At 40.3% G+C, this 72,089-nt stretch overlaps 5 protein-coding genes across 5 annotated transcripts in view; all 5 read left to right on the forward strand.

The window, feature by feature from the left end:
- The first annotated feature begins 795 nt into the window (after positions 1 to 795).
- Positions 796 to 11,035, forward strand: LOC139402071 (zinc finger protein 135-like). Its single transcript, XM_071146168.1, has 6 exons — positions 796 to 1,147; positions 1,532 to 1,629; positions 5,024 to 5,201; positions 10,131 to 10,235; positions 10,320 to 10,464; positions 10,549 to 11,035. The coding sequence occupies exons 1-6, from the start codon at positions 796 to 798 to the stop codon at positions 11,033 to 11,035; spliced, it is 1,365 nt and encodes a 454-aa protein (XP_071002269.1).
- Positions 11,036 to 20,994: 9,959 nt separating this feature from the next.
- On the forward strand, positions 20,995 to 27,787 carry LOC139402073 (zinc finger protein 436-like). Its single transcript, XM_071146171.1, has 4 exons — positions 20,995 to 21,534; positions 21,951 to 22,057; positions 22,193 to 22,370; positions 26,168 to 27,787. The coding sequence occupies exons 1-4, from the start codon at positions 21,249 to 21,251 to the stop codon at positions 27,151 to 27,153; spliced, it is 1,557 nt and encodes a 518-aa protein (XP_071002272.1). The 5' UTR covers positions 20,995 to 21,248; the 3' UTR covers positions 27,154 to 27,787.
- An 11,754-nt stretch (positions 27,788 to 39,541) lies between these two features.
- On the forward strand, positions 39,542 to 50,171 carry LOC139402072 (zinc finger protein 135-like). The gene is made up of 3 exons (XM_071146170.1): positions 39,542 to 39,816; positions 49,263 to 49,579; positions 49,662 to 50,171. The coding sequence occupies exons 1-3, from the start codon at positions 39,542 to 39,544 to the stop codon at positions 49,862 to 49,864; spliced, it is 795 nt and encodes a 264-aa protein (XP_071002271.1). The 3' UTR covers positions 49,865 to 50,171.
- LOC139402075 (cilia- and flagella-associated protein 251-like) lies at positions 44,244 to 45,376 on the forward strand (the record flags this gene model as incomplete). The annotated part of the gene is made up of 2 exons (XM_071146174.1): positions 44,244 to 44,974; positions 45,300 to 45,376. Coding segments are annotated over exons 1-2 (576 nt in total), but the record flags the coding sequence as incomplete, so codon positions are not given.
- Positions 50,172 to 57,471: 7,300 nt separating the features above from the next.
- The window catches only part of LOC139402074 (gastrula zinc finger protein XlCGF57.1-like), a 50,047-nt gene continuing 35,429 nt past the window's right edge, over positions 57,472 to 72,089 (forward strand). Inside the window, exons 1-4 of the mRNA XM_071146172.1 lie at positions 57,472 to 58,090; positions 58,511 to 58,608; positions 58,739 to 58,922; positions 67,304 to 68,697. Coding sequence (XP_071002273.1) covers positions 57,739 to 58,090; positions 58,511 to 58,608; positions 58,739 to 58,922; positions 67,304 to 68,205 — 1,536 coding nt within the window. The 5' untranslated portion in view covers positions 57,472 to 57,738 and the 3' untranslated portion in view covers positions 68,206 to 68,697. Of the gene's footprint in view, positions 58,091 to 58,510; positions 58,609 to 58,738; positions 58,923 to 67,303 lie in introns of the transcript that reaches the window.

A 72,089-nucleotide genomic window follows, 5' to 3' on the forward strand; every position in this document is an offset into this window, starting at 1 on the left:
TAAAGATATTTGCTAATCACTCAATGCTTCAGGAATTCAGACTGTCTACACTGCGCTGTGTATCTCTGTTATTCTCTCTGAGCTCAGAAATAAAGAATCTTGGTTTGACTTGGACACCAGCAGATCCTTATTTTTATAAAATAATATACAGTGAGGGAAAAAAGTATTTGATCCCCTGCTGATTTTGTACATTTGCCCACTGACAAAGAAATGATCAGTCTATAATTTTAATGGTAGGTTTATTTGAACAGTGAGAGACAGAATAACAACAACAAAAAAATCCAGAAAAACGCAAAGGTCAAAGATGTTATAAATAGAAGAGGAAATGCCCCTGTCTGAGTGTGTGCATTTGTCTACCACTATGTATAGCTGTTAACAATGACACTAATGACAACCATCTCCTGGTTGATGGAAAAGCTTTCCCAAAAACGTTGTCAATTAAATGTTAGCAGGTGGCGTTGTCAATTAAATATTAGCAGATAGCGTTGTCAATTAAATGTTAGCAGATGGCGATATGAGTCTTTCAGGTGATGTTTCTTGCGTGACGTATAATCTGGTGGACGGTAACAGGAGGCTTCTTCAACAGCGACAAAAGGCTTCTGATTCAACCAAAGCGGTGGTTTGCTAGCCAACATAAAACCGAAACATTGAAGCGCTTTCGACCAATCTTGTATATATTACTCTTGGTGTTTTAAACATAATTCTGTTTACGTATAAACTAGTTCATTTAAACGCAATTTGCTTAAATTATCAAATGTGTTAACTAGATACGGCACTAGACTAATCTCCCGGAACATGAGCTCACTAAACTCAACGGAGAAAGAAGCTCTGGTGAAAGGAGACGAAGAAGCTTTCGGGATGATAAAGGAGGAAGAGGAGGCTATTGCTTTGAAAGAAGAAGTGGATGATATCACAGTGAAAGAGGAAGATGGGAAAGAGGTTGTCAGAGTGGAAGGGGAGGAGGTAGAAGCTTTCAGAATCAAAAAGGAGGAAGATTCCATAACATTGAAAGAAGAGAATGTAGTGAAAGAAGAGGAAGAACATGTTGGAGTGAAAGAGGAAGAGGAGGCTATCTCAAATAAAGAGGAGGAAGACGTTTTGGGAGTGAAAAAGGAGGAGGAGGAGACTGAAGTACCGATTAACACCAGTGAGTACTGTCTTAAAAACAGGGGCACAAACTATGCAGTTGTTGAACTAATGTGGGGTTTTTAAGGGGCATTCTACTGAAGTTCTATACTTGAATATGTTGTTCAGTACTGTAGGAATTGTTAAAGGGGCAATCTGCCATTGGTACATATATTTTTGGGACTTTTAAATTAGATGTGTTGAATTTTTATACTTATAACAAATTGACTCAAAAGCCCCCCATTTTGTGGAACGACCCTTTAACATTTGCATCACAAACAATATATTTAGAAATCATGATGAAAGTGGCCATTTTAGGCCCTTTTTAGACATATTAATGCCTCTTGTAAGACCCTATGATTGTAATAGAAGATCATAAGTTTGTTTGATGTTCTCATTCACATAGGAGAGAGACGTGACTATCGTGGATCCTCTGGGGGGCCTCAACAACATCCTGATGCTGACGAGGCAGAGAAGAGTCTCTCCAGATCAGAACACCAGATGGTACAGCTTGGTCTGGTCTAGCATACAGCTTGCTCTATCTGGGTCTGGGCTGTGTTTCTGTAAAGCAGTTTATGACAACAGTGACATCAGCATCCATAATGGTATGTGTCTCCTCTTTATGGTTAACAGGACAATGCTATCTCACCCCCTTCCACCCTCCTGGAGTCACTTTGTCGTGCCTCTCCCGGTAGCACCTTACTGCTGGGTATGAAGACGTTGTCTGTGCTGCTGGTGGACTGCAGGAAAACAACAGGGCTGAGTGGAACTGTGAGAGGAGGAGAAGAGATGAAAGGATCAGATTTGACTCATCAAAGTAAGTGCTGTAGTTTAGTTTGAACAAATACAATATATCTGCCCACTGGTATCTGTTCCCATTAGGGCTGTCCCCAACTAATACAAATACAGCTTTGCACACTCTCTCAAATCTTAAACTGCATTGACTGCTACTGTTTGGGTGGTGGACCAGTCTTGGTACACATGGGAAACTGTAGAGTTGCAGTTCTTGACACAAACCGGTGTGCCTGGCACCGAATACCATACCCCGTTCAAAGACACTTCAATATTTTGTCTTCCCAATTCACCCTCTGAATGGCACGCACACAATCTATGCCTCAATTGTCTCAAGGCTTAAAAATCCTTATTTAACCTGTCTCCCCCCCTTCATCTACACGGATTGAAGTGGATTTAACTTGTGACATCACTTAGCCTGGATTCACCTGGTCAGTCTAAGTCATGGAAGGAGCAGGTGTTCTTAATGTTTTGTAGACTCAGTGTATAGCACTACAGTTAATCAAGTGCTATTTGCATGTGATGCATTTGCCATATTGTGTCCAGCAGGGCAAGTAGTTCTGACATCATAATACACCCTTCTGATAATCAAGTGATATTTGGAATGTCTGAGTAGTTCTATATGATGTCATAATACACCCTTCTGATAATCAAGTGATATTTGGAATGTCTGGGTAGTTCTATATGACCCCTCTGATAATCAAGTGCTATTTGCATGTGATGCATTTGCTCTGTTGTTTACAGGTTTATTCATATTTTATAGAGCGTGGCTTTAAGGAAATAGTACCGTCACATCTAGATTAAAACTAATGTGAAAAGTGAGCAGAGAAAATGTGTATTAACACGCTACCTATTCATCTAAGTTATTCTGCCCTTGAAGTGCGTTCCCATGCAAAACTAGACAGATAGATAACAACTAAGTCTTCAATAAAACTTCCAAGGCGTGACTTTTATTGAATTAATATTGAATTAATATTCAAAATGTTTAGGTTGTGAAACTACAAAATACAGAAAATAATATCCTTTAGTATTCAATTCACATCGACATACTGTAGCTGTACATTATACATTTCAAGTTGAAGTTGCATAAATACAAAGCACGTGCCAATGTACCATGTATCTGGCATGATGCCAAACCATATAGCTAATTGTTACTCATATGGTAATTGGCTAACTCCTTTAATTACTCTAATGTACAACCACCTCTGTAAAATAACAAAGCATATTACACTAGCAACAGTAACAAAACTTCAGTATTGTATGTTTTACAATACGGCATACATGATTGGCAAGGTCATTTGTGTGAGTAAATGCAACCAACTAACATTGATTAGTAAGCAATTCTATCAATAACAAGATTATCATCACTGGCAACATGCTTGAATCGAACTTACAAACAAATATTTTCCGAGGATGAAGCGTGACAAGAAATAACTGCACTGAAAGACCTGAACCGTAGCGCTGCTTCTATGCGCGCAGAACGAATTCTCCACTTACTGTTTCCGTACAGTCTTTCTAAGTACCAGGAACCTCCACTAGGGGGCGATAAACACCATGGAACACAATGAAAATCCATCGTTACCACGGTAATAAAACAGTCTGTTACCTTCTGACAGGATGGCGGCACAGAAGCATTTATTCATTATCTACACATTCATATTACGCTTCTACGTCTGTGAACAGGAACGTATTATTTGTAAGACGTAAGAGAAAATATATCAGCTTATTGTTAAATTATTATGACGTTCTTTCCAATACAAAACGTGTCCTGACTATTGTTTCCAAACTGCGTTACCCACTCCAGCCAGCAGATGGCGATGAGCGTCTTTCAGGTGCTGCTTCTTCCGTGACGTATAATGGACTGGACGGGACGCTTCTTCAGGAACAACAAGGCGGCTACTCTTTCAACCACCTCGATAGCTTGCTAGCCAACATAAAACTGGAAGATTGTCGCTTTAGACCATGTTAATGTACATTATGTAATCTCAGTGTTGTAAACGCAGTTCACTTGACGTAATAACTGGTTAACTTGAACCTAATTTGCATGTTCAATTTGCAAACTTGTTAAAGATTGTTGCTGAGCCTAGCACTAGGCTAGTCGCTAATGCTAGCTAGCTAGCTAGCTAATGTCACTGACCATGAGCTCACTAAACTACTCATCCCCTGTTAAAGAAGAGGTCTGCTGTACGGAGAAAGAATCTCTGGCGATGAACATTGTCGTGAAAGAAGAAGAAGAAGAGGAGGATATTACTCTGAAAGGAGAGGAAGAATCTTTCAGAATGAAAAAGGAGGAAGATGAGGCTGTTATAGTGAAAGAAGAGAGAGAACCTTTTAGAGAGGAAGAGGATGCTATCTCAATAAAGGTGAAGGAGGAAGAAGTTTTGGGCGTGAAAGAGGAGGAGACAGAAGATCAGATTAACACCAGTGAGTACTGTCTTCAACAGGGGCACAAACTATGCAGTTATTGAACTAATGTGTGTTTTTTAAGTGGCATTCTACTGAAGTTCTACACTTGAATATGATATTCAGTACTGTAGGAATTGTTAAAGGGTCAATCTGCCATTGGTACATATATTTCGGGGTCTTTTAAATTAGATTTATTTAATGTGGTCTATATTAAAGTGCACCTCATCTAGTATAACAGGCTTTTAAAATGCAATATTGGTGCATAATTTCTACTTAAATATCAAAGGGATGCAACAGGCACCCATTTAGTGGAACAACCCTTTAACATTTGCATTTTAGGCCCTGTTTAGAGATATTAATGCCTCTTGTAAGACTCTCTGATTGTAATAGAAGATCATAAGTTCACTATCTGTTTGATGTTCTCATTCACACAGGAGAGAGACATGACTATGGTGGATCCTCTGGGGAGCCTCAACAACATCCTGATGCTGACGAGGCAGAGAAGAGTCTCTCCAGATCAGAATACCAGATGGTACAGCTTGGTCTGGTCTAGCGTACAGCTTGGTCTGGTCTAGCTCACAGCTTGGTCTGGTCTAGCTCTATCAGGGTCTGGGCTGGGTTTCTGTAAAACACTTTATGACAACAGTGACATCAGCATCCATAATGATATGTGTCTGTGTCCCCTCTTTATGGTTACCAGGACAACGCTAGCCCTTCCTCCCTCCCGGAGTCCCCGTGTCGTGCCTCTCCCGGTAGCACCTTACTGCTGGGTATGAAGAGGTTGTCTGTGCTGCTGGTGGACTGCAGGAAAACAACAGGGCTGAGTGGAACTGTGAGAGGAGGAGAAGAGATGAAAGGATCAGATTTGACACATCAAAGTAAGTGCTGTAGTTTAGTTTGAACAAATACAATAGATCTGCCCACCGGTATCTGTTACCAGAACAACCAGCAGAGTTCTGTTAGTTGACAGGAAGATAGAGTGGATGTTATGAATATCATAACACTGAAAAAGGATTCTGCCAGTGAAAAGAGAGAAACCTATAGACCATATAAAACCTTGATGAAAGTTAGCTTTATAGAGAAACCAATAGACCATATAAAACCTTGATGAAAGTTCACTTTAGAGAGAAACCAATAGACCATATAAAACCTTGATGAAAGTTAGCTTTATAGAGAAACCAATAGACCATATAAAACCTTGATGAAAGTTCACTTTAGAGAGAAACCAATAGACCATATAAAACCTTGATGAAAGTTTGCTTTAGAGAGAAACCAATAGACCATATAAAACCTTGATGAAAGTTTGCTTTAGAGAGAAACCAATAGACCATATACAACCTTGATGAAAGTTCGCTTTAGAGAGAAAGTTTCAAGATGGTCTGATGTAAGGTGCATGTTTTACAAAACCTTTTCCTCTAAACATTATGTATGTTACATTGCCTGTACCAGTCAACCACCCTATCTTTACAAGACTGTAGAACAGGAAAACTAAACTCCAGACACTTCAATTTGTCCTGTTTTAATTAATTAACTAATACTGGAGGAAAGCTGTGATCAGGCTGCCCACTCAAGAGAAAGCTTCAAACTGTAACCAGTGCCTGCATCCTGGTTATCAATCAACCTACCAGGGTAGTGACAAACAGTAGAGGAATGAAATCATCAACATGGTTTGATCATATCTTTACTAATGCTGCAGACATGGGTTTTAAAGCAGTATCCAGATCCATCTGATGAAATGATCCCAAGATAGTAGCATGTCTAGGAAAACCAAAGCTCCAAAGGCGGGGCCCTAGTAATTAAAGAGGGTTAAAGATAGATATTTTGTTGGGGCGCCAGGCAGATATTAACCTGCTGAAAGGAAAAGAGTAGATTAGCGCTACCAGGCACACATCATCAGAAGATGCTGAATAAGAGTGGAACCTGTTGGCCAGATAGCCAGTGGAGCCTGTTGGCCAGATAGCCAGTGGAGACTAGAGTGGAGCCTGTTGGCCAGATATCCAGTGGAGGCTAGAGTGGAGCCTGTTGGCCAGATATCCAGTGGAGGCTAGAGTGGAGCCTGTTGGCCAGATAGCCAGTGGAGGCTAGAGTGGAGCCTGTTGGCCAGATAGCCAGTGGAGGCTAGAGTGGAGCCTGTTGGCCAGTGGAGGCTAGAGTGGAGTCAGATAGCCACTCTCAGCTACGTACCCCCTCTTGCGCTGACCCTGGTGCTACTCTCAAATGTTTGTTTTTTTTACGTCATTGTAAGCCGGTCTCACACTATACGATACATTTATTAAACATAAGAATGAGTGTGAGTTTTTGTTTACAACCCGGCTCGTGGGAAGTGACAAAGAGTTCTTATAGGACCAGGGCACAAATAATAATATAATAATAATCAATCATTTTGTTCTTTATTTAACCATCTTACATATAAAACCTTATTTGTTCATCGAAAATTGTGAATAACTACAGGTTAATGAGAAGGGTGTGCTTGAAAGGATGCACATGTAGTAACTCTGCAATGTTGGGTTGTGTTGGAGAGACTGGGTCTTAAATCGTTTTCCACACAGTCTGTACCTGTATTTAAAACGTGTCTATACTTTGCCCCTTGATGACCAGGTAATCTGTATTACCTCCCGGTGGTGGAGTGCAGGGGGGGTAATAATCTGTATTACCTCCTAGTGGTGGAGTGCAGGGGGGGGTAATAATCTGTATTACCTCCTAGTGGTGGAGTGCAGGGGGGGTAATAATCTGTATTACCTCCTAGTGGTGGAGTGCAGGGGGGGTAATAATCTGTATTACCTCCTAGTGGTGGAGTGCAGGGGGGGTAATAATCTGTATTACCTCCCAGTGGTGGAGTGCAGGGGGGGTAATAATCTGTATTACCTCCCAGTGGTGGAGTGCAGTGGTGGAGTGCAGGGGGGGGTAATAATCTGTATTACCTCCCAGTGGTGGAGTGCAGGGGGGGGTAATAATCTGTATTACCTCCCAGTGGTGGAGTGCAGGGGGGGGGGGGGGGGGGGGGGTAATAATCTGTATTACCTCCTAGTGGTGGAGTGCAGGGGGGGTAATAATCTGTATTACCTCCTAGTGGTGGAGTGCAGGGGGGGTAATAATCTGTATTACCTCCCAGTGGTGGAGTGCTGGGGGGGGGGGTGTAATAATCTGTATTACCCCCCAGTGGTGGAGTGCAGGGGGGGGGGGGTAATAATCTGTATTACCTCCTAGTGGTGGAGTGCAGGGGGGGTAATAATCTGTAATACCTCCCAGTGGTGGAGTGCAGGGGGGGGTAATAATCTGTATTACCTCCCAGTGGTGGAGTGCGGGGGGGGGGGGGGGGGTAATAATCTGTATTACCTCCCAGTGGTGGAGTGCGGGGGGGGGGTAATAATCTGCATTACCTCCCAGTGGTGGAGTGGAGGGGGGGGGGTAATAATCTGTATTACCTCCTAGTGGTGGAGTGCAGGGGGGGTAATAATCTGTATTACCTCCTAGTGGTGGAGTGCAGGGGGGGTAATAATCTGTATTACCTCCCAGTGGTGGAGTGCAGGGGGGGTAATAATCTGTATTACCTCCCAGTGGTGGAGTGCAGGGGGGGTAATAATCTGTATTACCTCCCAGTGGTGGAGTGCAGGGGGGGTAATAATCTGTATTACCTCCCAGTGGTGGAGTGCAGGGGGGGTAATAATCTGTATTACCTCCCAGTGGTGGAGTGCAGGGGGGGGGGGGTAATTACTTCCCAGTGGTGGAGTGCAGGGGGGGTAATAATCTGTATTACCTCCCAGTGGTGGAGTGCAGGGGGGGGGGGGGGGGGTAATAATCTGCATTACCTCCCAGTGGTGGAGTGGAGGGGGGGGGGGGGTAATAATCTGTATTACCTCCCAGTGGTGGAGTGCAGGGTGGAGTGCAGGGGGGGTAATAATCTGTATTACCTCCCAGTGGTGGAGTGCAGGGTGGAGTGCAGGGGGGGTAATAATCTGCATTACCTCCCAGTGGTGGAGTGCAGGGGGGGTAATAATCTGTATTACCTCCCAGTGGTGGAGTGCAGGGGGGGTAATAATCTGTATTACCTCCCAGTGGTGGAGTGCAGGGGGGGTAATAATCTGTATTACCTCCCAGTGGTGGAGTGCAGGGGGGGTAATAATCTGTATTACCTCCCAGTGGTGGAGTGCAGGGGGGGGGGGTAATTACTTCCCAGTGGTGGAGTGCAGGGGGGGTAATAATCTGTATTACCTCCCAGTGGTGGAGTGCAGGGGGGGGGGGGGGGGTAATAATCTGCATTACCTCCCAGTGGTGGAGTGGAGGGGGGGGGGGGGGTAATAATCTGTATTACCTCCCAGTGGTGGAGTGCAGGGTGGAGTGCAGGGGGGGTAATAATCTGTATTACCTCCCAGTGGTGGAGTGCAGGGTGGAGTGCAGGGGGGGTAATAATCTGCATTACCTCCCAGTGGTGGAGTGCAGGGGGGGTAATAATCTGTATTACCTCCCAGTGGTGGAGTGCAGGGGGGGTAATAATCTGTATTACCTCCCAGTGGTGGAGTGCAGGGGGGGTAATAATCTGTATTACCTCCCAGTGGTGGAGTGCAGGGGGGGTAATAATCTGTATTACCTCCCAGTGGTGGAGTGCAGGGGGGGTAATAATCTGTATTACCTCCCAGTGGTGGAGTGCAGGGTAATAATCCATTGGTGGCCCTGGGTGGGCATAACCCAGAACCTCCAATCAGAATTAGTTTTTCCCCACAAAAGGGCTTTATTGCAGAGAGAAATACTCCTCAGTTTCATCATCAACGTGGTCTGCGGTTGTGTCTGATGTACTGCCAAATTCTCTAAAATGACGTTGGAGGCGGCTTCAAGTAAAGAAATGAACATTAAATTATCTGATAGCTGCTCCAGTGGATATTCCTGCAGTCAGCAGGCCAATTGCACGCTCCCTCAAAACTTGAGACATCTGTGGCATTGTGTTGTGTGACAAAACTGCACATTTTAGAGTGGCATTTTATTGTCACCAGCACAAGGTGCACCTGAGTAATGATCATGCTGTTTTATCAGCTTCTTGATATGCCACAACTGTCAAGTGGATGGATTGTCTTGGCAAAGGAGAAATGTTCACTAACAGGAATGTAAACAAATTTGTGCACAGAATTTGAGAGAAATTAGCTGTTGTGTGTATGGAAGAATTCTGTTATTTCAGGTCATGAAACATGGGACCAACACTTTACATGTTGCGTTTATATTTTTTAGGAACATATATCCAAAATATGTGACACCATTTTTTTTTAACTTTACACAAAATATCATGACATGATTAGTCAAAAATGTAAAAAATGTGTGAATGTCTAAATAATAAAAAGCCATTGTGTCGAACCCTTTCAACAACAGGGAGATGTTACTAATGAGCTTTGTGTCTGTCTCCAAGTTTTGGACTTCCACACAGAATTACTTCTTTACTAATTTTATGTTTAAGGAAGTGTGTAGGTCACATTCTGTATCATACAGCTATGAAAGTTATATATTTAGAACCACCTGCTGATTGGAATCCAGTGACGTCTGTGTCTTCAGTGTCACAGAACTGTAGAACATAGAATCCAATTATGTCTTGAGTGATCTAGAACTGTCTAGTTCTTTGTGTTCTGACTTATAAAACATAAAGAATAATATGTAATGTAAACATATCAGTAATTACTATTAATTACCAAATTATGAAATTTTTGGAAAACTAGCTTCAGGTTATTGAGAGATCTGATTTGGATTAAACCTCATAGCAAGGCAGTTTTATGATGTAGAGATGTAATTCTGTTCTCTCTTTAAATAAACACTGTCTTTGGCAGGAGGAAAACCAAACTTGGAGGAACCAGAGACGTCCGAACCAGCAAGACGACACCTCTGCTGCCATTGTGGAAAGAGTTTTACTAAGTTAGGAAGCCTGAACAGACATGAGAGGGGACACACAGAACCGAAGACACAAAATTGCGCCCAGTGTGGAAAGAGTTTTAGCCAGTCAGGAACCCTGAAGGAACACATGAGACTGCACACAAGGAAGAAGCCTTACTACTGCTCACATTGTGGGAAGAGTTTTAGCCATTTAGTTAGCATGAAAAGACATGAGAGGATACACACAGGAGCGAAGCCACACCCGTGCTCCCAGTGTGGAAAGAGTTTTAAGCGGTTAGACACTCTCAAAACCCATGAGCAAATACACATTAGGCAGAAGCTGTACCATTGTGCCCAGTGTGGAAATAGTTTTAGCAAGTTAGGAAGCCTGAAAGTTCATGAGCGAATACACACAGGGGAGAAGTCATACCTTTGCGCCCAGTGTGGAAAGAGTTTTAGCCAGTCAGGAAGCCTGAAGGAACACATGAGACTGCACACAAGGAAGAAGCCTTACTACTGCTCACATTGTGGGAAGAGTTTTAACCATTTAGTTAGCATGAAAAGACATGAGAGGATACACACAGGAGCGAAGCCACACCCGTGCTCCCAGTGTGGAAAGAGTTTTAAGCGGTTAGACACCCTCAAAACCCATGAGCAAATACACATTAGGCAGAAGCTGTACCATTGTGCCCAGTGTGGAAAGAGTTTTAAGCGGTTAGACACTCTCAAAACCCATGAGCAAATACACATTAGGCAGAAGCTGTACCATTGTGCCCAGTGTGGAAAGAGTTTAAAGCGGTTAGACAATCTCAAAGCTCATGAGCGAATACACAGAGGGGAGATACCATACCATTGCGCCTAGTGTGAAAATAGTTTTTGCCGGTCAGGAAGCCTGAAAGTTCATGAGAATACACACAGGGGAGAAGTCATACCTGTGCTCCCAGTGTGGAAAGAGTTTTAAGCGGTTAGACACTCTCAAAGCTCATGAGCGAATACACACAGGGGAGATACCATACCATTGCGCCTAGTGTGAAAATAGTTTTTGCCGGTCAGGAAGCCTGAAAGTTCATGAGAATACACACAGGGGAGAATTCATACCTTTGCGCCCAGTGTGGAAAGTGTTTTACCCATTTAGGAAGCCTGAAGGAACACATGAGACTGCACACAGGGGAGAAGCCTTACAAATGTTCAGACTGTGGGAAGACATATTACTCATCACAGTCACTTACAAAACATATGAGAATCCACACAGGAGAGAATAATTACTTATCCTAGTGTGTAAACTTGTAATTCACATCACATACACTTAAAATTCATCAGAGAGCGTACACACTGCTCCCATTGTCTTATGTTGTTGACTGAGAATGTTTACTTGTTTATACTATAAGAAATTAAATTGTACACAGTCTACTCAAACATATATATTTGTATGTTTTTATTAGAAAACATGAATTGAATATGGAGTATGTCAGTTTGAATATAGAGTAAATCATATAATCTCCTGTTCCTGGGAGGATCATTATGTGACTGTAATAGAAAATGTTAATTGTTTGTGTGTCCACATAACTGAGTATGTGACTAACCTTGTGAAACTGTCCTATTATAATCTCCTGTTCATGGGAGTATCATCCTGTGTTGCAAACCAATTTGGACCTGTGTCCTTGTATGAATAAAGTCCCTCCCAGGAACAGGAAACTATAAAGATATTTGCTAATCACCCAATGCTTCAGGAATTCAGACTGTCTACACTGCGCTGTGTAACTCTGTTATTCTCTCTGAGCTCAGAAATAAAGAGACTTGGTTTGACTTGGACTCCACCCAACTTGCAACCTAAATCCAATGACAGTTGACATGTTGTGTTGATTTCATGTTGAATTCACTTTAGTTGACGACTCAAAAGAAATGTAAATAGAAACTACATGTTGAACTGATGTCTGTGCCCAGTGGGCTGGTTTGAATAAGCGGCAGGTGTTGGATCAGTATCCACCTTCGTTGGTTACGGGATCGTCAGCCATCTCCTTCAGCTCCATTCTTCATATGATCTATTACATAATAAAACACTAACCCATATGATCTATTACATCATAAAACACTAACCCATATGATCTATTACATCATAAAACACTAACCCATATGATCTATTACATAATAACACACTACTCAGCCCATATGATCTATTACATCATAAAACACTACTCAACCCATATGATCTATTACATAATAAAACACCAACCCATATCATCTATTACATAATAAAACACTAACCCATATGATCTATTACATAATAAAACACCAACCCATATGATCTATTACATAATAAAACACTAACCCATATGATCTATTACATAATAAAACACTAACCCATATGATCTATTACATAATAAAACACTAACCCATATGATCTATTACATCATAAAACACTAACCCATATGATCTATTACATCATAAAACACTAACCCATATGATCTATTACATAATAACTCAACCCATATGATCTACTAAAACACTACAACCCATATGATCTATTACATCATAAAACACTACTCAACCCATATGATCTATTACATAATAAAACACCAACCCATATGATCTATTACATAATAAAACACTAACCCATATGATCTATTACATAATAAAACACCAACCCATATGATCTATTACATAATAAAACACTAACCCATATGATCTATTACATAATAAAACACTAACCCATATGATCTATTACATAATAAAACACTAACCCATATGATCTATTACATAATAAAACACTAACCCATATGATCTATTACATAATAAAACACTAACCCATATGATCTATTACATAATAAAACACTAACCCATATGATCTATTACATAATAAAACACTAACCCATATGATCTATTACATAATAAAACACTACTCAACCCATATGATCTATTACATCATAAAACACTACTCAACCCATATGATCTATTACATAATAAAACACTACTCAACCCATATGATCTATTACATCATAAAACACTACTCAACCCATATGATCTATTACATAATAAAACACTAACCCATATGATCTATTACATAATAAAACACTACTCAACCCATATGATCTATTACATAATAAAACACTACTCAACCCATATGATCTATTACATAATAAAACACTAACCCATATGATCTATTACATAATAACACACAACTCAACCCATATGATCTATTACATAATAAAACACTACTCAACCCATATGATCTATTACATAATAAAACACTACTCAACCCATATGATCTATTACATAATAAAACACTACTCAACCCATATGATCTATTACATAATAAAACACTACTCAACCCATATGATCTATTATAAAACACAACTCAACCCATATGATCTATTACATCATAAAACACTACTCAACCCATATGATCTATTACATAATAAAACACTAACCCATATGATCTATTACATCATAAAACACAACTCAACCCATATGATCTATTACATAATAAAACACAACTCAACCCATATGATCTATTACATCATAAAACACTAACCCATATGGTCTATTACATAATAAAACACTACTCAACCCATATGATCTATTACATCATAAAACACTACTCAACCCATATGATCTATTACATAATAAAACACTACTCAACCCATATGATCTATTACATCATAAAACACTAACCCATATGATCTATTACATCATAAAACACTAACCCATATGATCTATTACATAATAAAACACTACTCAACCCTTATGATCTATTACATCATAAAAGTCTAATAAAACGTCTACAAATATGTCATAGTGATGTCATGACGTGAATGAACAGGCCTTTTCATACCTTATAAAATGGCTATATTTATATATATATAATATATCTCTACTGAACAAAAATATAAACGCAACATGCAACAATTTCAACGATTCACAGTACATATATGGAAATCAGTCAATGTCAAATGTATTAGGCCCTGATCTATGGACTTCACATGACTGGGCACGGTAGCAGGGCCTGGGAGGGTATATAGGCCCACCCTCTGACGATCCAGGCCCAGCCAATCAGAAATAGACCCGATTTGGTAAAAGACCAAATCCATATTATGACAAGAACAGCTTAAATAAGCAAAGAGTAACAATTGTCCATCATTACTTTAAGACATGAAGGTCAGTCAAACGCAGTGTCTTTGTGAGACGCGAGTAGGTGAACGGATGATCTCTGCATGTGTAGTTCCCACCGTGAAGCATGGAGGAGGTGCGATGGTGTGGGGGTGCTTGGCTGGTGACGTGGTCAGTGATTTTTTTACATTTCAAGGCACACTTAACCAGGTTGGCAACCATAGCATTCTGGCAGCAATACGCCATCCCATCTGGTTTGCGCTTAGTGGGAGCCTAATTTGTTTTTCAACAGGACAATGAGCCAAAACACAGAGTGAAGGAAAAGCCAAAACACACCTCTAGGCTGTGTAAGGGCTATTTTACCAAGCAGGAGAGTGATGGAGTGCTGCATCAGATGACCTGGCCTCCACAATCCCCCGACCTCAACCAAATTGAGATGGTTTGGGATGAGTTGGACCGCAGAAAGGAAAAGCAGCCAACAAGTGCTCAGCATATGTGGGAACTCCTTCAAGAGGGTTGAAAAAAGCATTTCAGGTGAAGCTGGTTGACAGAATGCCAAGAGTGTGCAAAGCTGTCAAGGCAAAGGGCGGCTACTTTGAAGAATATAAAATATAAAATACACTGCTCAACAAAAATAAAGGGAACACTTAAACAACACAATGTAACTCCAAGTCAATCACACTTCTGTGAAATCAAACTGTCCACTTAGGAAGCAACACTGATTGACAATAAATTTCACATGCTGTTGTGCAAATGGAATAGACAACGGGTGGAAATTATAGGCAATTAGCAAGACACCCCCAATAAAGGAGTGAGTGGTTCTGCAGGTGGTGACCACAGACCAGTTCTCAGTTCCTATGCTTCCTGGCTGAGGTTTTGGTCACTTTTGAATGCTGTCGGTGCTTTCACTCTATTGGTAGCATGAGACGGAGTCTACAACCCACACAAGTGGCTCAGGTAGTGCAGCTCATCCAGGATGGCACATCAATGCGAGCTGTGGCAAGAAGGTTTGCTCTGTCTGTCAGCGTAGTGTCCAGAGCATGGAGGTGCTACCAGGAGACAGGCAGGTACATCAGGAGACGTGGGGGAGGCCGTAGGAGCGCAACAATCCAGCAACAGGACCGCTACCTCCGCCTTTGTGCAAGGAGGAGCAGGAGGAGAACTGCCAGAGCCCTGCAAAATGACCTCCAACAGGCCACAAATGTGCACGTGTCTGCTCAAACGGTCAGAAACAGACTCCATGAGGGTGGTATGAGGGCCCGATGTCCACAGATGGAGGTTGTACTTACAGCCCAACACCGTGCAGGACGTTTGGCATTTGCCAGAGAACACCAAGATTGGCAAATTCGCCACTGGCGCCCTGTGCTCTTCGCAGATGAAAGCAGGTTCACACTGAGCACATGTGACAGACGTGACAGAGTCTGGAGACGCCGTGGAGGACATTCTGCTGCCTGCAACATCCTCCAGCATGATCAGTTTGGCGGTGGGTCAGTCATGGTGTGGGGGGCCGCACAGCCATTAGGTACCCGAGATGAGATCCTCAGACCCCTTGTCCATATGCTGGTGCGGATGGCCCTGGGTTCCTCCTAATGCAAGACAATGCTAGATCTCATGTGGCTGGAGTGTGTCAGCAGTTCCTGCAAGAGGAAGGCATTGATGCTATGGACTGGCCTGCCCGTTCCCCAGACCTGAATCCAATTGAGCACATCTGGGACATCATGTCATCAACGCCACGTTGCACCACAGACTGTCCAGGAGTTGGCGGATGCTTTAGTCCAGGTCTGGGAGGAGATCCCTCAGGAAACCATCCGCCACCTCATCAGGAGCATGCCCAGGCATTGTAGTGAGGTCATAAAGGCACGTGGAGGCCACACACACTACTGAGCCTCATTTTGACTTGTTTTAAGGACATTACATCAAAGTTAGATCAGCCTGTAGTGTGGTTTTCCACTTTAATTTTGAGTGTGACTCCAAATCCAGACCTCCATGGGTTGATACATTTGATTTCCATTGATAATTTTTGTGTGATTTTGTTGTCAGCACATTCAACTATGTAAAGAAAAAAGTATTTAATAAAAATATTTCATTCATTCAGATCTAGGATGTGTTATTTTAGTGTTCACTTTATTTTTTTGAGCAGTGTATATATACTGAACAGAAATATAAAGATATACTGAACAGAAATATAAATATATACCAACAGAAATATAAATATATACCAACAGAAATATAAATATATACCAACAGAAATATAAATATATACCAACAGAAATATAAATATATACTGAACAGAAATATAAATATATACCAACAGAAATATAAATATATACTGAACAGAAATATAAATATATACCAACAGAAATATAAATATATACCAACAGAAATATAAAATATAAACAGAAATATAAATATATACTGAACATAAATATAAACATATACTGAACATAAATATAAACATATACTGAACAGAAATATAAACATATACTGAACATAAATATAAACATATACTGAACAGAAATATAAATATATACTGAACAGAAATATAAACATATACTGAACAGAAATATAAATATATACTGAACAGAAATATAAATATATACCAACAGAAATATAAATATATACCAACAGAAATATAAAGATATACTGAACAGAAATATAAATATATACTGAACAGAAATATAAATATATACCAACAGAAATATAAATATATACTGAACAGAAATATAAATATATACTGAACAGAAATATAAATATATACCAACAGAAATATAAATATATACTGAACATAAATATAAACATATACTGAACATAAATATAAATATATACTGAACAGAAATATAAATATATACCAACAGAAATATAAATATATACCAACAGAAATATAAATATATACCAACAGAAATATAAATATATACCAACAGAAATATAAATATATACCAACATAAATATAAACATATACTGAACATAAATATAAACATATACTGAACATAAATATAAACATATACTGAACATAAATATAAACATATACTGAACAGAAATATAAATATATACCAACAGAAATATAAATATATACCAACAGAAATATAAATATATACCAACAGAAATATAAATATATACCAACAGAAATATAAATATATACCAACATAAATATAAACATATACTGAACATAAATATAAACATATACTGAACATAAATATAAACATATACTGAACATAAATATAAACATATACTGAACATAAATATAAACATATACTGAACATAAATATAAACATATACTGAACATAAATATAAACATATACTGAACATAAATATAAACATATACTGAACAGAAATATCAATGCAGCCTTCTGAGTGGCACAGCGTCTAAGACACTGCATTGTGCTCGCTGCATTAACACAGATTCTGGTTTGATACCCAGCTCTGTCGCAGCCGGCCACAACCGGGAGAGCCAATTGGCCCAGCGTCGTCCGGGTTGGGGGGGGGGGGTTTGGCCGGTCGAGATGTCCTTGTCCCATCGACTCCTGTGGCGGGCCGGGCGCCAGGTGTAAGGTATGTAAGGTATTTCCTATTTCCTCTGACACATAAGTGCGGCTGGCTTCCAGGTTAATTGCATTGTGTCAAGAAGCAGTGCTGCTGTGTTTCGGAGGATGCATGGCTCTATAGCGCTTGTCAACTGCGTTTATTTTCAGCAAATGGCTCTTGAAGTTCCCCTCTCCTGAGTCCGTATGGAAGTTGCAGCGATGAGACAAGACTAACCACCAATTGACTAAAAAATCACAATATAATAATAATCATTTTTAAAAAGTCTGCCCCAAATATTTCACTCTTTTTTATATCCATTAGCGATTAGTCAAAATGTAAAAAAATGTGAACATTGTGTCGAACCCTTCAGACAACGGGGAGATGTTACTAATGTGCTTTGTGTCTGTCTCCAATGTAAAAAATAAACTTCCACACAGAATTACTTCTTTACTTATTTAATGTTTAAGGAAGTGTCTAGGTCACATTCTGTATCGTACAGCTGTGAGGGTTATATATTAAGAACAACCTGCTCAATAGGAATACAGCGACTTCTGTGTCTTGAGTGTCAGAGAACTGTCTAGTGTTTAGTGTTCTGACTTGTAAAACAGGATGAATAATTCATGTTAACATATTACCAGGAAGCTCTACAACATTTGTTTTAAAATCACACCAAGATTGTTTTAAATTTTGAAATGTTTGAAAACTGACCTCAGGTTACTGAGGGATCTGATTTGGATTAATTTGCTACAGATTTTGATGTGAATATTCTCAAATCTGCATAAAACAATATATGCCTTTTCCCACCAGAAATGTTTCTATCAAACAAACTTATTGCGATAAAAGGCTTTGCATGATTACGTAGTGCATTCCCATGTACCGAATGAAAAATACAAGTTAAATGGGTTTCCATCTCATTTTCACACATGACTGCAAAACCCTTTGGATAAAAGTGTCTGCTAAATGACAGATATATCCACTGATTCTACCAAACATTTGGAACAACTTCCTAATATGGAGTTGGACACTCCCCTTTTCCCCCCAGAACAGCCTCAATTAGTCAGGGCATGGTCTCTGCAGGGTGTCGACAAGCGTTCCACAGGAATGCTGGCCCATGTTGACTCCAGTGCTTCCCACAATTGTGTCAAATTGGTTGGATGTTCTTTGGGTGCAGTGGAGGATCCTCAGAGGAGGAAGGGGAGCCCCATTTTCAGAAGAATAAAAATTGTAAAACATTTAGAAAGTAATTGTTATCCTTTTTTGATCAAACTACACCAAATATAATCACATCACCAAATAATTGATTAAAACATAGTATTTTGCATCCTCCTCTGGGTACATTGACTTCAATACAAAACCTAGGAGGCTCATGGTTCTCAAGCCCTTCCATAGACTTACACAGTAATTGTGACAACTTCTGGAGGACGTCCTCCAACCTATCAGAGCTCTTGCAGCATGAACTGACATGATGTCCAACCAATGAAAGGATCAGAGAATGTATCTAGTACTGAAAGCATAAGCTACAGCTAGCTAGCACTGCAGTGCATAAAATGTGGTGAGTAGTTGACTCAAAGAGAGAAAAAGACAATAGTTGAGCAGTTTTGAAAAAAAATTAGGAGAAGGGAGAGAGAGAGAGTTTGTTATTTATTTTCCACTTTCAGTTTCACTTACTAGCAAATGCAGCTAGCAAGTTTAGCCTACTCAAACAGAACGATGCTATGCTAAAAGAATCATCCTCCCTCATCTTAAACCGCAATGACTGCTACTGTTTGGGTGGTGGACCAGTCTTGGTACACATGGGAAACTGTAGCGTTGCAGTTCTTAACGCAAACCGGTGTGCCTGGCACCTAATACCATACCCCGTTCAAAGACACTTCAATATTTTGTCTTCCCAATTCACCCTCTGAATGGCACACACACACAATCTATGCCTCAATTGTCTCAAGGCTTAAAAATCATTATTTAACCGGCCTCCTACCTTCATCTACACAGATTGAAGTGGATTTAACTAGTGACATCAGTAAGGGATCATACCTTTAGCCTGGATTCACCTCATCAGTCTATGTCATGGAAGGAGCAGGTGTTCTTAATTTAAATTTTGTAGACTCAGTGTATAGCACTACAGATAATCAAGTGCTATTTGCATGTGATGCATTTGCTCTATTGTGTCCAGCAAGGCAAGTAGTTCTGACATCATAATACACCCTTCTGATAATCAAGTAATATTTGGAATGTCTGGGTAGTTCTATATGATGTCATAATACACCAGTCTGATAATCAAGGGCTATTTGCATGTGATGCATTTGCTCTGTTGTTTACAGGTTTATTCGTATTTTATAGAGCGTGGCTTTAAGGGAATAGTACCGTCACATCTAGATTAAAAGTAATGTGAAAAGTGAGCAGAGAAAATGTGTATTAACACGCTACCTATTCATCTAAGTTATTCTGCCCTTGAAGTGCGTTCCCATGCAAAACTAGACAGATAGATAGCTAACAACTAAGTCTTCAATAAAACTTCCAAGGCGTGACTTTTCTTGAATTAATATATTGAAAAGTTTTAGGTTGTGAAACTGAAAAATACAGAAAATAATATACTTTAGTATTCAATTCACATCGACATACTGTAGCTGTACATTATACATTTCAAGTTGAAGTTGCATAAATACAAAGCACGTGCCAATGTACCATGTATCTGGCATGATGCCAAACCATATAGCTAATTGTTACTCATATGGTAATTGGCTAACTCCTTTAATTACTCTAATAATGTGCAACCACCTCTGTACAATAACATAACGAATTCTCTACTTACTGTTTCCGTACAGTCTTTCTAAGTACCATAAAGCTCCACTAGGGGGCGATAAACACCATGGAACACAATGAAAATCCATCGTTACCACGGTAATAAAACAGTCTGTTACCTTCTGACAGGATGGCGGCACAGAAGTATTTATTCATTATCTACATATTCATATTACGCTTCTACGTCTGTGAACAGGAACGTATTATTTGTAAGACGTAAGAGAAAATATATCAGCTTATTGTTAAATTATTATGACGTTCTTTCCAGTGCAAAACGTGTCCTGACTATTGTTTCCAAACTGCGTTACCCACTCCAGTCAGCAGATGGCGATGAGCGCCTTTCAGGTGATGCTTCTAGCGTGACGTATAATGGACTGGACGGGACGCTTCTTCAGGAACAACAACACGGATACACTTTCAACCACCTCGATAGCTTGCTAGCCAACATAAAACTGGAAGATTGTCGCTTTAGACCATGTTAATGTACATTATGTAATCTCAGTGTTGTAAACGCAGTTCAGTTGACGTATTAACTGGTTAACTTGAACCAAATTTGCATGTTCAATTTGCAAGCTTGTTAAAGATTGTTGCTAAGCCTAGCACTAAGCTAGTCGCTAATGCTAGCTAGCTAGCTAACATCCCTGACCATGAGCTCACTAAACTACTCCTCCCTTGCTAATGAAGAGGAGGTCTGCTCTATGGAGAAAGAAGCTCTGGCGATGAACATTGTCGTGAAAGAAGAAGAAGAGGAGGATATTACTGTGAAAGGAGAGGAAGAACCTTTCAGAATGAAAAAGGAGGAAGAGGAGGCTGTTATAGTGAAAGAAGAGAAAGAGCCTTTTAGAGAGGAAGAGGATGCTGTCTCAATAAAGTTGAAGAAAGAAGACGTTTTGGGAGTGAAAGAGGAGGAGACAGAATATCAGATTAACACCAGTGAGTACTGTCTTCAACAGGGACACAAACTATGCCGTTGTTGAACTAATGTGTGGTTTTAAAGTGGCATTCTACTGAAGTTATACACTTGAATATGTTGTTCAGTACTGTATAAATTGTTAAAGGTTCGATCTGCCATTGGTTCATATATTTTGGGGACTTCTCAATTAGATGTATTGAATTCTCCATGTGGTCTATATTAAAGTTCCCCTCATCTAATATAACAGGCTTTTAAAGTTCAATATTGGTGCATAATTTCTACTTAAATATCAAAGGGATGCAACAGGCACCCATTTAGTGGAACAACCCTTTAACATTTGCATTTTAGGCCCTGTTTAGAGATATTAATGCCTCGTCTAAGACCCTTTGTGATTGTAATAGTAGATCATAAGTTTACCACCTGTTTGATGTTCTAGTTCACACAGGAGAGAGACATGACTATTATGGATCCTCTGGGGAGCCTCAACAACATCCTGATGCTGACGAGGCAGAGAAGAGTTGCTCCAGATCAGAACACCAGATGGTACAGCTTGGTCTGGTCTAGCATACAGCTTGCTCTTTCGGGGTCTGGGCTGGGTTTCTGTAATGCACTTTATGACAACAGTGACATCAGCATCCATAATGATATGTGTCTGTGTCCCCTCTTTATGGTTACCAGGACAACGCTAGCCCTTCCTCCCTCCCGGAGTCCCCATGTCGTGCCTCTCCCGGTAGCTCCTTACTGCTGGTTATGAAGAGGTTGTCTGTGCTGCTGGTGGACTGCAGGAAAACAACAGGGCTGAGTGGAACTGTGAGAGGAGGAGCAGAGAAGAACGGATTAGATTTCACACATCAAAGTAAGTGCTGTAGTTTAGTTTGAACAAATACAATAGATCTGCCCACTGGTATCTGTTACCAGGACAACCAGCAGAGTTGTCTCTCCACAGAGAGCCGGAAGTGCTATCGGTTGGCGCAGAAGTTTGACAGTGTGTGCAACTCTGCAGAACTCTTGTTCGTTTTCAGCGTGCTTAGTTGTGAAGTGTTTAAAACTTCTTAAGACTAGCGGAACCCCTCGACAACATCCGCTGAAATGGCAGAGTGCGAAATGAAAAAATATTTTTGGGAAATATTTAACTTTCATACATTCACGCGTGCAATACACCAAATTAAAGCTTAAACTCTTGTTAATCTAGCCATCGTGTCCAATTTCAAAAATGCTACACAGGGAAAGCTCACCATACGATTATGTTAGGTCAGCACCTAGTCACAAAAAAACATAGGGCCATTTTCCAGTCAAAGAGAGGAGTCACAAAAGGCAGAAATAGAGATAAAAATAATCCCCAACCTTTGATGATCTTCATCAGATGGCACTCATAGGACTTCATGTTACACAATACATGTATGTTTTGTTGGATAAAGTTCATATTTGTATCCAAATATCTCAGTTTACATTGGAGAGTTTGTTCAGTAATGTTGTGCCTCGAAAACATCTGGCGAATTTGCAGAGAGCCAAATCAATTTACAGAAATACTCATCATAAAATTTGATAAAAGATATAAGTGTTATGCATAGAATTAAATATATACTTCTCCTTAATGCAAGCACTGTGTCAGATTTCAAAAAAGCTTCACGGAAAAAGCACACCATGCAATAATCTGAGGACAGCGCGAAGCCACAAAAAACAAGCCATACAGATACCCTCCATGTTGTGGAGTCAGAAATAGCGTTATAAATATTAACTTACCTTTGATGATCTTCATCAGAATGCACTCCCAGGAATCCCAGTTCCACAATAAATGTTTGTTTTGTTCAATAAAGTTCATCTTTATGTCCAAATACCTCCTTTTTGTTAACGGTTTTAGTTCACCTATCGAAATTCACAAGGCGCTGGCAAGTCCAGACGAAAGTCCAGACGAAAAGTCAAAGAAGTTCTATTACAGTTCGTAGAAACATGTATAGAATGTATAGATGTATAGAATCAATCTTTAGGATGTTTTTATCATAAATCTTCAATAATGTTTCAACCGGACAATTCCTTTGTCTTTAGAAATGAAAAGAAACGCAGCTCGCTCACGGCCGCGCTCATGACTTAGCTCAAGGCATTCTGCCAGACCCCTTAGTCAAACAGCTCTTATTCGCTCCCCCTTCATAGTAGAATCCTGCAACAAGGTTCTAAAGACTGTTGACATCTAGTGGAAGCCTTGGGAAGTGCAATATGACCCAATTTACACTTTATATACGAAAGGCAATGACTTGAAAAACTACAAACCTCAGATTTCCCACTTTCCCCCTCTCTCTCCCTGTAGTGTTGTACTGAAACAGCTGCTCTCCCTCTCTCTCCATGTAGTGTTGTACTGAAACAGCTGCTCTCCCTCTCTCTCCCTGTAGTGTTGTACTGAAACAGCTGCTCTCCCTCTCTCTCCATGTAGTGTTGTACTGAAACAGCTGCAAAACGTGACTCGTGACGTTGCTGCATGCAGGCCTCGCTCTTCTGCTTTGCCAGTTAATTTGTTATTTTATTGAAGTTATGGCTTTTGTCTTGCAGCTGGATTTTTTTTATTTGTTTGAGAGAAAAAAAACACTTTTCAACCTGTAAAACATATACAAATAAACACAACAAAAAAATTAACGTATCTTTTTTCAGGACCTTGTCTTTCAAAGATACTTTGTAAAAATCCAAATAACTTCACAGATCTTCATTGTAAAGGTTTTAAACACAGTTTCCCATGTTTGTTCAATGAACCATAAACAAGTAACGTAAAACATATACAAATATGATGATGTCATAATGAATTCATGACACGTGATTGAACAAATATGATGATGTGGGGCGGCAGGGTAGCCTAGTGGTTCGAGCGTTGGACTAGTAACCGGAAGGTTGCAATATCAAATCCCCGAGCTGACAAGGTACAAATCTGTCGTTCATCCCCTGAACAGGCAGTTAACCAACTGTTCCTAGGACGTCATTGAAAATTAGAATTTGTTCTTAACTGGCTTGCCTAGTTAAATAAAGATAAAATAAAAAATAAATAAATGTCATAATGAAGTCATGACATAATGAACAAGCCTTTCTATATACATGACACGTGTGCCTACATTATTATATACACTATATACGGTGCCTACATTATTATATACACTATATACAGTGACGGTGCCTACATTATTATATACACTATATACGGTGCCTACATTATTATATACACTATATACGGTGCCTACATTATTATATACACTATATACGGTGCCTACATTATTATATACACTATATACGGTGCCTACATTATTATATACACTATATACGGTGCCTACATTATTATATACACTATATACGGTGCCTACATTATTATATACACTATATACGGTGCCTACATTATTATATACACTATATACGGTGCCTACATTATTATATTATTATATACACTATATACGGTGCCTACATTATTATATACACTATATACGGTGCCTACATTATTATATACACTATATACGGTGCCTACATTATTATATACACTATATACGGTGCCTACATTATTATATACACTATATACGGTGCCTACATTATTATATACACTATATACGGTGCCTACATTATATATACACTATATACGGTGCCTACATTATTATATACACTATATACGGTGCCTACATTATTATATACACTATATACGGTGCCTACATTATTATATACACTATATACGGTGCCTACATTATTATATACACTATATACGGTGCCTACATTATTATATACACTATATACGGTGCCTACATTATTATATACAATATATACAGTGCCTACATTATTATATAAATGGTGCCTACATTATTACATACACTATATGCGGTGCCTACATTATTACATACAATATATACGGTGCCTACATTATTATATACATGGTGCCTACATTATTATATAAATGGTGCCTACATTATTACATACACTATATGCGGTGCCTACATTATTACATACAATATATACGGTGCCTACATTATTATATACACGGTGCCTACATTTTTATATACATGGTGCCTACATTATTACATACACTATATACGGTGCCTTCGGAAAGTATACAGAACCCTTGACTTTTTCCGTGTTTTTTTACATTACAGTCTGAATGTAATATTGAGGGGGCACCTGTGTAATGATCATGCTGTTTAATTAGCTTCTTGATATGCCACAACTGTCAAGGGAGATGTTACTGATGTGCTTCGTGTCTGTCTCCAAGTTTTGGACTTCCACACTTCTTTAGTTATTTAATGTTTAAGGAAGTGTGTAGGTCACATTCTGTATCATACAGCTATGAAGGTTATATATTTACAACCACCTGCATGATAGGAACAACATCTGTGTCGTCTGTGTCTTGGGTGTCATAGAACTGTAGAACATAGAATCCAATTATGTCTTGAGTGATCTAGAACTGTCTAGTTGTTTGTATTCTGACTTGTAAAACAGAAATAAAGATAAGTAATGTAAACATATCAGTAGTTACCAGGAAGCTCTACAACATCATTTGTTTTAAATTATGAAATGTTTGAAAACTGGCCTCAGGTTATTGAGGGATCTGATTCAGATTAAACCTCATAATAAGGCAGTTTTATCATGTGGAGATTTCATTCACGTCTCTCTTTAAGTAAACACTGTCTTTGGCAGGAGGAAAACCAATCTTGGAGGAAACAGAGACGTCCAAACCAGCAAGACGAAACCTCTGCTCCCAGATTGGAAAGAGTTTTACCAAGTTAGGAAGCCTGAAAAGACATGAGAGGGGACACACAGAACCGAAGCCACAAAATTGCGCCCAGTGTGGAAAGAGTTTTAGCCACTTAGGAAATCTGAAAGCTCATGAGCGAACACACACACGGGAGAGGCCTTTCCATTGCTCCCAGTGTGGAAAGAATTTTAAGCGGTTAGACACTCTCAAAACCCATGAGCAAATACACACAGGGGAGAAGCCATACCATTGTGCCCAGTGTGGAAATAGTTTTAGCCAGTCAGGAAGCCTGAAAGTTCATGAGCGAATACATACAGGGGAGAAGTCATACCTTTGCGCCCAGTGTGGAAAGAGTTTCAGCCAGTCAGGAAGCCTGAAGGAACACATGAGACTGCACACAAGGGAGAAGCCTTACTACTGCTCACATTGTGGGAAGAGTTTTAACCATTTAGTTAGCATGAAAAGACATGAGAGGATACACACAGGAGCGAAGCCACACCCGTGCTCCCAGTGTGGAAAGAGTTTTAAGCGGTTAGACACCCTCAAAGCTCATGAGCGAATACACACAGGGGAGACACCATACCATTGCGCCCGGTGTGGAAATAGTTTTAGCCAGTCAGGAAGCCTGAAAATTCATGAGAGAATACACACAGGGGAGAAGCCATACCATTGTGGCCAGTGTGGAAAAAGTTTTAGCCTTTTAGAAAGCCTGAGAGTACATGAGCGAATACACACAGGGGAGAAGCCTTACCACTGCTCCCAGTGTTCAAAGTGTTTTGCCCATTTAGGAAGCCTGAAGGAACACAGGAGACTGCACACAGGGGAGAAGCCTTACAAATGTTCAGACTGTGGGAAGACATATTACTCATCACAGACACTTAAAAGTCATGTGAGAATTCACACAGGAGAGAATGCTTACTTATCCTAGTGTGTGAACTCATTTTTCACATCACATTGTCCATTGTCTTATATTGTTGTCTGAGAATGTGTTTACATGTTTATACCACATGAAAGTGAATGGTACAAAGTCTACTCAAACATATATTTGTATGTTTTTATTAGAAAACATGAATTGAATATGGAGTATGTCAGTTTGAATATAGAGTAGATCAGATTCCATGTGTTTAAATTGTCCTTTTTTAAAACTCTGTGTGTTTATCTGGGTGTGTCATTCCTCCAGCACTACAGATAATACAGTGATATTTGGATGTGATGCATTTGTTCCATTGTTGACATTTGCATTGTTGGCCCACTGATGATTTAATGAAATGAAAATGTTCAGACTCTGTAATGGAAAATGTTAATTGTTTGTGTGTCCACATAACTGAGTATGTGACTAACCTTGTGGAACTGTCCTATTATAAGCTCCTGTTCTTGGGAGTATCATCCTGTGTTGCAAACCAATTTGCACCTGTGTCCTTGTATGAATAAAGTCCCGCCCAGGAACAGGAAACTATAAAGATATGTGCTCATCACCCAATGCTTCAGGAAATCAGACTGTCTACACTGCGCTGTGTAACTCTGTTATTCTCTCTGAGCTCAGAAATAAAGAGACTTGGTTTGACTTGGACTCCACCCAACTTGCAACCTAAATCCAATGACAGTTGACATGTTGTGTTGATTTCATGTTGAATTCACTTTAGTTGACGACTCAAAGAAATGTAAATAGAAACTAGATGTTGAACTGACGTCTGTTCCCAGTGGGCTGGTTTGAATAAACGGCACTTGTTGGATCAATATCCACCTTCGTTGGTTACGGGATCGTCAGCCATCTCCTTCAGCGCCATTCTTCACTTTAATAGATCATATCATAAAAGTCTGATAAAACGTAACAAATATGTCATAGAGAATTCATATTTACTTTATAATATGGCTACATATATATATATATGTACTGAACAAAAATATAAACGCAACATGCAACAATTTCAACGATTCACAGTACATATATGGAAATCAGTCAATGTCAAATGTATTAGGCCCTGATCTATGGACTTCACATGACTGGGCACGGTGCAGCCATGGGTGGGCCTAGGAGGGCACATGTGGTGAGTAGTTGACTAAAAGAGAGAAAAATACAATAGTTGAACAGTTTTGAACAAATTAGGAGAAGGGAGAGAGAGAGATGACGCATGGCTTTTGACGTTCGCCTCTCCCGAGTCCGTACGGGAGTTGCAGCAGTGAGATGAAATAAGACTAACTTCCAATTGACAAAAAATTGGGGAGAAAAAGGGGGTGAAAAATATAAATATAATAATAATTTAAAAAATGTCTGCCCCAAATATTTCGCTTTTTTTAAATTTTACCCAAAATATCATGACATTAGTGATTGGCCAAAATGTAAAAAATGTGAACATCTAAGTCAACATTGTGTCGAACCCTTGAGACAACGGGGAGATGTTACTGATGTGCTTTGTATCTGCGACGTAAAAACAAGTTTTGGACTTCCACACAGAATTACTTCTTTAGTTATTTTATGTTTAAGGAAGTGTGTAGGTCACATTCTGTATCATACAGCGATGAAGGTTATATATTTACAACCACCTGCTGATAGGAATCCAGCGACTGTCTAGTTTTTTGTTTTCTGACTTGTAAAACTGAATGAATAATTAATGTTAACATATTACCAGGAAGCTCTACAACATTTGTTTTAAAATCACACCAAGATTGTTTTAAATGATGAAATGTTTGAAAATTGACCTCAGGTTATTGAGGGATCTGATTTGGATTAATTTGCTACAGATTTTGATGTGAATATTCTCAAATCTGCATAAAACAATATATGCCTTTTCCCACCAGAAATGTTTCTATCAAACAAACTTATTGCGATAAAAGGCTTTGCATGATTACGTAGTGCATTCCCATGTACCGAATGAAAAATACAAGTTAAATGGGTTTCCATCTCATTTTCACACATGACTGCAAAACCCTTTGGATAAAAGTGTCTGCTAAATGACAGATATATCCACTGATTCTACCAAACATTTGGAACAACTTCCTAATATGGAGTTGGACACTCCCCTTTTCCCCCCAGAACAGCCTCAATTAGTCAGGGCATGGTCTCTGCAAGGTGTCGACAAGCGTTCCACAGGAATGCTGGCCCATGTTGACTCCAGTGCTTCCCACAATTGTGTCAAATTGGCTGAATGTCCTTTGGGTGCAGTGGAGGCTCCTCAGAGGAGGAAGGGGAGAACCATCGTCCTCAGTTATTTTCAGAAAAATAAAAATGGTAAAACATTTAAAACATTTAATCCTTTTTAGATAAAACTATACTAAATATAATCACATCACCAAATAATTGATTAAAACATAGTATTTTGCATCCTCCTCTAGGTACATTGACTTAAATACAAAACCTAGGAGGCTCATGGTTCTCAAGCCCTTCCATAGACTTACACAGTAATTATGACAACTTCTGGAGGACGTCCTCCAACCTATCAGAGCTCTTGCAGCATGAACTGACATGTTGTCCACCCAATGAAAGGATCAGAGAATGAATCTAGTATGAGCTACAGCTAGGTAGCACTGCAGTGCATAAAATGTGGTGAGTAGTTGACTCAAAGAGAGAAAAAGACAATAGTTTAACAGTTTTGAACAAATTAGGAGAAGCAAGAGAGTTTTGGTCATTTATTTTCCACTTTCAGTTTCACTTACTTAGCTAGCAAGTTTAGCGTACTCAAACAGAGCGATGCTATGCTAAAAGAATCATCCTCCCTCATCTTAAACCACATTGACCTCTACTGTTTTGGTGGTGGACCAGTCTTGGTACACATGGGAAACTGTAGCGTTGCAGTTCTTGATGCAAACCGGTGCACCTGGCACCTAATACCATACCCCGTTCAAAGACACTTCAATATTTTGTCTTCCCAATTCACCCTCTGAATGGCACACACACACAATCTATGCCTCAATTGTCTCAAGGCTTAAAATTCCTTATTTAACCTGCCCCCTTCATCTACACTGATTGAAGTGGATTTAACTAGTGACATCAGTAAGGGATCATACCTTTAGCCTGGATTCACCTGGTCAGTCTAAGTCATGGAAGGAGCAGGTGTTCTTAATGTTTTGTAGACTCAGTGTAAAGCACTACAGATAATCAAGTGCTATTTGCATGTGATGCATTTGTTCTATTGTGTCCAGCAGGGCAAGTAGTTCTGACGTCATAATACACCCTTCTGATAATCAAGTGATATTTGGAATGTCTGAGTAGTTCTATATTGTTACTCATATGGTAATTGGCTAACTCCTTTAATTACTCTAATAATGTACAACCACCTCTGTAAAATAACAAAGCATATTACACTAGAAACAGTAACAAAACTTCAGTATTGTATGTTTTACAATTCGTTTACATGAGCAAAGGAATACAGCTGACGGCATACATGATTGGCAAGGTAATTTGTGTGACTAAATACAACCAACTAACATTGATAAGTAAGCAATTCTATCAATAACAAGATTATCATCACTAGCAACATGCTTGAATCGAACTTACAAACAAATATTTTCCGAGGATGAAGCGTGACAAGAAATAACTGCACTGAAAGACTGAACCGTAGCGCTGCTTCTATGCGCGCAGAACGAATTCTCTACTTACTGTTTCCGTACAGTCTTTCTAAGTACCAGGAACCTCCACTAGGGGGCGATAAACACCATGGAACACAATGAAAATCCATCGGTACCACTGTAATAAAACAGTCTGTTACCTTCTGACAGGATGGCGGCACATAAGTATTTATTCATTATCTACATATTCATATTAAGCTTCTACGTCTGTGAACAGGAACTTATTATTTGTAAGACGTAAGAGAAGATATATCAGCTTATTGTTAAATTATGACGTTCTTTCCAACACAAAAAGTGTCGTAACTATTGTTTCTAAACTGCGTTACTCACTCCAGTCAGCAGATGGCGATGGGCGTCTTTCGGGTGATGATTCTTGCGTGACGTATAATGGACTGGCCGGACGCTTCTTCAGGAACAACAAGGCGCCAACTCTTTCAACCACCTCGGTAGCTTAGTAGCCAACCTAAAACTGGAAGATTGACGCTTTAGACCATGTTAATGTACATTATGTAATCTCAGTGTTGTAAATGCAGTTCAGTTGACGTATTAACTGGTTAACTTGAACCTAATTTGCATGTTCAATTTGCAAACTTGTTAAAGATTGTTGCTGAGCCTAGCACTAGGCTAGTCGCTAATGCTAGCAGGCTAACATCACTGACCACGAGTTCACTAAACTACTCCCCTGCTAAAGAAGAAGAGGTCTGCTGTACGGAGAAAGAATCTCTGGCGATGAACATTGTCGTGAAAGAAGAAGAAGAAGAGGAGGATATGACTGTGAAAGGAGAGGAAGAACCTTCCAGAATGAAAAGGGAGGAAGAGGAGGCTGTTATAGTGAAAGAAGAGAAAGAACCTTTTAGAGAGGAAGAGGATGCTGTCTCAATAAAGTTGAAGGAGGAAGACATTTTGGGAGTGAAAGAGGAGGAGACAGAAGATCAGATTAACACCAGTGAGTACTGTCTTCAACAGGGGCACAAACTATGCCGTTGTTGAACTAATGTGTGGTTTTAAAGTGGCATTCTACTGAAGTTCTACACTTGAATATGTTGTTCAGTACTGTAGGAATTGTTAAAGGGTCAATCTGCCATTGGTTCATATATTTTAGGGACTTTTCAATTAGATGTATTGAATTCTCCATGTGGTCTACATTAAAGTTCCCCTCATCTAATATAACAGGCTGTTAAAATTCTATATTGGTGCATATTTTCTACTTAAAATAACAAAGGGATGCAAAAGCCACCCATTTTGTGGAACGACCCTTTTACATTTGCATCACAAACAATATTTTAGGAAATCATGATGAAAGTGGCCATTTTAGACATATGCATGCCTCTTGTAAGACTCTATGATTGCAATAGATGATCATAAGTTTACCATCCACTATCGTGGATCCTCTGGGGAGCCTCTATTATTATTATTATATACACTATATACGGTGCCTACATTATTATATACACTATATACGGTCCCTACATTATTATATACACTATATACGGTGCCTACATTATTATATACACTATACGGTGCCTACATTATTATATACACTATATACGGTGCCTACATTATTATATACACTATACGGTGCCTACATTATTATATACACTATATACGGTGCCTACATTATTATATACACTATATACGGTGCCTACATATAATTCTCCATGTGGTCTATATTAAAGTTCCCCTCATCTAATATAACAGGCTTTTAAAATTCAATATTGGTGCATAATTTCTACTTAAATATCAAAGGGATGCAACAGGCCATTTAGTGGAACAACCCTTTAACATTTGCATTTTAGGCCCTGTTTAGAGATATCAATGCCTCGTCTAAGACCCTTTGTGATTGTAATAGTAGATCATAAGTTTACCACCTGTTTGATGTTCTAGTTCACACAGGAGAGAGACATGACTATTGTGGATCCTCTGGGGAGCCTGAACAATATCCTGATGCTGACGAGACAGAGAAGAGTCTCTCCAGATCAGAACACCAGATGGTACAGCTTGGTCTGGTCTAGCATACAGCTTGCTCTCTCTGGGTCTGGGCTGGGTTTCTGTAAAGCACTTTATGACAACAGTGATATCAGCATCCATAATGATATGTGTCTTTGTCCCCTCTTTATGGTTACCAGGACAACGCTAGCCCTTCCTCCCTCCCTGAGTCCCTGTATTGTGCCTCTCCCGGTAGCTCCTTACTGCTGGGTAGGAAGAGGTTGTCTGTGCTGCTGGTGGACTGCAGGAAAACAACGGGGCTGAGTGGAACTGTGAGAGGAGGAGCAGAGAAGAACGGATTAGATTTCACACATCAAAGTAAGTGCTGTAGTTTAGTTTGAACAAATACAATAGATCTGCCCACTGGTATCTGTTACCAGGACAACCAGCAGAGTTCTCTCTCCACAAAGAGCCGGAAGTGCTATCGGTTGGCGCAGAAGTTTGACAGTGTGTGCAACTCTGCAGAACTCTTGTTCATTTTCAGCGTGCTTAGTTGTGAAGTGTTTAAAACGTCTTAAGACTAGCGGAACCCCTCGACAACATCCGCTGAAATGGCAGAGTGCGAAATGAAAAAATATTTTTGGGAAATATTTTAATTTCATACGAGTGCAATACACCAAATTAAAGCTTAACCTCTTGTTAATCTAGCCATCGTGTCCAATTTCAAAAATGCTATACAGCGAAAGCTCACCATACGATTATGTTAGGTCAGCACCTAGTCACAAAAAACATACAGACATTTTCCAGTCAAAGAGAGGAGTCACAAAAGGCAGAATTAGAGATAATATTAATCCCCAACCTTTGATGATCTTCATCAGATGGCACTCATAGGACTTCATGTTACACAATACATGTATGTTTTGTTGGATAAAGTTCATATTAGTATCCAAATATCTCAGTTTACATTGGAGCGTTTGTTCAGTAATGTTGTGCCTCGAAAACATCTGGCGAATTTGCAGAGATCCAAATCAATTTACAGAAATACTCATCATAAAATTTTATAAAAGATATAAGTGTTATGCATAGAATTAAATATATACTTCTCCTTAATGCAAGCACTGTGTCAGATTTCAAAAAAGCTTTACGGAAAAAGCACACCACACTATATACGGTGCCTATATTATTATATACGCTATATACGGTGCCTATATTATTATATACGCTATATACAATGCCTATATTATTATATACACTATATACGCTGCCTACATTACTAAATACACTATATACGGTGCCTACATTATTATATACACTATATACCTTGCCTACATTATAATATACACTATATACAGTGCCTAAATTATTATATACACTATATACGGTGCCTACATTATTATATACACTATATACTGTGCCTACATTATTATATACACTATATACTGTGCCTATATTATTATATACACCATATACTGTGCCTACATTATTATATACACTATATATGGTGCCTACATTATTAAATGCACTATATACGGTGCCTTCATTATTATATACACGGTGCTTACATTATTATATACACTATATACTGTGCCTACATTATTATATACGGTGCCTACATTATTATATACACTATATACTGTACCTACATTATTATATACACTATATACGGTGCCTATATTATTATATACACTATATACCGTGCCTACATTATTATATACACTATATACGGTGCCTACATTATTATATACACTATATTCGGTACCTACATATAATTCTCCATGTGGTCTATATTAAAGTGCACCTCATCTAATATAACATACTTTTAAAATTCAATATTGGTGCATAATTTCTACTTAAATATCAAAGGGATGCAACAGGCACCCATTTCGTGGAACAACCCTTTAACATTTGCATTTTAGGCCCTGTTTAGAGATATCAAATCCTCTTGTAAGACCCTTTGTGATTGTAATAGTAGATCATAAGTTTACCACCTGTTTAATGTTCTAGTTCACACAGGAGAGAGACATGACTATGGTGGATCCTCTGCGGAGCCTCAACAACATCCTGATGCTGACGAGGCAGAGAAGAGTCTCTCCAGATCAGAACACCAGATGGTACAGCTTGGTCTGGTCTAGCATACAGCTTGCTCTCTCTGGGTCTGGGCTGGGTTTCTGTAAAGCACTTTATGTCAACAGTGACATCAGCATCCATAATGGTATGTGTTTGTGTCCCCTCTTTATGGTTACCAGGACAACGCTAGCCCTTCCTCCCTCCCTGAGTCCCTGTATTGTGCCTATCCCGGTAGCTCCTTACTGCTGGGTATGAAGAGGTTGTCTGGGCTGCTGGTGGACTGCAGGAAAACAACAGGGCTGAGTGGAACTGTGAGAGGAGGAGCAGAGAAGAACGGATTAGATTTCACACATCAAAGTAAGTGCTGTAGTTTAGTTTGAACAAATACAATAGATCTGCCCACTGGTATCTGTTACCAGGACAACCAGCAGAGTTCTCTCTCCACAGAGAGCCGGAAGTGCTATCGGTTGGTGCAGAAGTTTGACAGTGTGTGCAACTCTGCAGAACTCTTGTTCGTTTTCAGCGTGCTTAGTTGTGAAGTGTTTAAAACTTCTTAAGACTAGCGGAACCCCTCGACAACATCCGCTGAAATGGCAGAGAGCGAAATGGAAAAATCTTTTTGGGAAATATTTAACTTTCATACATTCACGCGTGCAATACACCAAATTAAAGCTTAACCTCTTGTTAATCTAGCCATCGTGTCCAATTTCAAAAAAGCTATACAGCAAAAGCTCACCATACGATTATGTTAGGTCAGCACCTAGTCACAAAAAAACATAGGGCCATTTTCCAGTCAAAGAGAGGAGTCACAAAAGGCAGAAATAGAGATAAAATTAATCACTAACCTTGGATGATCTTCATCAGATGTCACTCATAGGACTTCATGTTACACAATACATGTATGTTTTGTTCGATAAAGTTCATATTTATATCCAAATATCTCAGTTTACATTGAAGAGTTATGTTCAGTAATGTTGTGCCTCGAAAACATCCAGCGAAATTTGCAGAGTCACATTAATTTATAGAAATACTCATCAGAAACTTTGATAAAAGATACAAGTGTTATGCATAGAATTAAAGATATACTTCTCCTTAATGCAAGCACTGGGTCAGATTTTAAAAAAGCTTTACGGAAAAGCACACCATGCAATAATCTGAGGACAGCGCGAAGCCACAAAAACAAGCCATACAGATACCCGCCATGTTGTGCAGTCAGAAATAGCGTTATAAATATTAACTTACCTTTGATGATCTTCATCAGAATGCACTCCCAGGAATCCCAGTTCCACAATAAATGTTTGTTTTGTTCGATAAAGTTAATCTTTATGTCCAAATACCTCCTTTTTGTTAACGGTTTTAGTTCACCTATCGAAATTCACAAGGCGCGGGCACTAAGTCCAGATGAAAAGTCAAAGAAGTTCTATTACAGTTCGTAGAAACATGTCAAACGATGTATATAATCAATCTTTAGGATGTTTTTATCATAAATCTTCAATAATGTTTCAACCGGACAATTCCTTTGTCTTTAGAAATGAAAAGGAACGCAGCTCGCTCACGGCCACGCGCGTGTGACTTAGCTCAAGGCATTCTACCAGACCCCTTAGTCAGACAGCTCTTATTCGCTCTCCCTTCATAGTAGAATCCTTTAAAGACTGTTGACATCTAGTGGAAGCCTTGGGAAGTGCAATATGACCCAATTTACACTTTATATTCGAAAGGCAATGACTTGAAAAACTACAAACCTCAGATTTCCCACTTTCCCCCTCTCTCTCCCTGTAGTGCTGTACTGAAACAGCTGCTCTCCCTCTCTCTCCCTGTAGTGCTGTACTGAAACAGCTGCTCTCCCTCTCTCTCCCTGTAGTGCTGTACTGAAACAGCTGCTCTCCCTCTCTCTCCATGTAGTGCTGTACTGAAACAGCTGCTCTCCCTCTCTCTCCCTGTAGTGTTGTACTGAAACAGCTGCTCTCCCTCTCTCTCCATGTAGTGTTGTACTGAAACAGCTGCTCTCCCTCTCTCTCCCTGTAGTGCTGTACTGAAACAGCTGCTCTCCCTCTCTCTCCCTGTAGTGTTGTACTGAAACAGCTGCTCTCCCTCTCTCTCCCTGTAGTGCTGTACTGAAACAGCTGCTCTCCCCCTCTCTCTCTCCATGTAGTGTTGTACTGAAACAGCTGCTCTCCCTCTCTCTCCATGTAGTGTTGTACTGAAACAGCTGCTCTCCCTCTCTCTCCATGTAGTGTTGTACTGAAACAGCTGCTCCCCCTCTCTCTCTCCCTGTAGTGTTGTACTGAAACAGCTGCTCTCCCTCTCTCTCCATGTAGTGTTGTACTGAAACAGCTGCTCTCCCTCTCTCTCCATGTAGTGTTGTACTGAAACAGCTGCTCTCCCTCTCTCTCCATGTAGTGTTGTACTGAAACAGCTGATCTCCCTCTCTCTCCATGTAGTGTTGTACTGAAACAGCTGCTCTCCCTCTCTCTCCCTGTAGGGCTGTACTGAAACAGCTGCAAAACGTGACTCGTGACGTTGCTGGATGCAGGCCTCGCACTGCTGCTTTGCCAGTTAATTTGTTATTTGTGGGGCGGTAGGGTAGCCTAGTGGTTCGAGCGTTGGACTAGTAACCGGAAGGTTGCAAGTTCAAATCCCCGACAAATCTGTCATTCCTCCCCTGAACAGGTAGTTAACCAACTGTTCCTAGGACGTCATTGAAAATTTGAATTTGTTCTTAACTGGCTTGCCTAGTTAAATAAAGATAAAATAAAAAAATACATGTCATAATGAAGTCATGACACGTGAATGAACAAGCCATACTTCATAACATGGCTTTATACATTATTATATACACTATATACATTATTATATACACTATATACATTATTATATTCACTATATACATCATTAAATGCACTATATATGGTACCTACATTATTATATACACTATATACGGTGCCTACCTTCTTATATACACTATATACGGTGCCTTCATTATTATATACACGGTGCCTACCTTATTATATACACTATAGACCGTGCCTATATTATTATATACACTATATACCGTGCCTACATTATTATATACACTATATACGGTGCCTATATTATTATATACACTATAGACCGTGCCTATATTATTATATACACTATATACCGTGCCTAAATTATTACATACACTATATACGGTGCCTTCGGAAAGTATTCAGAACCCTTGACTTTTTCCGTGTTTTTTTACATTACAGTCTGAATCTAATATTGATTTTTATTTTATTCCTCATTAATCTACACACAATACCCAAAAACAGGATTCTAGACATTTTTGGAAATGTGTTAAAAACAGAAATACCTTATTACAGTATTAGTATTCAGACGCTTTGCTATGAAACTCGAAACCGAGCTGTTCATCATGTTTCCATTGATTATCCTGTGTAGCGACGCTCCCCATCCAACCTGACAGGGCCTGAGGGGATCTGCAGAGAAGAATGGGAGAAACTCCGCAAATGCAGGTGTGTTCATCATACCCAAGAAGAATCTAGGCTGTAATCGCTAGTTTTTCCCCACAAAGTGGCTTTATTGCAGAGAGAAATACTCCTCAGTTTCATCATCTGTCCTGGTGGCTGGTCTCAGACGATGGTCCTGGGTTGGTGTTGTTAAACGTGGTCTGCGGTTGTGAGGCCAGTTGGATGTACTGCCAAATTCTCTAAAATGACTTTAGAGGTGGCTTCTAGTAGAGAAATGAACATTCAATTATCTGATAACTCCTCCAGTGGATATTCCTGCAGTCAGCATGCCAATTGCACGCTCCCTTGAGACATCTGTGGCATTGTGTTGTGTGACAAAACTGCACATTTTAGAGTGGCATTTTATTGTCACCAGCACAAGGTGCACCTGAGTAATGATCATGCTGTTTAATCAGCTTCTTGATATGCCACACCTGTCAAGTGGATGGATTGTCTTGGCAAAGGAGAAATGTTCACTAACAGGGATGTAGACAAATTTGTGCACAGAATTTGAGAGAAATTAGCTGTTGTGTGTATGGAAGAATTCTGTTATTTCAGGTCATGAAACATGGGACCAACACTTTACATGTTGCGTTTATATTTTTTAGGAACATCTATCCAAAATATGTGACACCATTTTTTTTTACTTTACACAAAATATCATGACATGATTAGTCAAAATGTAAAAAATGTGTGTCTAAATAATAAAAAGCCATTGTTTTCGAACCCTTTCAACAACAGGGAGATGTTACTGATGAGCTTTGTGTCTGTCTCCAAGTTTTGGACTTCCACACAGAATTATTTCTTTACTTATTTTATGTTTAAGGAAGTGTTTAGGTCACATTCTGTATCATACAGCTATGAAAGTTATATATTTAGAACCACCTGCTGATAGGAATCCAGTGACGTCTGTGTCTTCAGTGTCCTAGAACTGTCTAGTTTTTTGTTTTCTGACTTGTAAAACAGAAATAATAATAAGTTATGTAAACATATCAGTAGTTACCAGGAAGCTCTACAACATCATTTGTTTTAAATTATGAAATGTTTGGAAACTGGCCTCGGGTTATTGAGGGATCTGATATAGATTTAACCTCATAATAAGGCAGTTTTATCGTGTGGAGATTTCATTCACGTCTCTCTTTAAATAAACACTGTCTTTGGCAGGAGGAAAACCAAACTTGGAGGAACCAGAGACGTCCAAAACAGCAAGACGACACCTCTGCTCCCAGATTGGAAAGAGTTTTACCAAGTTAGGAAGCCTGAAAAGACATGAGGGGACACACAGAACCGAAGCCACAAAATTGCGCCCAGTGTGGAAAGAGTTTTAGCCACTTAGGAAATCTGAAAGCTCATGAGCGAACACACACACGGGAGAGGCCTTTCCATTGCTCCCAGTGTGGAAAGAATTTTAAGCGGTTAGACACTCTCAAAACCCATGAGCAAATACACACAGGGGAGAAGCCATACCATTGTGCCCAGTGTGGAAATAGTTTTAGCCAGTCAGGAAGCCTGAAAGTTCATGAGCGAATACATACAGGTGAGAAGTCATACCTTTGCGCCCAGTGTGGGCATCACATCACATTGTCCGTTGTCTTATATTGTTGACTGAGAATGTGTTTACTTGTTTATACCATGTGAAATTAAATGGTACAAAGTCTACTACATGTTGTGTTGATTTCATGTTGAATTCACTTTAGTTGACGACTCAAAAGAAATGTAAATAGAAACTAGATGTTGAACTGACGTCTGTGCCCAGTGGGCTGGTTTGAATAAACGGCAGGTGTTGGATCAATATCCACCTTCGTTGGTTATGGGATCGTCAGCCATCTCCTTCAGCGCCATTCTTCACTTTAATAGATCATATCATAAAAGTCTGATAAAACGTAACAAATATGTCATAGAGAATTCATATTTACTTTATAATATGGCTACATATATATATATATGTACTGAACAAAAATATAAACGCAACATGCAACAATTTCAACGATTCACAGTACATATATGGAAATCAGTCAATGTCAAATGTATTAGGCCCTGATCTATGGACTTCACATGACTGGGCACGGTGCAGCCATGGGTGGGCCTAGGAGGGCATAGGCCCACCCACTGACGAGCCAGGCCCAGCCAATCAGAATTTGTTTCGCCACAAAATGGCTTTATGACAGAGAGACATTCTACTTGGTTTCCTCAGCTGTCCAGGTGGCTGGTCTCAGTCTCCTGAAGTGAAGAAGCCGGATGTGAGGGTCCTGGGTGGGTGTGGTTACGCGTGGTCTGCATTTATGAGGTCGGTTGGACGTATTGCCAAATTCTCTAAAATGACGTTGTGTAGAGGAACTTACAGTACCAGTCAAACCTACTCATTTGAGGGTTTATCTTTATTTTTACTATGTTCTACAGTTTTCTACATTGTAGAATAATAGTGAAGGCATAAACTATGAAATAACACATATGGAATCATGTAGTAACCAAAAAAGTGTTTAATCAAAATATTTTTGATTCTTCAAAGTAGCCACCCTTTGCCCTGATGACAGCTTTGCACACTCTTGGCATTCTCTCAACCAGCTTCATGAGGTAGTCACCTGGAATGCATTTCAATTAACAGATGTGCCTTCTTAAAGTTAATTTCTGGAATTTCTTTCCTACTTAATGCGTTTGAGACAATCAGCTGTGTTGTGACATGGTAGAAGATATACAGAAGATAGCCCTATTGGGTAAAAGACCAAGTCCATATTATGGCAAGAACAGCTTATATAAGCAAAGAGTAACAATTGTCTATCATTACTTTAAGACACGAAGGTCAGTCAATCCGGAAAATGTCCGTAACTTTGAAAGTTTCTTCAAGTGCAGTCGCAAAAACCATCAAGCGCTATGATGACACTGGCTCTCATGAGGACCTCCACAGGAAAGGAAGACCCAGAGTTACCTCTGCTGCAGAGGATAAGTTCATTAGAGTTAATTAGAGTTAACTGCCCAAATAAATGCTTCACAGAGTTTAAGTAACAGACAAGAGTTCAAGTAACAGACACATCTCAAGATCATCTGTTCAGAGGAGACTGCGTTTATCAGTTCTTCATGGTTGAATTGCTGCAAAGAAACTACTACTAAAGGACACCAATAATAAGAAGAGACTTGCTTGGGCCAAGAAACACGAACAATGGACATTAGACCAGTGGAAATCTGTCCTTTGGTCTGATGAATCCAAATTTGCGATTTTTGGTTCCAAACGCTGTGTCTTTGTGAGACGTGAGTAAGTGAACAGATGATCTTTGCATGTGTAGTTCCCACCGTGAAGCATGGAGGAGGAGGTGCGATGGTATGCGGGTGCTTTGCTGGTGACGTTGTCAGTGATTTATTTAGAATTCAAGGCACACTTAACCAGGTTGACAACCATAGCATTCTGCAGCGATACTCCATCCCATCTGGTTTGCGCTTAATGGGACCGTCATTTGTTTTTCAACAGGACAATGAGCCAAAACACAGAGTGAAGGGAAAGCAACCAATAAGTGTTCAGCATATGTTGGAACTTCTTCAAGACTGTTGAAAAAAGCATTTCAGTTGAAGCTAGTTCACAGAATGCCAAGAGTGTGCAAAGCTGTCAAGGCAAAGGGTGGCTACTTTGAAGAATCTCAAATATAAAAGATATATACTGAACTGAAATATAAAGATATACTGAACAGAAATATAAATGCAGCCTTCCGAGTGGTGCAGGGTATATAGCACTGCATTGTGCTCGTTGCATTAATACAGATTCTGGTTTGATACCCAGCTCTGTCGCAGCCGGCCACAACCGGGAGAGCCAATTGGCCCAGCGTCGTCCGGGTTGGGGGAGGGTTTGTCCTCTAGCAACTCCTGTGGCGGGCCGGGCGCATGCGTGAGAATTGTGTCAAGAAGTATTGCGATTGTGTTTCGGGGGACGCATAAACTACAGCTAGCTAGCACTGCAGTGCATAACATGTGGTGAGTAGTTGGCTCAAAGAGAGAGAAAGACAATAGTTGAACAGTTTTGAACAAATTAGGAGAAGGGAGAGAGAGAGGACGCATGGCTGTTGACGTTCGCCTCTCCCGAGTCCGTACGGGAGTTGCAGCAGTGAGATGAGATAAGACTAACTTCCAATTGACAAAAATTGGGGAGAAAAAGGAGGTGAAAAATATAAATATAATAATAATAATTTTAAAAATGTCTGCCCCAAATATTTAGCTTTTTTTTATTTTACCCAAAATATTATGACATTAGCGATTGGCCAAAATGTAAAAAATGTGAACATCTAAATCAACATTGTGTCGAACCCTTGAGACAACGGAGAGATGTTAGTAATGAGCTTTGTGTCTGTCTCCAAGTTTTGGACTTCCACACAGAATGGCTTCTTTACTTATTTAATGTTTAAGGAAGTGTGTAGGTCACATTCTGTATCATACAGCTATGAATGTTATATATTTACAACCACCTGCTGATTGGAATCCAGCGGCGTCTGTGTCTTGTCATAGAACTGTCTAGTGTTTAGTGTTCTGACTCGTAAAACAGGATGAATAATTAATGTTCAATATTTAGTCTTCCCCATTCACCCTCTGAATGGAACACACACACAATCCATGTCTTAATTGTATCAAAGTTTTAAGATCCTTATTTAACCTGTTTCCCCCCACCTTCATCTACACGGATTGAAGTGGATTTAACTAGTGACATCAGTAAGGGATCATAGCTTTAGCCTGGATTCACCTGGTCTTTCTAAGTCATGGAAGGAGCAGCTGTTCTTAATGTTTTGTCTACCCAGTGTAAACCACTACAGATAATCAAGTGCTATTTGCATGTGATGCATTTGTTCTGTTGTTTACAGGATGATTTGTATCTTTAGAGCGTGGCTTTAAGGGAATAGTATGGTCACATGTAGATAAAAACGAATGTGAAAAATGAACAGAGAAAATGTGTATTAACACACTACCTATTCATAGAAGTATTTATTCATCTACATATTTATATTCAAATCAAATCAAATCAAATGTTATTTGTCACATACACATGGTTAGCAGATGTTAATGCGAGTGTAGCGAAATGCTTGTGCTTCTAGTTCCGACAATGCAGTAATAACCAACAAGTAATCTAACTAACAATTCCAAAACTACTGTCTTATACACACAAGTGTAAGGGGATAAAGAATATGTACACAAAGATATATGAATGAGTGATGGTACAGAGCGGCATAGGCAAGATACAGTAGATGTTATCGAGTACAGTATATACATATGAGATGAGTATGTAAACAAAGTGGCATAGTTAAAGTGGCTAGTGATACATGTGTTACAAAGATGCAGTAGATGATATAGAGTACAGTATATACATATACATATGAGATGAATAATGTAGGGTATGTAAACATTATATTAGGTAGCATTGTTTAAAGTGGCTAGTGATATATTTTACATCATTTCCCATCAATTCCCATTATTAAAGTGGCTGGAGTTGAGTCAGTGTGTTGGCAGCAGCCACTCAATGTTAGTGGTGGCTGTTTAACAGTCTGATGGCCTTGAGATAGAAGCTGTTTTTCAGTCTCTCGGTCCCAGCTTTGATGCACCTGTACTGACCTCGCCTTCTGGATGATAGCGGGGTGAACAGGCAGTGGCTCGGGTGTTTGTTGTCCTTGATGATCTTTATGGCCTTCCTGTAACATCGGGTGGTGTAGGTGTCCTGGAGGGCAGGTAGTCCTGGAGGGCAGGTAGTCCTGGAGGGCAGGTAGTCCTGGAGGGCAGGTGTTAAGCTTCTACGTCTGTGTACCGGAAAGTAGTAGTTGTAAGACGTCAGAGAAAATATATCAGCTTATTGTTAAATAATTATGACGTTCTTTCCAATACAAAATGTGTAGTAACTATTGTTTCCAAACTGCGTTACTCACTCGTCAGCAGATGGCGATGAGCGTCTTTCAGCTGACTCGTCTTCCGTGACGTATAATGGACGGGACGCTTCTTCAGGAACAACAAGGCGCCAACTCTTTCAACCACCTCGGTAGCTTGCTAGCCAACATAAAACTGAAAGATTGGCGCTTTAGACCATGTTAATGTACATTAGCTAATCTCAGTGTTGTAAACGCAGTTCAGTTAACTTTAACCTAATTTGCATGGTCAATTTGCAAACGTGTTAAAGATTGATACTGAGCCTAGCACTAGGCTAGTCGCTAATGCTAACTAGCTAGCTAACATCCCTGACCATGAGCTCACTAAACTACTCATCCCTTGCTAAAGAAGAGGAGGTCTGCTGTTTGGAGAAAGAAGCTCTGGTGCTGAACATGGAAGAAGAAGAGGAGGATACAGTGAAAAGAGAGAAAGAACCTTTTAGAGAGGAAGAGGGTGCTGTCTCAATAAAGGTGAAGGAGGAAGACATTTTGGGAGTGAAAGAGGAGGAGACAGAAGAAGCTTTCAGGATGATAAAGGAGGAAGAGGATGCTATCACATTGAAAGAAGAAGAGGATGATATTACAGTGAAAGAGGAAGATGGGAAAGAGGTTGTCAGCGTGGAAGAGGAGGTAGAATCTTTCAGAATCAAAGAGGAGGAAGATGCCATAACATTGAAAGAAGAGAATGTAGTGAAAGAAGAGGAAGAACCTTTTGGAGTAAAAGAGGAAGAGGGAGCTGTCTCAATAAAAGAGGAGGAGGAAGACGTTTTAGGAGTGAAAAAGGAGGAGGAGTCAGAATATCCGATTACCATCAGTGAGTACTGTCTTAAAAACAGGGGCACAAACGATGCCGTTGTTGAACTAATGTGTGGTTTTAAAGTGGCATTCTACTGAAGTTCTACACTTGAATATGTTGTTCAGTACTGTAGGAATTGTTAAAGGGTCAATATGCCATTGGTACATATTTTGAGGTCTTTTCAATTAGATTTATTGAATTCTCCAAAAGCACCCATTTTGTCAAACAAAAGCTTTTACATTAGCATTTTAGGCCCTGTTTAGAGATATTAATGCCTCTTGTAAGACCCTTTGTGATTGTAATAGTAGATCATATGTTTACCATCTGTTTGATGTTCACACAGGAGAGAGACATGACTATGGTGGATCCTCTGGGGAGCCTCAACAACATCCTGATGCTGACGAGGAAGAGAAGAGTCTCTCCAGATCAGAACACCAGATGGTACAGCTTGGTCTGGTCTAGCATACAGCTTGCTCTCTCTGGGTCTGGGCTGGGTTCCTGTAAAGCACTTTATGACAACAGTGGCATCAGCATCCATAATGATATGTGTTACCAGGACAACGCTAGCCCTTCCTCCCTCCCGGAGTCCCTGTGTCGAGCCTCTCCCGGTAGCACCTTACTGCTGGGTATGAAGAGGTTGTTTGTGCTGCTGGTGGACTGCAGGAAAACAACGGGGCTGAGTGGAACTGTGAGAGGAGGAGAAGAGAAGAAAGGATCAGATTTAACTCATCAAAGTAAGTGCTGTAGTTTAGTTTGAACAAATACAATAGATCTTCCCACTGGTATCTGTTACCAGGACAACCAGCAGAGTTCTGTTAGTTGACATGAAGATAGACTGGTATCTGTTACCAGGACAACCAGCAGAGTTCTGTTAGTTGACAGGAAGATAGACTGGTGGATATGGATGTTATGAATATCATAATACTGAAAAGGGATTCTGCCAATGAACAGAGAGAAACCAATAGACCATATAAAACCTTGATGAAAGTTAGATTTAGAGAGAAAGTTTCAAGATGATCTGATGTAAGGTGCATGTTTTACAAAAACCTTTCCTCAAAACATTATGGATTTTACATTGCCTGTCCCAGTCAACCCCCCTATCTTTACAAGACTGTAGAACAGGAAAACAAAACTCCAGAAACTTCCATTTGGCCTGTTTTAATTAATTAACTAATACTGGAGGAAAGTTGGGATCAGGCTGCCCACTCAAGAGAAAGCTTCAAACTGTAACCAGTGCCTGCAACCTTGTTCAGGTTATCAATCAACCTACCAGGGTAGTTACAAACAGTACAGAAATTAAATCATCAACATGGTTTGATCATATCTTTACTAATGCTGCAGAAATGGGTTTTAAAGCAGTATCCAGATCCATCAGATGTAGTGATCACAATATAGTAGCCATGTCTAGGAAAACCACCGTTCCAAAGGCTGGGACTAGTATTGTGTATAAGAGGTCATACATTTTTTTGTAGTGATTCCTATGTTGTTGATGTAAATAATATTTGTTTGTCCGTAGTGTGTAATGACGAGCAACCAGACGCTGCCCTTGACACATTTATGAAAATTACTTATCCCAGTTACTAATGAGCCATTAAGAAAACGACTGTAAAAACTGTTAAATGGATTGATGAGGAATAGAAAAAGGGTATGATGAAGAGCAGTGGTTCACTTTTTATATTATAGTTCCGTACCCCTTCAAACATTCAACCTCCAGCTACGTACCCAAGTCTATCTATATGATACAGTTATTAAACATAAGAATGAGTGAGTTTTTGTTTACAACTCGGCTCGTGGGAAGTGACAAAGAGCTCTTATAGGACCAGGGCACAAATAATAATTATATAATTTTGTTCTTTATTTAACTTTCATATAAAACCTTATTTGTTCATCAAAAATTGTGAATAACTCACCATGGGTTAATGAGAAGGGTGTGCTTTAAAAGATGCACATAACTCTGTGACCCAAGTGGCGTCGGGAGCAACTGTTTGCACGCTCGTTACCACTCCACTATGTCTCCCTGTCATGGCGTTTGCACCATCAGTACAGATACCAAAATGTATTTCAGGTAACCTGGCCTACTATGGTCTACTATGCTAATTCTGTAGCGGTATTGTTAGAGATTTTGTTGTGGCGCCAGGCAGGTATTAACCTGCTGGAGGGAAAGAGTAGATTAGCGCTACCAGGCACACATCATCAGAAGATACTGAATAGAGTGGAGCCTGTTGGCCAGATAGCCAGTGGAGCCTGTTGGCCAGATAGCCAGTGGAGGCTAGAGTGGAGCCTGTTGGCCAGATAGCCAGTGGAGCCTAGAGTGGAGCCTGTTGGCCAGATAGCCAGTGGAGCCTGTTGGCCAGATAGCCAGTGGAGCCTGTTGGCCAGATAGCCAGTGGAGGCTAGAGTGGAGCCTGTTGGCCAGATAGCCAGTGGAGCCTAGAGTGGAGCCTGTTGGCCAGATAGCCAGTGGAGCCTGTTGGCCAGATAGCCAGTGGAGGCTAGAGTGGAGCCTGTTGGCCAGATAGTGTGGTGGTTAATTTCTTTACTATCAAATGAGGAGATACGAACTTATCACACCAAGTCAGAGTTATACTTAAACTACATCTTTAATAATAAGAGCTTTGCAATACCAATGACTTGTCAACGATTCACCATTTTCTAATGATCCGTTGAGAGTGGCAAAACAAAAGTACAAAGGTCTTTTATAACCAAGATACACCCCTTTCAGCCTACATGACGAACAACAGATACATAGAATGGCCACAAGGTTAAGATTTGTATGAAAGATATTTATAATACATAGTAAACAGCATCTGCTGTGTCAACAGTTTTCATTGTATAGACCAGTGTCTGGAACCGTCTCTTCCTGGTATAGAACAGAACCATTACCTCATGTTCTCTGGAATTCTCTTTAGGTTTTATCACCCAAAGACATCGTAAATCTCCTCTGTCAGTGTTATCTCATAGAGGCCCATCCTCAGTAGAACACACACTCAATAGTTAACAGAATACTCTATTCTGTCGAATAAAACAACCATTATAATGCAATACAAGCGTTATAACATGATCTTGCAATTTCCATGACAGTAGCCAGTGGAGAGAGAACATACAGTGGGGGAAAAAAGTATTTAGTCATCCACCAATTGTGCAAGTTCTCCCACTTAAAAATATGAGAGAGGCCTGTAATTTTCATCAAATCAAATTTATTTATATAGCCCTTCGTACATCAGCTGATATCTCAAAGTGCTGTACAGAAACCCAGCCTAAAACCCCAAACAGCAAGCAATGCAGGTGTAGAAGCACGGTGGCTAGGAAAAACTCCCTAGAAAGGCCAAAACCTAGGAAGAAACCTAGAGAGGAACCAGGCTATGTGGGGTGGCCAGTCCTCTTCTGGCTGTGCCGGGTGGAGATTATAACAGAACATGGCCAAGATGTTCAAATGTTCATAAATGACCAGCATGGTCGAATAATAATAAGGCAGAACAGTTGAAACTGGAACAGCAGCACGGTCAGGTGGACTGGGGACAGCAAGGAGTCATCATGTCAGGTAGTCCTGGGGCATGGTCCTAGGGCTCAGGTCCTCCGAGAGAGAGAAAAAAAGAGAGAATTAGAGAGAGCATATGTGGGGTGGCCAGTCCTCTTCTGGCTGTGCCAGGTGGAGATTATAACAGAACATGGCCAAGATGTTCATCATAGGTACACTTCAACTATGACGGACAAAATGAGAAGAAAAAAATCCAGAAAATCACATTGTAGGATTTTTAATGAATTTATTTGCAAATTATGGTGGGAAATAAGTATTTACAAAAATAAAAAGTGTTGGTCCCATGTTTCAAAAGCTTATTTCTCTCATATTCTGTGCACAAATGTGTTTACATCCCTGTTAATGAACATTTCTCCTTTGCCAAGATAATCAAAATAAAATAAGTAATGTTATTACCAGGAAACTCTACAACATTTGTTTTAAATTATAAAATGTTTGAAAACTGGCCTTGGGCTATTGAGGGATCTGATTTGGATTAAACCTCATAGCAAGGCAGTTTTACGATGTGGAGATGTAATTCTGTTCTCTCTTTAAATAAACACTGTCTTTGGCAGGAGGAAAACCAATCTTGGAGGAACCAAAGACGTCCGAACCAGCAAGACGACACCTCTGCTCCCAGATTGGAAAGAGTTTTACCAGGTTAGGAAGCCTGAAAAGACATGAGAGGGGACACGTAGAACCGAAGACACAAAATTGCGCCCGGTGTGGAAAGAGTTTTAGCCACTTAGGAAATCTGAAAGCTCATGAGCGAACGCACACACAGAACAGGCCTTTCCATTGCTCCCAGTGTGGAAAGCGGTTTAAGCGGTTAGACACCCTCAAAACTCACAAGAAAATACACACAGGGGTGAAGCCGTACCATTGCACCCAGTGTGGAAAGTGTTTTATCCGGTCAGGAAGCCTGAAGGAACACATGAGACTGCACACAGGGGTGAAGCCTTACTACTGCTCACAATGTGGAAAGAGTTTTAACCATTTAGCTAGCCTGAAAAGACATGAGAGGATACACACAGGAGTGGAGCCACACATTTGCTCTCAATGTGGGAAGAGTTTTAAGCGCTTAGACACCCTCAATGCTCATGAGCGAATACACTAGGGAGACACCATAACATTGCGCCCAGTGTGGAAACAGTTTTGGCCCTTTATAAAGCCTGAGAAGTCATGAGTGAATACACACAGGGGAGAAGCCTTACCACTGCTCCCAGTGTTCAAAGTGTTTTACCCATTTAAGAAGCCTGAAGGAACACAGGAGACTGCACACAGGGGAGAAGCCTTACAAATGTTCAGACTGTGGGAAGACATATTACTCATCACAGACACTTAAAAGTCATGTGAGAATCCACACAGGAGAGAATACTTACTTATCCTAGTGTGTGAACTCATATTTCACATATCATTGTCCATTGTCTTATATTGTTGACTGAGAATGTGTTTACATGTTTATACCACATGAAAGTGAATGGTACAAAGTATACTCAAACATATATATTTGTATGTTTTTATTAGAAAACATGAATTGAATATGGAGTATGTCAGTTTGAATACAGAGTAGATCAGTGCTTCTACACCTGCATTGCTTGCTGTTTGGGGTTTTAGGCTGGGTTTCTGTACAGCACTTTGAGATATCAGCTGATGTACGAAGGGCTATATAAATACATTTGATTTGATATGATCAGATTCCATGTGTTTAAATGGTCCTTTTTTAAACTCTGACTGTGTGTTTATCTGGCTGTGTCATTCCTCCAGCACTACAGATAATCAAGTGATATTTGGATGTGATGCATTAGTTCCATTGTTGACATTTGCATTGTAGCCCACTGATGATTTAATGAAATGAAAATATTCAGACTGCAATAGAAAATGTTAATTGTATGTGTGTCCACATAACTGATTATGTGACTAACCTTGTGAAACTGTCCTATTATAATCTCCTGTTCTTGGGAGTTTCATCCTGTGTTGCAAACCAATTTGCACCTGCGTCCTTGTATGAATAAAGTCCCGCCCAGGAACAGGAAACTATAAAGATATGTGCTCATCACCCAATGCTTTTGAATTCAGGCTGTCTACACTGCACTGTGTAACTCTGTTATTCTCTCTGAGCTCAGAAATAAAGAATTTTGGTTGGACTTGGACTCCAGCAGATCCTTATTTTATAATATCCACCACAACTCTCCCACGGATTGCTGTTTATCATTGTCTCAAAGAAGAATTCCTCGTTACACTTTCCTGGGGGAATTTACAAGCCTCCCACTGGTTGAATAAACATTGTTTCCACATCATTTCAACAAAATAAATCCATGTGATGTTTGATCAATGTGAAAAATCTGACCACCCCTCATCGCTGTCAAACTCTCTGTTCAGTGGCAGAACGACAGATCTGTACCTTGTTATCTCGGGGATTTGAACTTGCAACCTTCCGGTTACTAGTCCAATGCTCAAACCACTAGGCTACCCTGCCGCCCCACATCATCATATTTGTTCAATCACGTGTCATGAATTCATTATGACATCATCATATTTGTTCAATCACGTGTCATGAATTCATTATGACATCATCATATTTGTTAATTCACGTGTCATGAATTCATTATGACATCATCATATTTGTATATGTTTTACGTTACTTGTTTATGGTTCACTGAACAAACATGGGAAACTGTGTTTAGAACCTTTACAATGAAGATTTAAGTTCAAGTATTCTTTTTGTATTTTATTTGTAAAATGGCAACCAATCATCAATCATCATGTCACAAGACATCATGTCACAAGACCATGAACAAGACCATCAAAATGTATTGGAAAGGAGCATCAAGCTCATCACATGCAGTTTCACCACCCTGTGAAGTTCATAACTTATTTCATCTGTAGCCTAATAAACTGCATGGGTTCCCAAGTCATAGAGGGAGGACCACACAACATATCAGCATGTGACTCCAAGTTAACTAAGACATGATGGTTATTATATAAATATTTGCTCATAAAGGAGTTTCCACCTCCATTTCTCGCTTATACATTTTTACTGACACAAAAAGACCCCACCATGTCAAACGAAGTAACAAATCGTCTGTCGGCATTTAGAAAAGTATACAGGCATATCCTGTTTCCATCAGCCCGGTCATTACTTTTGAAATGGTTGGATCAATATCCACCTTCATGAAATGGATGAAGCCTGATTTGGAATGTCTGAATAGTTCTATCTGGCTTCGTACCCCTCTGATAATCCTGAAATGTCCATCTCTAACTATAACATTTTCCGACAAGCTAGAACTGCTAAAGGGGGCGGAGTTGAAATCTACTGCAGAGTTCTGTCTTACTATCAAGGTCTGTACCCAAAACAATTAGAGCTTCTACCTTTAAAAATCCACCTTTCCAGAAACAAGTCTCTCACCGTTGCCGCTTGTTATAGACCCCCTTCAGCCCACAGCTGTGCCCTGGACACCATATGTGAATTAATTTCCCCCCATCTATCTTCAGAGTTCGTACTGTTAGGTGACCTAAACTGGGACCAGTTTAACACCCCAGCCGTCCTACAATCTAAGCTAGATGCCCTCAATCTCACACAAATTATCAAGGAAACCACCAGGTACAACTCTAAATCCGTAACAATGGTCACCCTCTTAGATATCATCCTGACCAACTTGCCCTCTAAATACGCCTCTGCTGTCTTCAACCAGGATCTCAGCCATCACTGCCTCAGTGCCTACGTGCGTAATGGGTCCACGGTCAAATGACCACCCCTCATCGCTGTCAAACTCTCCCTACAACACATCACCGAGCAGGCCTTTTTAATCGACCTGGCCCGGGTATCCTGGAAGTATACTAACCTCTTCCCGTCAGTAGAGGATAACTGGTTGCTCTTTAAAAGTGCTTTCCTCACCATCTTAAATAAGCACACCCCTTCAAAAAAAAATGTAGAACTAAGAACAGATATTGGTTCACCCCAGACTTGACTGCCCTTGAACAGCACAAAAACATCCTGTGTCGTTCTGCATTAGCATCGAATAGCCCCGCGATATTGAACTTTTCAGGGAAGTCAGGAACCAATATACTCAGTCAATTAGGAAAACTAGAAATTCTGTTTTCAAACAGAAATTTGCATCCTGGAGCACGAATGGAGAAGTCCATGGAGAATAAGTGCACCTCCTCCCAGCTACCCACTGCACTGAGAGATACCACCGATAAATCCACGATCATCGATAATTTCAATAAGCATTTTTCTACGGCTGGCCATGCTTTCCACCTGGCTACCCCTACCCCGGCCAACATCTCAGTACCCCCTGCAACATCTTGCCAAAGCCCCGTCCCCCCCGCTTTTCCTTCACCCAAATCCAGATAGCTGATGTTCTGAAAGAACTGCAAAATCTGGATCCCTACAAATCAGCCGGGCTAGACAATCTGGACCCTCTCTTTCTAAAGTTTGCTGTACCCCAATTACTAGCCTATTCAACCTCTCTTTTGTATCGTCTGAGATCCCCAAAGATTGGAAAGCTGCCGTGGTCATCCCCCTCTTCAAAGGGGGAGACACTCTAGACCCAAACAGTTATAGACCTATATCTATCCTACCCTGTCTTTCTAAAATCTTGAAAGCCAAGTTAACAAAGAGGTCACCGACCATTTAGAATCCCACCGTACCTTCTCCACTATGCAGTCTGGTTTCTGAGCTGGTCATGGGTGCACCTCAGCCACGCTCAAGGTCCTAAACAATATCATAACTGCCATCGATAAAATAGAGTACTGTGCAGCCGTCTTCATCAACCTGGCCAAGGCTTTCGACTCTTGTCAATCACTGCATTCTTATCGGCATACTCAATAGCCTTGGCTTCTCAAATGACTTCCTCGCCTGGTTCACCAACTGCTTCTCAGATAGAGTTCAGTGTGTCAAATCGGAGGGCCTGTTGTCCGGACCTTTGGCAGTCTCTATGGGGGTGCCACAGGGTTCAATTCTCGGGCCGACTCTTTTCTCTGTATATATCAATGTTGCCCTATTGCTGCTGGTGACTCTGATCCCCCTCTACTCTGACGACACCATTCTGTATACATCTGGCCCTTCTTTGGACACTGTGTTAACAAATCTCCAAACGAGCTTCAATGCCATACAACTCTCCTTCCGTGGCCCCCAATTGCTTTTAAATGCTAGTAAAACTAAGTGCATGCTCTTCAAGCGGTTGCTGCCTGCATCCGCCCACCCGACTAGCATCACTACTCTGGACGGTTCTGACCTAGAATATGTGGACAACTATAAATACCTAGGTGTCTGGTTAGACTGTAAACTCTCCTTCCAGACTCACATTAAGCATCGCCTATCCAAAATTACATCTAGAATCGGCTTCCGATTTCGCAAGAAAGCCTCCCTCACTCATGCTGCCAAACATACCCTCGTAAAACTGACTATCCTACCGATCCTTGACTTCGGCGATGTAATTTACAAAATAGCCTCCAACACTCTACTCAGCAAACTGGATGTAGCCTATCACAGTGCCATCCGTTTCGTCACAAAAGCCCCGTATACTACCCTACATATTTGTCGCCAAATGACCTGTATGCTCTCGTTGGCTGGCCCTCAATACATATTCATCACCAAACCCACTGGCTCCAGGTCATCTATAAGTCTTTGCTTGGTAAAGCCCCGCCTTATATCAGCTCACTGGTCACCATAGCAACACCCACCCATAGCACACGCTCCAGCAGGTATATTTCACTGGTCATCCCCAAAACCAACACTTCCTTCAGCAGCCTTTCCTTCCAGTTCTCTGCTGCCAATGACTGGAACGAATTGCAAAAATCACTAAAGCTGGAGTCTTATATCTCCCTCTCTAACTTTAAGCATCAGCTGTCAGAGCAGCTTACCGATCACTCTTCTACATTTGCACACACTGTACACTGTAGATTTTTCTATTGTGTTATTGACTGTACGTTTGTTTACGTGTAACTCTGTGTTGTTTTTGTCACACTGCTTTGCTTTATCTTGGCCAGGTCGCAGTTGAAAATGAGAACTTGTTCTCAACTGGTTAAATAAAGGTAAAATAAAAATTTTAAAACAATTGACTCTGTACTGGTACATAGTACTGGTATATAGTCTCCACATTGACTCTGTACTGGTACATAGTACTGGTATATAGTCTCCACATTGACTCTGTACTGGTGCCTCCTGTATATAGCCTCCACATTGACTCTGTACCGGTAACCCCTGTATATAGCCTCCACATTGACTCTCTACCGGTAACCCCTGTATATAGCCTCCACATTGTCTCTGTACTGGTACCCCCTGTATATAGCCTCCACATTGACTCTGTACTGGTACCTCCTGTATATAGCCTTGTTATTGATATTTCATTGTGTTACTTTTTTAAATGTTTTTATTTAGTAAATATTTTCTTAACTCTTATTTTTCTTAACTACATTGTGTGTAAGTGCTTGTCAGTAAGAATTTCCTTGGTTAGATTCCAGGCTGTGCTTGTAAGAAGCATTTCACGGTAAGGTATAGCTATAGCAGTTGTATTCAGCATTTCACAGTGACGTCTACACCTGTTGTATGTATGACAAATAACATTTGATTTGAACTAAATATGGAGTTTGTCAGTTTCAATGTTACTGTCTTTAATTAAATTTGATTTTTCAAATTCAGGCTGTGTGTGTGTGTGTGTGTGTGTGTGTGTGTGTGTGTGTGTGTGTGTGTGTGTGTGTGTGTGTGTGTGTGTGTGTGTGTTTTTATTTTCTCTGCGTCATTCCTTGATCATTTCTTGTGGTCCTGTAGCTCAGTTGGTAGAGTATGGTGCTTGTAAAACTAGGGTAGTGGGTTTGATTCCTGGGACCACCCATATGTAAAGTATTTGCACACATGACTGCAAATCACTTTGGATAAAAGTGTCTGCTAAATGACAGATATATCCACTGATTATACCAAAGATTTGGAACACCTTCCTAATATGGAGTTGGACCCTCCCCTTTCTCCCTCAGAACAGCCTCAATTCATTGACTCTTCAAGCTGTCGAAAGTGTTCCACAGGGATGCTGGCCCATGTTGACTCCTCAGAGGAGGAAGGGGAGGACCCTCCTCCTCACTGATTTTTTTTTTTTAGATAAAACTATACTAAATATAATCACGTCACCAAATAATTGATTAAAACATACTATTTTGCATCCTCCTCTAGGTACATTTACTTCAATACAAAACCTAGGAGGATTATGGTTCTCAAGGCTTCTATAGACTTACACAATAATTATGACAACTTCCGGAGGATGTCCTCCAACCTATCAGGGCTCTTGCAGCATGAACTGACATGTTGTCCACCCAATTAAAGGATCAGAGAATTAATCTAGTACTGAAAGCAAAAGCTACAGCTAGCTAGCACTGCAGTGCATAACATGTGGTGAGTAGTTGACTAAAAGAGAGAAAAATACAATAGTTGAACAGTTTTGAACAAATTATTTTATTCCAAAATGAAGGAGAAGCGAGAGAGAGATATTTCGTCACTTATTTTGCACTTACATTTTCACTTAATTAGCTAGCAAATGCAGCTATCTTGTTTAGCCTACTCAAACACTTGGCTCAAACAGAGCGATGCTATGATTGTAGCAGGTTAGTTCTATTAGCTCTGTTGACTATGATGTTACTTTAGCTAATATGTTGACAACAATGTAAGCTGTGTGTAGCAGTTATGAAATGGTTTGGCTTGGAAAGGTTTTTTTGCCTGGTCACATACAGCTGATGTGTTGTGCACTGAAGTACAGAAACAAAGGGAGAAGGTGATAAGAGGAGAGCACATAGATGCAAGAAGGAATACAACGTGTCTGTAATGAAAGTGAACTGTGTTTATGCATGATCAGGGGTGTATTCAGTCCTCCGATTCTGTTGACAAACATTACATAAACGGAACAAAACCGGGATCAACATTTGTCCAATAGAATCTCTTGTTTGAAACTGTTGGACTACTGATGACACCCATTTATCAGCTAGATGTAGTCAAGAGTGTGCTAGGCAGTATTTTTCTCTCGACCAGTGTGCACCTACATTCTAAACTTTCATTCATAGGCCAGGTTGTAGCAAACTCATGATGGTTATAGTGAAAAATGTGAGTATCATGTAGTAGCCTAAACCTATTGCTGTTACATTGAACAGGGTGAGTGAAATATGAATGACAGTCGTCCAATATGCTTGTGTAGAAATAAGGCCATGCTCATGAAAAAACAAACGGTCCTCCCTCATCTGAAACGGCACTGACCGCCACTGTTTTGGCTGGTGGACCATTCTTGGTGCACATGGGAAGCTGTAGCATTGCAGTTCTTGACACAAACCAGTGCGCCTGGCACCTACTATCATACCCTGTTCAATGACCTTTATAATATTTTGTCTTCCCCATTCACCATCTGAATGGCACACATACACAATCCATGTCTCATTTGTCTCAAGGCTTAAAAATCCTTATTTAACCTGTCTCCCCCTCTTCATCGAAACTGATTGAAGTGGATTTAACTAGTGACATCAATAAGGGATCATAGCTTTCACATGGATTCACCTAGTCAGTCTATGTCAAGGAAGGAGCAGGTGTTCCTAAAGTTTTTTATACCCAGTGTATAGCACTACAGATAATCAGAAAATCAAGTGCTATTTGCATGTGATGCATTTGCACTGTTGTTTACAGGATGGTTTGTATCTTACACTGATTGAAGTGGATAGCATGATCGCATCTAGATTAAAACGAATGTAAAAAATTAACAGAGAAAACACACATTAACACACCACCTATTCATATAAGTATTTAATCATCATCATCTACATATTCATATTAAGCTTCTACGTCTGTGTACCGGAAATTATTATTTGTAAGAGAAAATATATCAGTTTATTGTTGAATTATTATGACGTTTTTTCCAATACAAAAGAGTTGTAACTTTTGTTTCCAAACTGCGTTACACACTCCAGCCAGCAGATGGCGATGAGCGTCTTTCGGGTGATGCTTCTTGCGTGACGTATAATGGACTGGACGGGACGCTTCCTCAGGAACAACAACACGGCTACTCTTTCAACCACCTCGGTAGCTGGCTAGACAACATAAAACTGAAAGATTGAGGTTTTAGACATTATTAATGTACATTAGCTAATCTCAGTGTTGAAAACACATTTCTGGCGACGTATTTACTGGTTAACTTGAACCTAATTTCCTTGTTCAATTTGCAAACTTGTTAAATATTGATACTGAGCCTAGCACTAGGCTAGTCGCTAATGCTAACTAACATCACTGACCATGAGCTCACTAAACTACTCATCCCCTGCTAAAGAAGATGAGGTCTGCTGTTTGGAGAAAGAAGCTCTGGCGCTGAACATTGTCGTGAAAGACGAAGAAGAGGAGGATATTACAGTGAAAGGAGAGAAAGACGCTCTGGCGCTGAACATTGTCGTGAAAGAAGAAGAGGAGGATATTACAGTGAGAGGAGAGAAAGAAGCATTCAGAATGAAAATGGAGGAAGAGGAGGCTGTTTTAGTGAAGGAAGAGAAAGAACCGTTTCGAGAGGAAGAGGATGCTGTCTCAATAAAGGTGAAGGAGGAAGACGTTTTGGGAGTGAAAGAGGAGGAGACAGAATATCTGATTAACACCAGTGAGTACTGTCTTCAACAGGGATACAAACTATGCAGTTATTGAATGTGGGGGTTGTAAGGGGCATTCTACTGAAGTTCTACACTTGAATATGTTGTTCAGTACTGTATAAATTGTTAAAGGGTCAATCTGCCATTGCTACATATATTTTGGGGACTTTTAGATTATGTATTGAATTCTCCATGTGGTCTACATTAAACTGCACCTCATCTATTGCAACAGGCTTTTAAAATTCAATATTGGAGCATAATTTCTTCATAAAATATTGAAGGGATGCAAAATACACCTGTTTCGTGCAACAACCCTTTCACATTTGCATTATATGCCCAGTTGAGATATATTAATGCCTCGTCTAAGACCCTATGATTTTCAAAGAAAGATCAATAAGTTCAATATCTGTTTGATGTTCTCGTTCACACAGGAGAGAGACATGACTATTATGGATCTTCTGGGGAGCCTCAACAACATCCTGATGCTGACGAGGCAGAGAAGAGTCTCTCCAGATCAGAACACCAGATGGTACAGCTTGGTCTGGTCTAGCATACAGCTTGCTCTATCTGGGGCTGGGTTTCTGGAAAGCACTTTATGACAACAGTGACATCAGCATCCATAATGATATGTGTCTGTGTCCCCTCTTTATGGTTACCAGGACAACGATAGCCTGCCCCCCTCCTCCCTCCCGGAGTCACCGTGTCGTGCCTCTCCCAGTAGCACCTTACTGCTGGGTATGAAGAGGTTGTCTGTGCTGCTGGTGGACTGCAGGAAAACAACGGGGCTGAGTGGAACTGTGAGAGGAGGAGAAGAGATGAACGGATCAGATTTGACTCATCAAAGTAAGTGCTGTAGTTCAGTTTCAACAAATAAAATGATTACTAGCCTGTTCAACCTCTCTTTCGTGTCGTCTGAGATTCCCAAAGATTGGAAAGCAGCTGCGGTCATCCCCCTCTTCAAAGGGGGGGACACTCTTGACCCAAACTGCTACAGACCTATATCTATCCTACCCTGCCTTTCTAGGGTCTTCGAAAGCCAAGTCAACAAACGGATTGCCGACCATTTCGAATCCCACCGTACCTTCTCCGCTATGCAATCTGGTTTCAGAGCTGGTCATGGGTTCACCTCAGCCACGCTCAAGGTCCTAAATGATATCTTAACCGCCATCGATAAGAAACATTACTGTGCAGCCGTATTCATTGACCTGGCCAAGGCTTTCGACTCTGTCAATCACCACATCCTCATCTGCAGACTCAACAGCCTTGGTTTCTCAAATGATTGCCTCGTCACCAACAACTTCTCTGATAGAGTTCAGTGTGTCAAATCGGAGGGCCTTTTGTTCGGGCCTCTGGCAGTCTCTATGGGGGTGCCACAGGGTTCAATTCTTGGTCCGACTCTCTTCTCTGTATACATCAATGATGTCGCTCTTGCTGCTGGTGAGTCTCTGATCCACCTCTACGCAGACGACACCATTCTGTATACTTCTGGTCCTTCTTTGGACACTGTGTTAACAACCCTCCAGACGAGCTTCAATGCCATACAACTCTCCTTCCGTGGCCTCCAATTGCTCTTAAATACAAGTAAAACTAAATGCATGCTCTTCAAACGATCACTGCCTGCACCTGCCCGCCCGTCCAACATCACTACTCTGGATGGTTCTGATTTAGAATATGTGGACAACTATAAATAACCTAGGTGTCTGGTTAGGCTGTAAACTCTCCTTCTAGACTCATATCAAACATTGCCAATCCAAAGTTAAATCTAGAATTGGTTTCCTATTTCGCAACAAATCATCCTTCACTCATGCTGCCAAACATACCCTTGTAAAACTGACCATCCTACCGATCCTCGACTTCGGCGATGTCATTTACAAAATAGCCTCCAATACCCTACTCAATAAATTCTTTGCAGTCTATCACAGTGCCATCCGTTTTGTCACCAAAGCCCCATATACTACCCATCACTGCGACCTGTACGCTCTCATTGGCTGGCCCTCGCTTCATACTCGTCGCCAAACCCACTGGCTCCAGGTCATCTATAAGACCCTGCTAGGTAAAGTCTCCCCTTATCTCAGCTCGCTTGTCACCATAGCATCACCCACCTGTAGCACGCGATCCAGCAGGTATATCTCTATGGTCACCCCCAAAATCAATTCTTCCTTTGGCCGCCTCTCCTTCCAGTTCTCTGCTGCCAATGACTGGAACGAACTACATAAATCTCTGAAACTGGAAACACATATCTCCCTCACTAGCTTTAAGCACCAGCTGTCAGAGCAGCTCACAGATTACTGCACCTGTACATAGCCCATCTATAATTTAGCCCAAACAACTACCTCTCCCCCTATTGTATATTTATTTATTTTGCTCCTTTGCATCCCATTATTTCTACTTTGGCACATTCTTCCACTGCACATCAACCATTCCAGTGTTTTTACTTGCTATATTGTATTTACTTCGCCACCATGGCCTTTTTTTGCCTTTACCTCCCTTATCTCACCTCATTTGCTCACTTCGTATATAGACTTGTTTACACTGTATTATTGACTGTATGTTTGTTTACTCCATGTGTAACTCTGTTTGTATGTGTCGAACTGCACTGCTTTATCTTGGCCAGGTCGCAGTTGTAAATGAGAACTTGTTGTCAACTAGCCTACCTGGTTAAATAAAGGTGTTCTCAACTAGCCTACCTGGTTAAATAAAGGTGTTCTCAACTTGCCTACCTGGTTAAATAATGGTGAAATAAATACGTTTTTTTTTTTTAAATAGATCTTCCCACTGGTATCTGTTACCATGACAACTAGCAGAGTTCTGTTAGTTGACATGAAGCTAGACTGAGAGAAACCAATTGACCATATTAAACCTTGATGAAAGTTAGCTCTAGAGATGCATGTTTTACATAAACTGTTCCTAAAAACATGATAGATGTTACATTGCCTGTCTCAGTCACCCCCCCCCCCCCCCCATATCTTTACAAGACTCTAGAACTAAACTCCAGACACTTCAATGTGGTCTGTATTCCTTCATTAACGTCCGATCTACAGAACTTGTTAAAGATGGCACATATGTATTTAAAACAAGCTCTCTAAACCTTTTCTTAAAGCTATGAAATGTGATTAAATGAAAAGCAATTTTTGTGAGACTTGTTCTTCGTCTCTGTAGTGGATCAAATGTATTCCATTTCCTCCGACCTTCTTTAAGGTCTATATAGTATATATATATAGTATATATATTAAACCATGTTCTGTTAAGGTCTATATAGTATATATATTAAACCATGTTCTTTAAGGTCTATATATATATATATATATATATATATATATATATTAAACCATGTTCTGTTAAGCTCTATATAGTATATATATATATTAAACCATGTTCTTTAAGGTCTATATAGTATATATATATTAAACCATGTTCTTTAAGGTCTATATAGTATATATATATTAAACCATGTTCTGTTAAGGTCTATATAGTATATATATTAAACCATGTTCTTTAAGGTCTATATATATATACTATATAGACCTTAAAGAACATGGTTTAATATATATACTATATAGACCTTAAAGAACATGGTTTAATATATATACTATATATATATACTATATAGACCTTAAAGAACATGGTTTTATATATATATATATATATATATATATATATATATATATATATATATATATATATATATATACACTATATAGACCTTAAAGAACATGGTTTAATATATATATATATATATATATATATATATATAATATATAGACCTTAAAGAACATGGTTTAATATATATACTAATATATATATATATATATATGTAGACCTTAAAGAACATGGTTTAATATATATATATACTATGTAGACCTTAAAGAACATGGTTTAATATATATACTATATATATACTATGTAGACCTTAAAGAACATGGTTTAATATATATACTATATAGACCTTAAAGAACATGGTTTAATATATATACTATATAGACCTTAAAGAACATGGTTTAATATATATAATATATAGACCTTAAAGAACATGGTTTCATTTGGAAATGACTAACTTTATTTGTTCATATGTAACTGACGCCAGTGTGGTGCTAACAGTTTAGCTTCCTCGAGTGTCCCTGATTCTCTCCATCTGTGACGTTTCAAGCTAACATTCTCTGTTTCACGGAAACATGGCTCACTCGGGATACGTTATCAGAGTCGGTACAGCCACCTGATTTCTTCACGCATTGCGCCGACAGTAACAAACATCTCTCTGGTAAGAAGAAGGGCGGGGGTGTATATGCCTTATGATTAATGAGACGTGGTGTCATCATAACGACGTACAGGAAGTCAAGTCCTTTTGTTCACCTGATCTACAATTCCGTACAATCAAATGCCGATCGCGTTATCTACCAAGAGAATTCTCTTCGATTATAATCACAGCCATGTATATCCCCCCAAGCAGACACCAAGCAGACACCTCGACGGCCCTGAACGAACTTCATTGGACTCTATGTAAACTGGAAACCACATATCCTAAGTCTGCAGTTATTGTAGCTGAGGATTTTAACAAGGCTAATCTGAAAACAAGGCTCCCTTAATTTGATCAGCATATCGAGTTCGTGACCTGGGCTGGCAAAATCCTGGATCATTGTTACTCTAACTTACGCGACGCATACTAAGCCCCATCCTCTTTTCGGAAAATCTGACCACGACTCCATTTTGTTGCTCCCAGCCTATAGACAGAAACTAAAAACAGGATACGCCCGTGCTCATGTCTGTTCAACGCTGGTCCAACCAATCTGATTCCACGCTTCAAGATTCTTCGATCACGTGGACTGGGATATGTTCCGGATAGCGTCAAACAATAACATTGATGTATATGCTGATTCGGCGAGTTTATTAACAAGTGCATCGGTGATGTTTTACCCATGGCGATTATTAAAAACTTCCCCAACCAGAAACCGTGGATTGATGGCAGAATTCACGCAAAACTGAAAGCGCGAACCACTGCTTTTGATGAGGGCAAGGTGACCGGAAACAAACAGTGTAGCTATTCCCTCTGCAACACAATCAAACAAGCTAAGCGTCAGTTTAGAGACAAATTAGAGTCGCAATTCAACGGCTCAGACACAAGACGTATGTGGCAGGGTCTACAGTGAATCACGGACTACAAAAAGAAAACCAGCCCCGTTGCGGACCCCGATGTCTTGATCCCAGACAAACTAAACAACTTCTTTGCTCGCTTTGAGGACAATACAGTGCCACCGACACGGCCCGCTACCAAAACCTGCGGGCTCTCCTTCACCGCAGGCAACGTGAGTAAAACATTTAAACGTGTTAACCCTCGCAAGGCTGCCGGCCCAGACGGCATCCCTAGCCGCGTCCTCAGAGCATGCGCAGACCAGCTGGTGTGTTTACGGACATATTCAATCAATCCCTATTCCAGTCTGCTGATCCTACATGCTTCAAGAGGGCCACCATTGCTCCTGTTCCCAAGAAAGCTAAGGTAATTGAGCTAAATGACTACCGCCCTGTAGCACTCACTTCCGTCATCATGAAGTGCTTTGAGAGCCTAGTCAAGGATCGTATCACCTCCACCCTACCTGACACCCTAGACCCACTCCAATTTGCTTAAAGCCCCAATAGATCCACAGACGACGCAATCGCCACCATACTGCACTATGCCATCTGGACAAGAGGAATATCTATGTGAGAATGCTGTTAATCGACTACAGCTCAGCATTTAACACCATAGTACCCTCCAAACTCGTCATTAAGCCTGAGACCCTGCGTCTCGACCCCGCCCTGTGCAACTGGGTCCTGGACTTTCTGACGGGACGCCCCAAGTGGTGAGGGTAGGAACCAACATCTCCACTCAGCTGATCCTCAACACTGGGGCCCCACAAGAGTGCGTTCTCCAGCCCTCTCCTGTACTCCTTGTTCACCTATGACTGCGTGGCCATGCACACCTCCAACTCAATCATCAAATTTGCAGACGACACTACAGTGGTAAGCTTGATTACCAACAACGACAAATTGGCCTACAGCGAGGAGGTGAGGGCCCTCGGAGTGTGGTGTCAGGAAAATGACCTCACTCAACGTCAACAAAACAAAGGAGATGATCGTGGACTTCAGGAAATAGCAGAGGGAGCACCCCCCTATCCACATCGATGGGACAGTAGTGAAATGGTCCACCCACACAGACAGAGTGGTGAAGAAGGCGTAACAGCGCTTCTTCACCTACACCACCCGATGTCACAGGAAGGCCAAAAAGATCATCAAGGGCAACAACCACCCGAGCCACTGCCTGTTCACCCCGCTATCATCCAGAAGGTGAGGTCAGTACAGGTGCATCAAAGCTGGGACCGAGAGACTGAAAAACAGCTTCTATCTCAAGGCCATCAGACTGTTAAACAGCCATCACTAACATTGAGTGGCTGCTGCCAACATACTGACTCAAATCTCTAGTCACTTTAATAATAAAAAAATGTTGATGTAATAAATGTATCACTTCAAACAATGCCACTTTATATAATGTTTACATACCCTACATTACTCATCTCATATGTATATACTGTAGAGGGAATAGCTACTGCATCTTGCTACTGCAAGGTGGCGGCAGCGTAGCTCTAGTGGTTAGAGCATTGGACTAGTAACCGGAAGGTTGCGAGTTCAAACCCCCGAGCTGACAAGGTACAAATCTGTCGTTCTGCTCCTGAACAGGCAGTTAACCCACACACACACCAGGCCGTCATTGAAAATAAGAATTTGTTCTTAACTGACTTGCCTGGTTAAATAAATAAAAAATGCATCTTGCCTGTGCCGTTCGGCCATCGCTCATCCATATATTTATATGTACATATTCATCCATATATTTATATGTACATATTCATCCATATATTTATATGTACATATTCATCCATATATTTATATGTACATATTCATCCATATATTTATATGTACATATTCATCCATATATTTATATGTACATATTCATCCATATATTTATATGTACATATTCTTATTTATCCATATATTTATATGTACATATTCATCCATATATTTATATGTACATATTCTTATTCATCCATATATTTATATGTACATATTCATCCATATATTTATATGTACATATTCATCCATATATTTATATGTACATATTCTTATTCATCCATATATTTATATGTACATATTCATCCATATATTTATATGTACATATTCATCCATATATTTATATGTACATATTCTTATTCATCCATATATTTATATGTACATATTCATCCATATATTTATATGTACATATTCATCCATATATTTATATGTACATATTCTTATTCATCCATATATTTATATGTACATATTCATCCATATATTTATATGTACATATTCTTATTCATCCATATATTTATATGTACATATTCTAATTCATCCATATATTTATATGTACATATTCTAATTAATTCCTTTACACTGTGTAAACGGTAGTTGTTGTGAAATTGTTAGATGACTTGATAGATAGATATTACTGCTTTTATTACTGATATTACTGCTGTTATTACTGATATTACTGCTGTTATTACTGATATTACTGCTGTTATTACTGTTATTACTGCTGTTATTACTGTTATTACTACTGATGACTTGTTAGATATTACTGCTGTTATTACTACTGGTCGAAACTAGAAGCACAAGCATTTCGCTACACTCACATTAACATCTGCTAACCATGTGTATGTTAACAATAAAATGTGATTTGATTTGATAGCTGGTACCAGTTGGACAGCTCCATCTGTGACGTTTCAAGCTAGCTGTGAAGTGAGTTTACGGCACGCTCTAACCTCCGTTACACATGTTCAGGTTGACTTTCCCACGGAATCGGCCATATACAGTACCAGTCAAAATTTAGGACACACAACTACTCATTCAAGGGTTTTTCTTTATTTGTACTAATTTCTACATTTTAGAAAAGTAGTGAAGACATCAAAACTATGAAATAACACTTATGGAATCATACAGTAACCAAAAGTGTTAAACAAATTATTCAAAGTAGCCACCCTTTGCCTTGCACACTCTTGGCCTTCTCTCAACCAGCTTCATGAGGAAGTCACCTGGAATGCATTTCAATTAATTAACAGATGTGCCTTGGTAATTTGTGGAATTTCTTTCCTTCTTAATGCGTTCGAGCCAATCAGTTGTGTTGTGACAAGACATCAAAGCTATAAAATATTACATATGAAATCATATAGTAACCAAAAAAGGGTTAAGTGAATCTTCAAAGTAGTCACCGTTTGCCGACAGATTCTGGTTTGATACCCAGCTGTGTCGCAGCCGACCACAACCGGGAGAGCCAATTGGTCCGGCGTCGTCCGGGTTGGGGGAGGGTTTGGCCGGTCAGGATGTCCTTGTCCCATCGTGCTCTCCTGTGGCGGGCCGGGCTAATGCACGCTGACACGGTCGCCAGGTGTAAGGTATTTCCTCCGACACATAAGTGCGGCTGGCTTCTGGGTTAATTGTGCATCGTGTCAAGATGCATTGCGGTTGTGTTTCGGAGGACGCATGACGTTCGCCTCTCCCGAGTCCGTACGGGAGTTGTAGCGATGAGACAATTGACGAAAATTGGGGCAAAAAAGGGGGTAAAAAATATAAATATAATAATCCTTTTTAAAAAGTCTGCCCCAAATATTTCATTATTTTTATTTTACCCAAAATACCATTCCATTAGTGATTAATCAAAATGATCTAATCTAAATAAAAAAATGTGCCATTTCAACATCATGTGTCAAACCATTGAGACAACGGGGAGATGTTACAGAGGTGCTTTGTCTCCAATGAAAAAAAATATTGTTTTTTGACAAAATTACTTATTTTAGGTTTAAGGAAGTGTGTAGGTCGCATTCTGTATCATACAGCTATGAAGGTTATATATTTAGAACCACCTGCTCGATAGGAATCCAGAGATGTCTGTGTCTTGAGTGTCGTAGAACTGTTTAGTTGTTTGTGTTCTGACTTCTAAAACAGAAAGAAAATTAAGAATATGAATAAGTAAGTAAACATATTACCAGGAAGCTCTACAACATTTGTTTTAAAATCACACCAAGATTGTTTTAAATGATGAAATGTTTGAAAACTGACCTCCGGTTATTGAGGGATCTGATTTGGATTAAACCTCATAGCAAGGCAGTTTTATCATGTGGAGATGTAATTCTGTTCTCTCTTTAAATAAACACTGTCTTTGGCAGGAGGAAAACCAAACTTGGAGGAACCAGAGACGTCCAAACCAGCAAGACTCTGCTCCCAGATTGGAAAGAGTTTTGCCAAGTTAGGAAGCCTGAAAAGACATGAGAAGAGTCTCACAGGGGAAAAGCCTTACCACTGCTCCCAGTGTGGAAAGTGTTTTAACAGGTTAGGAGGCCTGAAAGCTCATGGCCGAATACACACAGGGGAGAAGCCTTACCACTGCTCCCATTGTGGAAAAGGTTTTAGACAGCAAGGAAGCCTGACAGTTCATGGCCGAATACACACAGGGGAGAAGCCTTACCACTGCTCCCATTGTGGAAAGAGTTTTAACAGGTTAGGAGGCCTAATAACTCATGAGCGAATACACACAGGGGAGAAGCCATACCGTTGCGCCCAGTGTGGAAAGAGTTTTGGCTCGTTAGGAAACCTGCAATCTCATGCACGATTACACACAGGGGAGAAGCCATACCATTGCACCCATTGTGGAAAGAGTTTTCGCATGTTAGTAAACCTGCAGTCTCATCTGCGAATACACACTGGGGAGAAGCCATACCGTTGCGCCCAGTGTGGAAAGAGTTTTAGACAGCAAGGAAGCCTGAAAGCTCATGGCCGAATACACACAGGGGAGAAGCCTTACCACTGCTCCCATTGTGGAAAAGGTTTTAGACAGCAGGGAATCCTGAAAGTTCATGGCCGAATACACACAGGGGAGAAGCCTTACCACTGCTCCCATTGTGGAAAGAGTTTTAACAGGTTAGGAGGCCTAATAACTCATGAGCGAATACACACTGGGGAGAAGCCATACCGTTGCGCCCAGTGTGGAAAGAGTTTTAGCATGTTAGGAAACATGAAAAGACATGTGGACACACACCGAAGTCATTCCATTGCTCCCTGTGTGGAATGAGTTTTAACCATTTAGGGAGCCTGAAAAGACATGAGAGAATACACCCATGGGAGAAGCCTTGCAAATGTCACTTATAAGGCAGGTGAGGATCCACACAGAGAAAAATAACTTATCCTACTGTGTAAACTGATATTTCACATCACATTGACTTAAAATTCATCAGAGAACATACACAGTGCTCCCATTGTCTTATTTTATTGACTGTGTTTAATTGTTTTTACCAGATGAAATTGAATTGTACAAAGCATACTCTAAAATATATTTGTATGTTTTCATTAGAAAACATGAAGTGAATATGGAGTCTGTCAGTTTGAATACAGAGTAGATCAGATTCCATGTGTTTAAATGGTCCTTTTTTAAAGTCTGACATTGTGTGTTTATCTGAGTGTGTCATTCCTCCAGCACCATTGATAATCAGAATAAGACCTTCAAATATGTCACCACAGGCATTTTACAAGCCTCCGACTGGTTGAATAAACGTTGTTACCCGAATGATGAGATTATTATTTTATTTGTCAAATGTCACCAGAATAAGACCCTCAAAATGTATTGGAAAGGAGCATTTTTATTTAAGGTCAGTTAAGAACAAATTCACATTTTCAATGACACTGGTCTAGGAACAGTGGGTTAACTGGTCTAGGAACAGTGGGTTAACTGGTCTAGGAACAGTGGGTTAACTGGTCTAGGAACAGTGGGTTAACTGGTCTAGGAACAGTGGGTTAACTGGTCTAGGAACAGTGGGTTAACTGGTCTAGGAACAGTGGGTTAACTGGTCTAGGAACAGTGGGTTAACTGCAGAACGACAGATTTGTACCTTGTCAGCTCGGGGATATGAACTTGCAACCTTTCGGTTACTAGTCCAACGCTCTAACCACTAGGCTACCCTGCCAGCCCAAGCTCATCACGTGCACTTTCACCACCCTGAGTTCATAACTTATTTCATCTGTAGCCTAATAAACTGCATGGGTTCCCAAATCGTAGTGGGAGGAACAATCAACATTTCATCACGTGACTCCAAGTTAACTAAGATGTGATGGTTATTATATAAATATTTGCGCATAAAGGAGTTTCCATCGCCATTTCTCCCTTATACATTTTTACTGACACAAAAAGAACCCACCATGTCAAACGAACTAACAAATTGTCTGTTGGCATTGAAAAATAAATAAATTGTAGGGAAAATCAGTAGGTCACACAAATGACTATTTCTGAACAAAGATAATAGACAAGTAGAATGGGGCAGGTTTCTTATACTATCTATACTTACTCGGTTAAGAGACTCCAGGGACGGAGATGAAGGCTGTAGGAATGAAGATCAGTCAGTGAAGAGACTCCAGGGATGGTGATGAAGGCTGTAGGAATGAAGATCAGTCAGTGAAGAGACTCCAGGGACGGAGATGAAGGCTGTAGGAATGAAGTCAGGTGGGGGTGTGGTTGAGGCAGCCAATGATTGTGAGGAAGCATGCAGGGAACAGGCTCCTTTCTACTACCATTCTGGGGTCTGGATACATGCCAACAAAGACCACAACTGCTTCAAACAATGGGAGTGGCTACCATTGACCATCACACTTTCTTTCATAACCAGGAAGCCCATGTTGAGCTAGCAGTGTTCCCACTATGGAAGATTGAGCAGGCAGCCGTCATCCAGTCTCTCAGAAAACCATGTTGAGCCATCAGTGTTCTCACTATGGAAGAGGGAGCAGGAAGCCGTCATCCAGGGACAAGGACAAAGGTACAGCACTGGTGTTAGTAGCTGATGACAGAAGTGACAGCCTGGACACAGCAAAGTTTGTTGTGAGCAGAGAATCAACCAGATTGATTCTCAGTCAGTGTTGTTGAGCAGAGAATATGGAATGAATATGAAGCCGTCATCCCTCAGAAAACCATATTGAGCCATCAGTGTTCTCATATTGTCCATGTTGAAGTTATTCAGATTAACTCTGTACTGGTATCTCCTGTATATAGCCTCCACATTGACTCTGTACTGGTACCTCCTATATATAGCCTCCACATTGACTCTGTACTGGTACCTCCTGTATATAGCCTCCACATTCACTATGTACAAGTACCTCCTGTATATAGCCTCCACATTGACTCTGTACTGGTACCCCCTGTATATAGCCTCCACATTAACTCTGTACTGGTACCCCCTGTATATAGCCTCCACATTGACTCTGTGCTGGTACCCCCTGTATAAAGCCTCCACATTGACTCTGTACCGGTACCTCCTGTATATAGCCTCCACATTAACTCTGTACCGGTACCTCCTGTATATAGCCTCCACATTAACTCTGTACTGGTACCCCCTGTATATAGCCTCTACATTGACTCTGTACTGGTACCCCCTGTATATAGCCTCTACATTGACTCTGTACTGGTACCCCCTGTGTATAGCCTCCACATTGACTCTGTACTGGTACCTCCTGTATATAGCCTCCACATTGACTCTGTACTGGTACCCCCTGTATATAGCCTCCACATTGACTCTGCACTGGTACCCCCTGTATATAGCCTCCACATTGACTCTGTACTGGTACCCCCTGTATATAGCCTCCACATTGACTCTGTACTGGTACCCCCTGTATATAGCCTCCACATTGACTCTGTACCGGTACCCCCTGTATATAACCTCCACATTGACTCTGTACTGGTACCCCCTGTATATAGTCTCCACATTGACTCTGTACTGGTACCCCCTGTATATAGTCTCCACATTGACTCTGTACTGGTACCCCCTGTATATAGCCTCCACATTGACTCTGTACTGGTACCCCCTGTATATAGCCTCCACATTGACTCTGTACCGGTACCCCCTGTATATAACCTCCACATTGACTCTGTACTGGTACCCCCTGTATATAGTCTCCACATTGACTCTGTACTGGTACCCCCTGTATATAGCCTCCACATTGACTCTGTACCGGTACCCCCTGTATATAACCTCCACATTGACTCTGTACTGGTACCCCCTGTATATAGCCTCCACATTGACTCTGTACCGGTACCCCCTGTATATAACCTCCACATTGACTCTGTACTGGTATCTCCTGTATATAGCCTCCACATTAACTCTGTACTGGTACCCCCTGTATATAGCCTCCACATTGACTCTGTACTGGTACTCCCTGAATATAGCCTCCACATTGACTCTGTACTGGTATCTCCTGTATATAGCCTCCACATTAACTCTGTACTGGTACCCCCTGCATATAGCCTCCACATTGACTCTGTACTGGTGCCTCCTGTATATAACCTCCACATTGACTCTGTACTGGTACCCCCTGTATATAGCCTCCACATTGACTCTGTACCGGTACCCCACGTATATAGCCTCCACATTGACTCTGTACTGGTGCCTCCTGTATATAACCTCCACATTGACTCTGTACTGGTACCCCCTGTATATAGCCTCCACATTGACTCTGTACCGGTACCCCACGTATATAGCCTCCACATTGACTCTGTACTGGTATCTCCTGTATATAGCCTCCACATTGACTCTGTACCGGTACCCCCTGCATATCAAATCAAATCAAATCAAATATAGCCTCCACATTGACTCTGTACTGGTACCTCCTGTATATAGCCTCCACATTGACTCTGTACTGGTACCTCCTGTATATAGCCTCGTTATTGATATTTAATTGTGTTACTTTTTTTGTTTTTTGTTTATTTAGTAAATATTTTCTTAACTCTTATTTTTCTTAACTACATTGTGTGTAAGTGCTTGTCAGTAAGAATTTCCTTGGTTAGATTCCAGGCTGTGCTTGTAAGAAGCATTTCACGGTAAGGTATAGCTATAGCAGTTGTATTCAGCATTTCACAGTGACGTCTACACCTGTTGTATGTATGACAAATAACATTTGATTTGAACTAAATATGGA

The sequence above is a fragment of the Oncorhynchus clarkii genome, unplaced genomic scaffold (assembly GCF_045791955.1).
Source record: "Oncorhynchus clarkii lewisi isolate Uvic-CL-2024 unplaced genomic scaffold, UVic_Ocla_1.0 unplaced_contig_6244_pilon_pilon, whole genome shotgun sequence".
Classification (NCBI taxonomy): Eukaryota; Metazoa; Chordata; class Actinopteri; order Salmoniformes; family Salmonidae; genus Oncorhynchus; species Oncorhynchus clarkii.

What these genes read in the sequence shown, in the direction of transcription:
- LOC139402072 (XM_071146170.1), top strand. Translation starts at nt 39,542, where the DNA reads ATGAGGGGACACACAGAACCGAAGCCACAAAATTGCGCCCAGTGTGGA. An exon ending in CGAATACATACAGGTGAGAA is followed by an intron (nt 39,817 to 49,262) that starts GTCATACCTTTG and finishes CACACAGAACAG; the next exon opens with GCCTTTCCATTGCTCCCAGT. An exon ending in CACCCTCAATGCTCATGAGC is followed by an intron (nt 49,580 to 49,661) that starts GAATACACTAGG and finishes GAAGTCATGAGT; the next exon opens with GAATACACACAGGGGAGAAG.
- LOC139402073 (XM_071146171.1), top strand. Translation starts at nt 21,249, where the DNA reads ATGAGCTCACTAAACTACTCCTCCCTTGCTAATGAAGAGGAGGTCTGC. An exon ending in CCAGATCAGAACACCAGATG is followed by an intron (nt 22,058 to 22,192) that starts GTACAGCTTGGT and finishes TATGGTTACCAG; the next exon opens with GACAACGCTAGCCCTTCCTC. An exon ending in ATTAGATTTCACACATCAAA is followed by an intron (nt 22,371 to 26,167) that starts GTAAGTGCTGTA and finishes TGTCTTTGGCAG; the next exon opens with GAGGAAAACCAATCTTGGAG.
- LOC139402071 (XM_071146168.1), top strand. Translation starts at nt 796, where the DNA reads ATGAGCTCACTAAACTCAACGGAGAAAGAAGCTCTGGTGAAAGGAGAC. An exon ending in TGAAGTACCGATTAACACCA is followed by an intron (nt 1,148 to 1,531) that starts GTGAGTACTGTC and finishes TCATTCACATAG; the next exon opens with GAGAGAGACGTGACTATCGT. An exon ending in ATCAGATTTGACACATCAAA is followed by an intron (nt 5,202 to 10,130) that starts GTAAGTGCTGTA and finishes TGTCTTTGGCAG; the next exon opens with GAGGAAAACCAAACTTGGAG.